The sequence below is a fragment of the Dermacentor silvarum genome, chromosome 6 (genome assembly GCF_013339745.2).
Source record: "Dermacentor silvarum isolate Dsil-2018 chromosome 6, BIME_Dsil_1.4, whole genome shotgun sequence".
Taxonomy (NCBI): domain Eukaryota; kingdom Metazoa; phylum Arthropoda; class Arachnida; order Ixodida; family Ixodidae; genus Dermacentor; species Dermacentor silvarum.
Window position 1 is genome coordinate 93153877 of NC_051159.1, and position 72089 is coordinate 93225965.

The window sequence follows — 72089 nt, forward strand, 5'->3', positions numbered from 1 at the left end:
AAAGTCCAAGGACAATAAAATTGCCGCCGCGCGCCGTATGCTGTATGCGCGAGTGAAAGCGCTCGAGGGACCCGCGCTTTCACGGAGAACGAGCCCACGGCGGAGAGCAAACGCGACGTCCTGTCGCGCGAAAAGCCGTGGGGGGATGGGAAGGAAGGAGGGAGGATCCGCAGCAGAGCGTCCTTAATTATCGTCGTTGTCATCGAAGTCCGCCGTTATTGTCGTAAAACCTACATCGTCGCGAGCATTCGTTGTGTCGTCGTTATGATCCCTATTGTCCCATAATCATCTCAGCTCAAAACTTCAGCTACAACTACAGTAGTCTTGGGAAGCGCTTGTTGAATACCTTCGATCGGTCTTCCAAATTTTTCTCTGGTTCTGTGCCACAACTTAACCATTGTTCATTTACATTTTGGGAAGCACTTCCCAGCTCTTGACCCATTCTGTATGGTTTTGGCCAAAGTTTGCGCGTTGGTTCGGGCGAACTAGCGATTCCATATCACCCCGGCGCTTTGCTCCCGGGTGCGCCAATTTCGTTAAAATGCTCGATATCTCCTTGGCCGCGTAAGCGAGACGCGTCTATACCAAAGTTTTATATGGCACTTTACGTGAAACATCAAACCCATTGGCCGAGGGCTGCTCGACAAGGGTTTTGGAACCACTAGTGAAAGCAAGGACGAAAAGAGATAAAAAGCAGCATAGGGAAGGATTCCCACGTTTTAATAATTAGATGAGCACGGCAGCCTTCCCTGATTACTCAGCGCAACGTGATCCGAATAAGCTGAGCAAGGTGCGTCCGGCCGAGCTAGAAGCGCATGGTTTCAGCATGTCTCTGGGCTGCTGCTTAATAGGACCTTAACACTGGGTTCTCCCTCTACAACAATCATCCTGCCCTTTCACTCAACGCCCATGTTGTCTCTCGGGGCTTTGGAAGCAATGCATCCCGTTTGCCACTTTTCCCGCGACCTTCGACATGCTCTATCCTTCTCTTCCTGTGAGCAGAAAACATCGTGTGATGCTTGGAGTGGTCGCGACAAACTCTCTAACATTAGGTGGCGATGTCGCGCACCGTTACATCTTCGTGAGTTGCTTAGCAAAGGCCGTTCCGCATAACTGGTTCTCTCCCTGACGGTGCCGCTGTACCTTGGCCCTCGATTTCGCCGGTGCTTCTTTCTGCTGTCGCTGATGTACTCATTTTTAGGTTACCTCTTCATGCAGCGAAGCCGTCCTTGGAAGCATAGCACTTTCGTACGATACTGCAAGTTGTTTTGTATGCCGTTCACGTGCGTTGGTGCGAGGTTTAATGCCTTCGACTTCGACACAGTTTTACGTAAAATCGGCCAAGCTCTGCGTCAGATACGGCTTGTTGATGAAACTTGTCGGTGTTTCGCCCGAAGGGCGAAGAATCAATTGCGATATTAGTAGACAGTCGTTTTAATGGCCGTATAAGTTCGCAAACATTCGCTTACTAAATCAACTAGAGCAGAGTCACCCTACGCAAAGGTAAACATGATCAAATCTCGCTCGATGACCGCGAAAGCTCGCTGTCAAAACGCTGGAACGGGGAAGCATGGCAGCAGCAGTAAGCGAATTGACCTTCTTGCTGTCTCTCGCTTCATTGCAGTTCCTTTAGTTCACTTAACGCGAATTAAACGTCGAAAGCACACCGCGTATGAAGCTGCCGTCATTTGGCGCACTTTGTCCACATCGCAGATCGCTTTGAAAATGAGGCATGCGCAGGCGTGCACTTTGTTCCCATCGCAGATCGCTTTCAAGATATGGCGCCCGCTTGGCCATGCCGTAAGCGGCAGCCGCTGGAGTAGAAGCCCCTCCCTCTCTCCCTCGCCTCCCCCCCTCCCCACGGGGCCTCGCGCGCGAGGCCAGACGGCGCGCTTCTACTCCGCCTTCCTCCCTCGCGCGCGCGTGATTGAGCCGCGATCGTCAGCTGACCCTCGCAAGCGTTCACTCGCACATACAGCGTACCGCGCGCGGTGACTGTGCTATCCTGTTTTGACTTTATACGGAACGTGGCGGCGACGGTGGCTACAACGACGACGCTGACGACAGAAATGCGCTTGGAGTGTCCAAATAATCGCTGTCGCAATAAAAAGAAAAAAAAAGAGAGGGAGAGACAGGACAACTCTTCGCAGGGTTTTGTACTGCAATATACTGTCTCAGCATTTATGCTATGAAGCACCTGGGCGAGAGGAACTCATGTTGGTTGGAGCACAAAACTTAGGTCAGTCTCGTTTTCTGAAAATGCTAGCCAAACGTAGCATAGTGGCGCTCCAGCTATTTTGTAATTTTTTTAGGTGTCGCGATTGACGCTATGGCAGAAAACCAGAGAAGTAAGCAGCCGCGCACTGAAATAAAGAAAAGAACTGCATTACCACGTTGGGGGCACACAAGAACACACCTGAAATTAGAGCCGTATGCTTCCCATACTTCATCTCGTGCGCAAGGGAGCATGCTGCTTTGGCCGATCCACCATTACCAGCCCGTTTTTTTATTATGTTTCCATGTGCTTCTGCCATGTTTCCAGACGTGATAAGTCGATTTCTGTTTGGCGAGATAGCTGTGTTTGTTTTCTTTCTTCACTGTTATTTTTGTCGTGGACTTGCTTTTCTAAGTTGATGTAAAGGTGTCAGCATGAAGCTTTGTATGCGAAATTCACCTGCATGTATAATTTCTGCGTTTCTGTCATACACGTTTGAAGCCCGTGTTAGCCGCGAGTAAATTATCAATGTTGTATTAAACCAAGTAACTATCACTACCCGTAAAAAACAGTAACTAGAGCAACCATTTTGTTTTGGCTATCACGACATGTTTCCGGGAATATATAAAAAAACAATCGTTGAAAGGGCACTTTAAACTATATGTTACCTGCTAAAACACTTCTTTTTGCCTATTTTTGGGACCCACTTCCGCCAACGTAACAAAAAAAAATATTACTGCCACAAAAAATGTACTGAGCGAACGATTAGGGAAGAGAGAGAGTGAATTGTAGGGAGATGGAGGGTGCTAAGTTCAGACCCTGCCGAATTTGTGACGTGACTTATCTTAAAGTTGTTATAGGTTGATGTCGGTGGTATTACCACCGCAGCAGTAATACTAGTTCGAGTCGAAGAGCCAGCTTTATAAATGTTAATCATGCTTATCATGCAGTAAAGGTCGAGCTGCTTGTTTCAGAGCAAAAGTCGGCAAAGTGGCCTTCCACCCCACACCTGGAATTGAGAGACTTCTGGCGTGGGGTCTACCCTGTGTCTTCTCTGGACCAAAATAAAGTTATTTCACTCACTCACTCACCCACTTGTGGTTGCTGGAGACCCCAGAAACACACAATCGTGTGTTTGTGGCTGCCGGAGACAACAGAAACATACATTTGTGTGCTTTTCTACGTTTGTACAGAATTCTACCACTCCTACCTTACACAAAATATCACTCCCTAATGACGGCTGAGGCTTACGGCAGAGCAAAAAGGGACACATTAATAATAAAGGTTTTGTTTTACTCAAGAACAGATCTGAGACATTCTACATTTGTTACTTCTAGAAGCCAGCCTTTTTAACGTAATGCCAAATTCCTGTGACATTTCATTTGAAAATACGCAAATATGTATCAAAAGTGACATCTCAATGAAATATTGCATGTAAAATCTAGCAACAATAAGTAATATCACTCCGACGAAGCGCCAACGTGTCTCACTTCTTACTTCATCACTCTAATTTTTGTTGTGAGCATGCTTTCATCAGCACAAACCAGGCCATGGGCTTTGAATTCTATCCCGTATTTAAAACATTTGCTCTTTACTCGCTATATTTACGCAGATATGTCATACAATGATGTAGGGATAGACGAGAGATAATGTCAAATAGAACGAACACAAGTGTCGAAGCAATTAGGGGATAGAATCGCCCCAGGCGAGTTAGTGGGACATGTCCCTGGACAGGGAGATTGTAGAGGCTTTGGTTTTGTCTATGGCACAAAAACAATTCCCGTAACTGTCCGTGGCACAAAATATATTCAGCTTGTTCTATTGTTGTTGAGCTGCAATACCTAAGAAAACGTTATAATTGTGAGAGGTGAAGAGAATATGGGAAGATACAAGCCCATCTCTCAAAATCCACGCTTTTTCATTGTTGCAACAGCCGGGGTTCTCATTTTTACTTCCTTCAGCCAATGCGAAAGCACATTAACTCGCGTGCTTCTCACCATCATGGTGACAATTTATTCTCATGCCATAGACTGCCTCTCCTCTTTAAGAGTGGACCACGAAACACTATGCCACCAAGAGAGAGAGAGAAAACATTTTATCACCAGGAAAATTTGGTGGAATATTGTGGCGCGTAGCCCAGAGCCTCGCTTGCTGCGGTCAGGGGTAGGCACTACAATAGTGCAAGCAGGCGTCCATGTAGTTATCCTTGCGGGGCTGTGTACGCATTGCAGAGTGCCAAAGGATGAGGGCACTAACATTTGGCAATGACACTCGCCTGAAATAGCCTACGAGCCAAGTCCATGCCTTCTGTTTCGATATTCTTCAAGCGAAGCTTCTATTACCGCACAAGTGTCGGCGGTGCAGGTGTCACGCTGAAACCCTATCGAAAACCTGTCGAAAACTCGCGACTCTTTCACGTGATATATACCAAAATTGGCATAGAAGGGTATGAATGTTTGAGTAACGTTACTGGTGGGTCATGTCATCAATAACATCAAATGCTTGTCAATTACGTCACGATTAACGATAATGAAATCACGAGGGGCGCATACCCGCATTGGATATGCGTGTCTGAGCCAGGGATATGCGGGTATGAGCCAGGGACAAGAAAGAAAGAGGGAAGGAAAGCAAACGACCAATCAGGGTCATTTGGTGTGTCGCGGAGAGGGAAAGGGGGTGGGCGCGCGCTCCGCCGGGCTTTCCTCGCCTCATATCAGTTTAGGCGCTCGGATGGGAAGGCTGCGCGTGGTGCGTTCCACCGAAGAGCAGGCTGCGTTTGAGCAACGGCGCCATGTGCTCGCTCGGGAAAGGGCTCGTCGTCGACGTGTGCGTTTAGCTTGAGGGCTTCCGAAGCCAACGTTAGTAACAAGCCGTGGACCTCGAGTGGCGGGAGCGCGATGTTGAGGCCAAGAGTCACCGAAGAACCTCCGACAATGAGTTTAGGGCAAACGAAGCGGAACGCGTATGACAGCGTCGTCTTGCCACAAGCTTCGCTTACCCCATTTTCCCAACAGGGGAAGGGCTGGTGATTTCTTATTCCGTCATTCTTATCGCCGTTCCTCGACATCGCAGGAGTGCTGTCAATGCATCCTGATTATATACAGATCCAAACCAAACCAGTCGCTTTTTTGTTTTGTTTTTTGCCACAAGGTCAAGTCCGTAAAGGGAAGTCAAGGACATAAATAAAGTGAACAAGCAGCCGTGAATGAAAACATAATAAAAAAACGAAAGGCATACAATAAAATGTTAGCAATCTACGAGGGTCTGTATATCGGTCTCCATCTTTATGTAGCTAATTTTTACTTTTCACAAGGCTCGGCTCAGTGGCTGGCACGCTACGCGATGACGTCCGTGAGCGTTGAAAATTCCACGTTGCTACCTAGCATACGTTCCCAAATCGCCGTCCCCCTTTGGATTGTGCGTCTCCCAAACCACTTTTCCGTTCATAGCGACCCAGAAGTGGCACCGTCCATTTTCTTCCTAAGAAATTTCGCAATACCTAAGGGTCCGGCACGGCATACCGCCTTATTCGTATGATTCTCCTCTTGCTTGCATTTGGCGAAAGGAGCTGAACGAACTATTCCAACGCAGCCCGAACCAGTGTTCAGGTCACCACCACGGGGATTTCTCAGAGTGGTGTTCGATCTCAAGCCTTCGATCCTAAGGATTGTTTTTCTTTTTCTTCTCGTCACTGCTTGGGCTCTGTTTGCTTTTCCTTCCACATTTTTATTTCTCTGATATATTATAAGCCGAATAATTTCTTTTGTCTGCGAGTCTATATATTCGCTTTTCTTGGCAGGGAAGGCACCCACCCACCGTAGACGAAATCGCATCCAGTGTAGGCATTTTTGCTTCTTTTCTGTTTGTGATGTTAGAAAAAGAAACACAGCACGCAGTGGAGACGAGAGATAATAAATCGAGATAAGCGAAAGACGAGAGGCAGAGTGAACTCGTTTTATTTTACGGGTTTGCTAGGGGCTGAATGGAGTGTGAACAGCATCGAAAACATTCGGACCAAATTGCACTCCACTTTCTCTATTACGTCCTGTCAGACGAAGGAAAAAGGTTGCTGCTTTTGGGTGCGTTGTGGCCAAGCTAACACAAGCTAGGCCAACGCGATCTCCGTAATGAACTTCGGCGCTTTCACTCGCCGCGTTGGCTGGCCAGTCTGTCGGGCCCGTTCCTTTCCAGTTAACAAACATCAGACTACGTTCACTGATTACAATCCGCATATCTAGTTTATTTTTCTTTGGCCAACCACTTGTTGGTTACATTTTCTCAGCACACCCAAATATTCTGTCTCGGTGTGTTTTAGTGGACAGTCACTGTTTGTGATTACAAAATGGCTGCCCTCTCCTTAGCTGACATCCTCACCTTACGTTAAACTAAACTGCAGGGAAGAGCGCTTTACTCACCAAAATACTGCTTATAATTCAAAATAGATACAAATAAAAAGAAAACCAGCACGATTCTTTTTCCCGTATCTGTTTCTGTGGGCTGTACTGCCATACAGAAAAATAAAAACATGCTTTCAGCCATTTTTCGCGCGTATTCTAAACCGAGTTGTCAAAGTTCTCGAGATAGAGAGTTGAAGTGTTTTTGTGCGTCGCTGTGTTTCCATTGGGGACGCCAATGAAAACACAGTGTTGTTTTTGAAGTTTCACCTTGTTATTGTAAACTTCCTAAAGAAATGATGTACTATGTTGGTTTACATATTCTGATATACAGTGCATAAGTTCATCACAGTTAACGCGGCGGTTTCTTGCAATAAAGAGCATGTAAAATGTAATTCATTGATGAATACTCCGCTAGCCCTTGGCTGCATATTTTAAAGTACAGTTTGTCAAAAACTGTTAAGCAGAGTGGCAAATCTCTCATGTGGAGTATACACTATTCTAAGACGAGTTTCGAAGTAGGGTCGAGCGTATTCGAGTGGGTTGAACGCTTTTACTTCTCTGGTGTACACCTAGGTGTTAAGCGTTTGCCTTCGGGATTGGCCCAAAACAGCGCCAGAAAGAACGCACCCGGCGTTGCGTGTTGTGTAACACAAATGTGATTCAAGGACTGTGGTATATATATAACACTACTACACAACTAAAAGGGAGATACACGCCTGCAACAATGTTTACGCCGAGCTTTGCGCCTCGCGCACAAAACAATGACGCTTCTAAGCTTGTCATCATCAAGTATCAAAACAAACCGAGTTCGCACAGGGACGGGATATTCGGCATGTGTAGTAGTGAGTAGTACTTAGTGGTATATATATATATATATATATATATATATATATATATATATATATATATATATATACCACAGTCTTTGTATCACATTTGTTTTACACATCACGCAACGCCGGGTGCGTTCTTTCTGCCGCTGATTTGGTTGGGCCAATCCTGAAGGCAAACGCTTAGCACCTAGGTGTATAACAGAGAAGTAAAAGCGTTCAACCCACTCGTATACGCTCGACCCAACTTAGAAACTCGTCTTAGAATAATACTTCTGTAAAGCACCCATGACACAAGAACAAGGTATCATGTCGTCAGTAAACAATGCTTCGCATAACAAAGATTCCAATGTAGCGTGTGATCAGCTTGAAATTTATCATTGTTGGCATTTTTCGCAAAGGTTGGGTCCAAGCTGAACACATCAGTAAGATGTCATCACACATCAGTCGGATCAGTCACATTTTATACCGATTTTCATCTTCCTTGCGAATCTGCCATCTCTTGTTCACTGTTCAGCAGCCCTGTACAATCCAAATAACAGTGTATAAAGTAGCTGTTGCATCTGCTCATAGGCTATAAATTCCTTCCTGCAGCCACTATCATTTGCTATAAATATCACCTCATGTACGGCTGGCTCATGTTTCCCACCTTTGAGCTGGCAAGTTTCTAGGCTAATAGTTGTTCACGTGTATTTGTACCAAAGCTCGATACTAACATACAAAATCTTTCTAATATCTTCCTTCTCAAGGCAGACGGTGATAATTTCGAAAACAAATGCATGGAACCAGAATGTGCAGTGCGTTGCACAACTCAAAGCACGTTTTCGAAGTTCGAGCGGTCCTTCCATCGCTGAGACCTAGCGCACCGCAGCGTCAATATTCAACATCTTGCAAAAGATGTGCTTTTTTCTTCTTCTGTTAATAGCATCACATTCCAGAAGCATCCCTTCGAATCTCGGATATGTAAACACAGCCAGCCAGCTGTATAAACAAATCTGCAAGCTGTTGATGTTTACGTAAATTTCGCTCACATTTCTGTCGCAGCTTCTAGTATTTCTATTTTCGCAACTTTACATTTCTTTTTACTTTCCGATATTTTAGCGGAAACGAAAGTGGGGCAAGTTGGTTTTGTTTTGACGATGCGCAAGAGGTGCGTCATTAAAAAATAAATAAAAACTTGCCCAGCTGAAGACAAAATTACGATTGCTGGATAGTTGTACGGGAGGAAAAAGGATATGAGAGAACCACGAAGACACAGATTTGTTAGGAGTGCCATTTATCATGCTGGTACAGCGCGTTACGTAAGCACTTCGTTCGCTCTGCCTCAACTGCATCAGGCAGCCAGACACATATAGTAGAAGGAATGAAAGCGCAAGCGCAATTGGGAGGTGTTGCTTCTGACACCGCACCCGTTTTTACGAGCAGCAGGATTCGCAACGAACGCACAGGAGCATCATTTGCATAAAATATTTGCGGTAGCATGCTCGCAGTCTTTCTTAAAAGGCATTTAAATTTCTCATTTTACAAATTCCTACTTTTCACTCTTCCTGCTAACTTCGCGTAACTTTCTCTAGATTAGGATGGCTTATACGTACTATGTGCATCTTCAAGTCGAGCGTCTGCTTCGTAATAAAATGCCGCCCTGGGCACTTCAGCGATGCATTGTGGGCAAGGTTTTCAGGAGTGCAATTTTTCGGCAGTCTGAGACAAAGAGAGAGAGAAAGTAAAGCAAGTGAAACCACAAGGTTTCAAACGGGCTCACCTGGCTACTTCCCTTAAATATTTTATTAGCACCTAATGTGGTTCATGTGCTCTTTAAAAATTGACTGTCATTCTAGCATACGCCAAAGAGGGCGAAGGCGAAAGCCTGCGCGCTCAAGAGACATTCATGAAATCACTTGACAGTCTCATCCGAATTTGTTGTCACTTCTTATTACTTGTTTTTGGTGACCAAAGGTTACCAAAAACTCGAGTGCCCTAATTGACGCTACCGTAGTTAAGTGTAGCTTAATTAACCTCACCCGTAATTAACACCAAAGGTCGTGGGTTCTACTTACCCGTAAGCTAGAGGGTGCGATCCCCACAGAAGGTCGTGGGTTCCATCGCCTGAATTTACTCCTTCCTAATTAACGCGATGACGACGGGGACCCGCGCACCATCAAAACTGTTGCGTGAGCGTTGCTTCCTTGGCTCGCGCACCATCAGAATTGTTGGCGAGCGTTGCTTGCTTACTCATAGAAGATGATGATGATGGGGAACCGCACACCATCAGAAATGTTGTGCGAGCGTTTGCATAAAGGTAAGACACGATGCCAGGGCGGTGTAGTAAGTGAAATACTACACCGAGCCGTCATCGTGCACCATTTCACTTCGCTGAACGAAAGTACAATATAATAGCCTAAACATTGTATAACGGCTCGAAACTAATCAAATTTTATGTTACAAATGCCTAGTGTATAATTGTGTGTAATAGTGTGTAAACAGATACCAGTATATCAAGAAAAATGAATGGTGTTACACCTGTGAATTGTAAAAAATGTAGAGATATGACAATAAACTTCTCCTTGTGTACCATTTCACTTCGACGACATGTTTTCGCTCAAGGAAGTTGAAGGTCGAGCGAACGATAAGACATATAAGGGGTTTCACCTTAATAACACAGTCTATGATTCCTCTCGCATTCTTTCGGGAACATGCGGCAACAGCTTCACTGCTGAATATTTTGCGAGAACTGTACCTGACGGAAGAGGTAGTCATGACGACGTGCGAGGAGCGTGCGCACAGAGGTAGACAGACAAGCCATGTCCATTCGCAGTGCCAGAGGTGCTGTGGAAAGAGCCATAGATGATGGGACAATGGCTCTACAGCTGTGGCAACGTGCGTCATCTTCTAAAGAATGCGGCCGCAGTACGGCCAGGCTCTGTGGCTCACCCTACAACCCTGCTGTTCAAATTGGTGCCGTAGATTTCCTGCCGAATTACTCGAGGAATCCTGTTATGAGAAACATCTCCCACAACTGCCCAACTTACGCTAAATACTGCTTGGAATTTCGGTTGGCTTTGCAGTTGAAGCTGGTTGTCACTGTCGTTTGGTCGTCGGTCAAGCTGTGGCAATATCAGAGTGCTGATCAAGACGAAGTGCTTTGTTTGTGCGTGTTTGTTTGTTGTTTAGTTGGTTGGTTGCTTGTTTTGTATGTTCGAGGGCATGCGTAATTTTGCGGCTTGCAATGGACCTGCGATCAGTGGCTCGACCCTCTTCCACTATTGCTCTAGTGCTCTCTCATTTCAAGCCTATTCATATAGCCAAAAAGAAGCGAGTTCCTTAAAGAAAGCGAAAAAATCTAAGGAAAAAAATAATGGGAATAGGGGACGCGGGTCCTTACATGAGTCCTGCTTGCCATCTCTGGCAAATTTGGCACCGCGCTGACAAAGAAAGGGGCTGTTTGTATCGGCCAGAGCTGCAGGCATGGAAGCAGAGTGGAGTGGACTTGAGACCTTATCGTCCCTCTCGATCACTCAGAGTGGCCGGAGAGAAGCAGCGGAAACACTCGCGGTGGATGGCATGGTCGTAAAGTCCCGCCGCACTAAACGCCAAGTCTCTCCCTTGTTGCTGTCCTTGTAGCCGACGCTTCGTCGTTCGTTCATTTGATGCTTTCTCTTTCTTTCTGCTACAGCACAGCCACTTATCGCAGCACCTCATTAACTCGACGCAAAGCTGTGGATTTTTGATCAGGCCAAGACGACTCCGTCACCGATTCTGCGGCCTTTCTAAATAATAAAGGCAGCTATTCAGCAAACGACTGGACTGCGTGTTTATGGGCTGTGTTCCCGTAAACTTCTATCCCTGTTCTTCCCGTTCACTGAAGTCGGACGGTGAAGAGTATTAATTTTTCTTGTTCCTAGTTAGCGGGCAAGAATTCTTAGTGTCCTGCTAAAAATTGGTACTAAAGTTATCTGTTCCTTGAATAAATGAAGCGGTGCTTTCAGATCAAAAGAAATAGCCCACTTGGACTTACATACCCCAATCTTAATAATCCCATTTGAATGTACCACGAGCAGAGCCGCTGAGTTTGTCATCCAGTAAACATAGCGCTGTATACGTTGTCGTCTCTCAATAACATGCGATATATAACGCTACGTCGTCGTTCTTTCTTTTCGCTGCAGACGACCTGCAGCGCCGAGACTATTTACAGACTCGGCCGCGCCACAATTTCAGCTGCTATCCAAAACGCATGGACCTCGTGCTGTCGACAATTCCACTTTCGTGTTCGCACTGCGTAGTGCGACGTTTCAAACAGCGGCTCCTCATTAGGGAACACCAATGCACACAAGCGCACCGCTCTTTACAGCAATCATGAATCGCGTCGAGAACAAACAGACTCGCGAGCTCTGCCCTCTACGCTTAACCACGACTGAAGTGCGCACTAATGAATTTTCCTGCCTAAACACTTGCTAATGACCAGGACGGGGGCGCAATGGCGAGAGCTGTTCAAGCCCAATAACGAGTCATGAAATACTAGGCGGCTCGCCTTTCAGCGTCTCTGTTCTCGCTGCTTATGCGGAACACCCTCACTCCGCGATGAGGAGGTTTCTGAGTAGTGTAGCTGTATTTAACAAAGATCGCGCGCATGCGCGTTCGCTTGCAACGGAGGTTGCATACAAGAAGTAAAAGGGCTTAAGTGTGGCATCTATCCGGTAAATGTATCCGGTGAACGAGCGCGCGTTTTGAAGTAGTATATGAAAGATAACTGTGAAATAGTACTCACTAAACCGAGAACGCTATCCGTACATAAACCCTCATTTATTTAAATATGCAGAGGCTGAGTGTTCCAAGGCCGTGTGCGGAACGAGCACATTCTTTCATTATTATACATTCTTTGGTTTATGCAGTGGTTTGGTTATAGAAAGTTATAAAGTGCTGTTATGAAGCGTTTTACCGCAATAATTTTTCAAATTCATTCCTTATTCTACAAAATAGAAAGATTAAAATGTCATGTCGCCGTTCTGCCAAAAGGCTAGCTTGACCACCAACGTAGACATTCCCTTTGCTTGCCTCAACTAGCGTGGGCAAGCGACATTCTCTTACTACCTTATACCTTTACTTCATTGTTCCCTCAAATAAGAAAATAAAACGGAAAATCTAAACTAAAAGCACAGAAATGGTCATGCCACCGATTGGTATTGCGGGCTTAAAGCCAATAATACCATAAATAAAGAGAAGTTACCCCAGTGGGAATTGGCTGAAAGTAAATTTAAAAAATGCTTTAAAAAAGGTTTTGGAGGAATTTGTGGCAGAAATCTATAGTGCAATCCTCTTTTGTAACAGTGAAAGCATACTCCGATCGGAGCTATGTAACGCCCTTTGTAGTTAGATAGGTCATGCTATAAAACAAATGAAAGCAAAATAGGCAATAAATAAATACGTAGCGCAAAACTCAAAGCAGTGATCCGCAAGAATTTGCAAACTATGACTCGCTTTATCGATACAGATATTTTAGGCCGAATACCGTTGGAGGCCTCAGGCGAGAAAGACGATCTACCCGTTTGCAGTTCAATCGTTTCCAGATAAAGCAACTGCATGGAAATGAATTATTATACCAGATCCGCAAGACCACGGAACGTTTACATCGCGAGCCCTCCTCTTTCTTTTCTTTTTGTTTTGCTCTCCCTCTGTTTTATGCTTGGCTAATTAATGATTTACCAGATAACGTGCCATTATCGGGGATGTGGCAGGCAGTGCGTCTGATATAGAGGCGTTTATGCGGGTGACCTTGATTGTCTTGCAGAAAGCACCACTCCCTCAAGAGGAAGAACACATGCACTTTCGTGTGAAATGTCAGCTGTTTTCGCGCCATGGCAGTGGTTTGATACCTTGGAGACACAACACAACCATCAGGGCGCGACCTACGTGCCACGCTTGTCCGTTGGCAATGCGGAAATGTGGCGAGGAATTCTTCAGGCAATAAACATGTTCGGGCATGCATGCAGTACACAACATTCAATGATGATGTATCGCGTGAACGCAATGTATGGAGGGCGCCTCGATCTGTGGGGGGGGGGGGTGCGGGCGTGATTGACTCCTTCGTGCGCAGGTTTGCGCTGTTTACTTGAAAGAACCGGAAGTAGAGCTATATCAGCTGGCTTACATGCACACAGAGCCTTGGACAGGTCGTTAAGTATGGCTAGTATACCATGTTGGATATAGTGAATCGTCAAAAAAGCGTAAGAGCCAATTCTTATGCTTAGACTATTATTACAAAAGCTTGCGCCTAAGGACAAGTAGCACTCACGAAAAAAATAATAAGCTCTGTGCATTCAGACATGTAATATCAAAAAGCGCAAAAGTAGCGGTGGCCCTACCTTCAAAAGTGATGTTTTGGGTGCAACAATTGAAGGCTCAGATAAGATTACAAAAGAAAATTGTAACTCGTTATCCTCATACCTTCAGATGCCGCAGTAACATTAAAAACTAATATACGCGTAAACGACACAGATAGAATTGCTTAAAGCACAAAACAATTACATCGGAGCCGCAACCTGCACAAAACTGAATGTAGAAATAATGTGCTTTCTTTTCCATCTTTGATCTGTTAGAACAAGAAAGAGCAAACAAGAGGACAATCTGTTTTTATCGCATGAATGCCTAAAGAAAAGAAAGTTGCAACCTTGTAGCCATCATCTCATGGTTCACTTCACTTTGCAATCTTCACAGCGATGTAAGTATAAAGGCTTACAATACTCCCATAGAATGAAATGATCAAGGAATGAAAGAGTAAGGACAAGTGTTTATTTCGCTTTGATGGCTTCTGGAGCCGAAATTGGGGACAAGGAGGCTGAGGAGGCGGCCTTCCACACCGATTTTATTTCCTTTTCGAGCAGCTCTTACTTCTCCTGCCTTGATGGCGCTAACCGGAATCTTTTCTCGTCTTGCACGTTCATGATTGGTGGCGCATAATAACAGAGGACCTGGGTACATTTGACTCTGAATGAAGCTTTCGTATGTTCTAGTTAGTCAAGCATGAATCACGAATAAGAGACGGGGATCTTGCCGAGAGAAAGACAATTATTATATTTTGTGCTATGATTTTTGTTTTGCTCCTTTTCCGTTGTCTTCCAATGTATTTTACACACCTGATAACGTTACCTTTCAATAGGTAGATAGGTAGGTACAACTTTATTCGACAAAAGGTGAGAGGAGTTATTCGCGAACTGTGCTCACAAAAGAGTCCACCTGCACGACAAGAAAAGAGAAAGTGAGAAGGTCTGGCGTGTGTAGAAAACTCTTGGCGCTTTATTATTTTCCTTTTTTATTTGAGCCTTGCTTCACAGACTGACGTCAAAAGGTGAGATAGGATGGGCGAATCAGTGTGCCCTGCCGCGGCGGTTCAGCAGCTCTTGAGGTACTCTCTCGAGGTCCTGGGTTCGGTTTTCTTGATGTGGTGGCGGCCGCATTTGGGTGGAAGTGAACAGCAAAAAAAAAAAAAAAGCACTCGTGTTCATGTGCACCGCTAGGAACTCCAGATGTCAGCGTAATCTGAAGCTTTCGGGCAAGCCTGAGCCCATGCAGTGCTCTAATCTGAAGTCCCCCCTATGGCACCTCCAACAGCCCATGTTTTGTTTGGGGATTTTGAACAACGTAAATAAACTTTTCTTTAGTTGGTGTCCATTCACATGCTTTCGCTTGGCCATTGCTCAGTGAACCTTCGTTTTGATAGCGTTGTCTCTGCCAGTTGCCACTGTACTTATGCGTATTATTTTCACTTTAAAAATTTCATTTAGTACAGCGCACACACGTCTTCTCCATATAACCCTCATCTAAGACTTTTTTCTGTCGCACCGCTGAAATCAGCTACGAAGCGACTTTTTGTTTACTAGTTGACTTGAAGGCGCTGCTAGTGATCGATATTGTCATTGGCAGCATGTGATTACAAGTATGCATCCATCATAACGCAGAAAAAATATGAAGCAAGCATGAAAAATATGAAGTAATAATGAGAAAAGAACTGACGCATTTTGTTGTAAGGAGTGTCCGAATAATTTTCGAGAATGAAAAACCTTAAGTACAGGACTATAAAATAAAGTATCGGCGAAGGTAACACGGAAAATATTGTCGTCACATTCGCCAACATACCATTGAATTATGAAGTAGCTTTCCCAGATCCAAACGTGGATGCTGACTTTTCCAGACTAAGTCGATGGTGGTTCTTAATTCCTGCGAGAAATATGTGGTTCTTAATTGCAAAATGATGCAACCTGCATTGCGCCATTCGGCCAAAGTTCTTCGTGCGTCTTAAATAGGGGATCAAGTTTCGCCTCCCAACAAATGAATGGGAGAGTCAGTCTTTGTACTTGCCTTTTGGCGCACACAGTTCCGTCTCACGAAGTTTAAGGACTTTTTCCAGTGAGGAATCTGTCAATGAAAACGCAGTACCCTGGTGCATCCCCCTCAGATAATTTGACAGAAAACATTTAACTTTTAAAGGAACATTTGGCATCAACATTCTTCTTTATAAGCAGACGCAGACGCAACAACTTAAACGGCAATAGCGGAACCAGCGCAAGGCTTACGCTGTCAAAAAATCGTCTTTTTTCCGCGTGAGCAGCGCACTCTGCTTCTCCGAGTAGCGCTGGTCTTCATTACATTCACTTCCCCTCCGAAAAATAGCCATCCTGGCGACTTAGCGACAGGACACGACTGCAGGGATATAGTAAGGCTTTAGCCGGTTTATGTGCACAATCTCACGTCATCGACGTCTTTGATCAGAAGAGGGCTCAAGCGGCTCGACGACGTAGTCCACGGGCGAAGTTTGCTTGACTACACGGTATGGGCTGTGGTATTTCGAAAGAAATTTCGTCGACTGACCGGGTCTAGCTGAAGGAATCCAGAGCCATACACGTGAGTCGTGGGTATACGACGCTGAAGAGACGTCTCGAGGGTGTTTTTGGCGCTGCTGGTCAGCAGTGGTGAGAAAGCGGTCAATCTAGCCACACTCTTCAGCGCGTTTAGCAGCTTGGGATACTGTGGTTCCTACTTATATCTCGTTGGTAAATAAATAGGGTGTCTATCGTGCTAGAGGGCTCGTGTCCATAAAGCAGGAACTTAGGAGAGAATACACTCGTGGTCTGCGTAGCAGTGTTATGAGAGTCCGTCACAAAGGGAAGAACACGATCCCAGTTTAAGTGATCGGAAGTGGTGTACATTGCAAGCATATCACCCAATGATCGGTTAAATTGTTCAGTCATACCATTCATTTGAGGATGGTAGATTTGAGGAGGTGAACGAGGTTGCATGCATACCTTTAGAATTGGTTCGGCGGACGTTCGACAGAAATACACGTTCTTGGTCGCTAAGCAGCGCAAGTGGTGTGCTGTGCCGTAAAATGACGTGGTGCAACATGAAAGAGTCAACGTCAGTAGTGGATGCAGATGGTAATGGCGAAGTCTCTGCGTAGCGCATGAGGTTATCGATGGCAATCAATTTATTATCCAGCGGTTGCCAGCAGGAGTGATGCAAAGGGGTCCATGCAAGTAAATGCCGACGTGGTCGAAGGGGAGGAGCAAAGCTACGGCTGTAACTGAGCGGGTGAACGGCAAGGAGGATTCCTGCGGCGCTGGCAAGCGAGGCAGGAACGAGCGTAGCGCGGGAGAAGCGGTAAACATTCCGCGCCAATATAGTAGTGGAGTCGGAGGCTTCTGTAAGTCTTCAACACTCCCGCAAGTGCGCAATGGGGGTTTGCGTGGAAGGACGAGCATTTGTCTGGACGTAGATGGCGGGGTATGACCAAGGAGGTTTCAAAAAAAATGTTTAACCTCCTTGGGTATGACCAAGAGTCATTTGTGTCCTTCGGAGAAATAGTTACGACAGTATAGCAGACCATCGCGAAGAATCAAGTGATGCGCTTGACGGTGCATTTCTTGAGTGACGGCAGGCGACGTTGGTTCACGCAAAAAGTCGATAATAGAAGCGATCCAGTGGTCCTACCGTTGCTCCAGTGTCGTGTCGGTGATGGCGAGTGAGGTCGCGTTGCAGAAGGGCACACACAGGGACACAATACCAGATGGGAGAGGTGAGCGGGACCGAGCGTCTGCATGAGAATGTTTGCGTCGTGAGAGGTAAATGATGTGAATGTCCTACTCTTGAAGGGGGAGTTCCTAGCGAGCGAGCCGACCGGATGGATCCTTCAAAGAAGACAGCCATCCTAACGCATGGTGGTCTCTAAACATGTCGAACGGTTGTCCGTGAAGGAAAGGGCGGAACTGCCCTATGGCCCACTTGATGGCTAGGCACTCCTTTTCTGTAACGGAATATTTGGCTTCGGCTTTGGTAAGCGCACGGCTCCCAGTAATCAACGACGTACTCGCCAAATCCACGTTTACAGCTGGGCAAATAGAGCGCCAAGGCCGACACCGCAAGCGTCCGTGTCAATTTCAGTGGGGGCGACCGGGTTGAAATGTCGTAGGTTGGAGGCGACGAAAAAATACATCGGATCTTGGTGAATGTATCGTAGAATGCTTGAGACCACGATGAATTGTCGTGGCGGCTGCGGAGAAGGACAGTCAAAGGCGCCATAAGTGAGGTGAAGTTGCGGATTAACACGAAACTTTTGCGAAACTGCCATAAGGTGGCTGAATTTCGAAGACATTAATTTGCCTGCAACGAAGCCTCCAATACTGGGTTTCAATAAACTGAGCAGAGTGTAATGCTGCGCCGTATTACTTGTAGCTGGATCTCAATAGCTTCGCAGACAGAACCAGTCTGACAGTGACCGGCCGCTGCCCTCGAGGGCTACACAACGCCAGAATTAGGGCGCACTCTTCTGTGAAAGCGGCCACATCTAGAAAGCATCGCAAGAAGTAATTAACGGAGAGCATCTCTGAACCTGTGGACCCATTAGGTGATTGCCCCCGTGTCAAAAGTGCGTAAACAACCACTCTTGGATTAGGCTTCTTGACCCACCTTCGCATAATGAGATTTCCGTCTAACCGGCTGCGTGTGGTTGCGTGTGCCTGTGGTTGGTGAATCATCAGGAACACATCTGATAAAACGCAAAACGTAACACGGACATAAGAAGGGACAAATAAAAAGACAACGCTTTGTGTTCTCTTTTTACTGACCCCTGCTTAATAAACCACCGCGCAGCTGAGGCGATATAGTGAAATATGTTTTTTATTGGACACTCCAAAGTGGATTTCTGCCATCGGCGTCGCCGTCGCCGTGAGGTTCCGTATGACGTCAACGGCGATGAAATCGTCGCCGCGCGCCGGACACTGTATGTGCGAGTAAAAGGGCGCGAGGGACGCGCGCTTTCATGGGGAGCGAACGCACGGCGAAGAACAAACGCGCGTTCTGCGCCGTTCTCCCTGTAGGACTGCAGAATTAAGCATCTTTTTTCTCCTTTACAATCACCACATATATATATATATATATATATATATATATATATATATATATAGAGAGAGAGGAGAGAGAGAGAGAGCAAACGCAACTTCTTCCGTCGCGCGAAAGGCCGTGGGTGAGAGGGGGGAGGGGGAGGGAAGGGAGGCGACGTTTAGCTGCGGCACTGTGATGCAGCGTGACTGCAGACGGTTCTTCAATTGGGGAACAACCCCATTAAGGGCAAAAGCCCAATCGGGGACAAAGAACCAATTGGGGACAAAAACCCAATCGTGGACAAAGCAGTTTGTTGTGAAAAATACACACAAACTTTTAATGAAACCAGAAACGAAAATTAACCCATAAAAACAAACCAACAAAGATAACATGAAAACATGTAGCTAGAACGCTCATGATATGAGGCAAGTTCGGGCAGGCTGCGGGTGTGCGTATGCACTACAGTCTTGACGCGGCGAAGCGGAGACGAGACGACGAGAGAAGCGTTGTTGGTCTCACCAAAAGGTCGCTGTATCGGACCGGCTACCAGAGCGTGGTAGCTCTGGCTCTGAGGGAGAAGACAGGCGGCTCGGCAGCACGAGCCGACGGTGGTGGCGTTCTGGTCGGGCAGCTGATCGTGGCTCTCGGGCACGTAGCCCGACGGCTCAGGTTCTGCCCACGGACGCAGACGCTCACCGGCCTCGGGCAGCAGCAGTTGATTATCGGGCAGGGTGGCGATGTCCGGGAAGGCAGGCGGCTTGGCAGCAGGGGTTGACGGCGGCGGCGTCCTGGCCGGGCAGCTGGTCGTGGAGATCGGGCCCGTAGCCCGACAGCTCTCGTCCTGCCCACGGGCGCAGTCGCTTGCCGGCCTCGGGCAGCAGTTCTCGAACGGATGGAGTGGCGGCGCCCAGGAATGGGTTCGCAGGAGGCCCCGGCCGGGTGAAGTCCTGGTGGCTCGGGTCCGGAACCCGACGGCCGTCTTCAACTCCCGATCCGGTGGCCAAACCTTCTCCTGGTGCCGCTTCTGGAACTCCTCCCCCTACTGCCAGCGCGGCTCCTTTTTCTGCTGTTCTGGTCGATTCGTCGACTTCTCATTGGGTGCTCGAGGCTCCGTGTTCTTTTGTGATTGGATTGGGTTTTTCTTTTGATTTGTTTTTCTTGCGCCGCGTGTTCACGCGCCGGACGGTCTTCGGCGTCGTCGTTTTCGGCGCGGCGCGGTAGAGCGGCGCGCGCTCTCCTTGTCGTCTGCTTCTTCTTTGAAATGCACCGCACCTTGTCGCACACCACAAATATCACCATCGCGCATCACCGCACCGTGTCGCGCACCACAAAAGTCACCGTATTGTGTCGCGCACTACTCATCACAGGCACCAAGTGCCTATTTATATCAGAGGCTCCGGCAACAGTCACCAACGCCGCACGCATTTTGAGCGAACGCGGGCAAAACGCCGACGGCGTCGACAACAGTTCAGCGTGTTGCCGGTGCTGCTGCATGTCCAAGTTTATACAGCTGATAAAGCTGCTATCATTACTCCGTATAGCTCTCTTCAAATTTGCTATCGCAATTGATGCTTCGCCTTTCAGGTGAAACTGCGACAACTTTTTTCATAAAAGTAGACGTGGCTACCTACTACGACGACGACGACGACTACTACTACATACTACAGAGGAGGGACAGACCGACACCCTAAGGAGCTTCGCCCCTAAAAGACAACGCTTTGTGTTCTCTTTTTACTGACCCCTGCTTAATAAACCACCGCACAGCTGAGGCGATAGTGAAATATGTTTTTTATTGCGATAGCAATTATATGGACACTCCAAAGCGGATTTCTGCCATTGGCGTCGCCGTCGCCGTGAGGTTCCGTATGACGTCAACGGCGATGAAATCGTAGCCTATGATAAGTGGTTCTTGAGGGAAAGGGAAAGGTTGGCGCTATCTTCTGCAGCCCTTGAGGGAGCACGGCTCAGCGCCTCGTAGCCGCGCGCCGGACACTGTATGTACGAGTAAAAGGGCGCGAAGGACGCGCGCTTTCATGGGGAGCGAACGCACGGCGAAGAACAAACGCACGTTCTGCGCCGTTCTCCCTGTAGGACTGCAGAATTAAGCATCTCTTTTCTCCTTTACAATCACCATATATATATATATATATATACATATATATATATATATATAGAGAGAGAGAGAGAGAGCAAACACGACTTCTTCCGTCGCGCGAAAGGCTGTGGGGTGACGGGAGGGAGGGAGGGTAGGCGACGTTTAGCTGCGGCACAAAATGCGTATTTATATAAAAACGTTGCGAGGCGAGAAGGTGGTAAGGACTTCCGACGCTGCTCGACGAGTTTCCCTTTCTGATCACGGCGAAAACCTCCGAGCCGCCCCCAGAGGCCCTGGCAACAGTCACCAACGCCGCGCCGCGCGCATTCGGTGAGAACGCGGGCAAAACGACGATGGCGTCGACAACAGTTCTGCGCGTTGCTGGTGCTGCTGCATGTCCAAGTTTATACACCTCATAAAATTACTATCCTTATTCCGTATAGCTCTCTACTAAGTTGCTATCGCAATTGATGCTTCGCATTTCGGGTAAGTCTGCGACATTTTTTATTTGAAAACATTGGCTCCACGTATTGAGAAATACAGGTACAAGCTGCATTCTGACAAACAACCCATTGCCGGCCTGTTTAGCTCTGAGATCCCTTTTCGTGCGAACAGCACACATAAATAATCGACCGATTGCGCTGAACACTAAGCGGCCAGTATGAGGGTCACAGAACGGAACTATAGTATTTGTAGCGTTCAATGACCGGTAGTCTAATTCTGGTAGATTAACTAGTCTGAACAACATGTATGCTTGGGGTTTTTATCTTTCTTTGCAGACTATGTGGACACATGCAGTCGCAAGCGCGCACACACACGCCCACACACTTTAACACATTACAAAAGAAGAAGGCATCCCCGTAGTTGTAATCACCCTCTACTCCGTCGCTTTCTGTCACACGTACCTCGTAGCTGAGGAAAATAGTGTGAGACACGCGGCCCTTTTCTTACGACGGCCTCATTTCCTAGTCCATTTTAGATGGGAACCCCCGCACTTCTTTTCTGCTACGTGCCGCGGCGTTCCAATAAGCGCCAGCTGTCTTGGGTCCCGTAAGACGTTGGTCAGGCTACTATAAGCACGCTACTTCCTCTCGCAAGCGCCCCCCCCCCTCCTTCTTATTTAGTGGGCCACGTATTCGATTGCTGAAGTGCGCTCATTGTTTCTTTCCTGCTCATAGTGTTTTAGATGCGAAGCAGCTTATGGTCGGGGCTATGTCACTCCCTCCCTCCATCGATCCATTCATCCGCCGTGCGGCGTCCACACCCCTACTGCGCATGCGCATCCTCCTCCCCCTCATCTCCTTGTCTCATCTCCTCTCCTCTCGGCATTCCTCCTCTCCTCTCCGACGCTCCTCTCCTCTCCGGATTGCGCAACGAATGGCAACACCTGTGGCTCCGCGCGCCATAATGCGAAGCAGCTTAGGTTAGAGGCGCGACGGTAGGCGCTGCATACTCCTCTGGGGGGTGCCACTGTAGCTCGCGGTATAATGACGTGCGCTCCACTCCTCTCATTCTCCTCCCGCAACTCACGGTAAATATAACGGTAGTTACGTACCTCAACCTAACGGAAACGACGAAATGAAAACTAATGGGAACTTGAGTCGACCCCATGGCTGATTCGCATACTACTCAGGGTTCCCCTACGGGAACATGGTGTAATTTTTTCCCTAGAATCCGTACCGAAAACCCGACATTCATGTAGCGTGTGCGCTGGTTACTGTTTCTTTCTCAATGCAGTATGCAAGCGACATAGATTTGTTATAGCTTTTGTCTTTACCTTTATTTTGCCGCTCAGAAGTTGCTATGTAACGCTATCCAATTAAGGCGTTTCTTTTCCTTTAGCGTTTTGTTCAATCTGCAGGAAGCTGCAAGAATCCAACATGCATTTCAACATCAACGATAAAACTCCCTTGTATGGCACATGTAAGGTGAGAGCTATATACTTCATAGCACTGACATGGAGGTTATATTCCTTGCCATCACCCAAATGTTTCCCGCTCAAGCTGCACTTCAAGCAGTTGGGTAGTTCTGGATAAAAGGGCACAGGGTCACGACGCTTTACTCCAATGCCTTTAATCACAATATACTGTGTTCTTCATGTTAGAGCGTGAATGGCATAACCCACTTCACATTAAATCCTTAATGCTTATGTAGCGACATGTTAATATAAAATATATTATAACGCCCACCTTTTATTGCGATAGCAATTATATGGACACTCAAAAGCAGATTTCTGCCGTCGGCGTCGGCGTCGCCGTCGCCGTGAGGTTCCGTATGACGTCAATGGAGATGAAATCGTGACCGCGCGCCGCCGAACGCTGTATGTGCGAGTGAAAGGGCGCGAGGGACGCGCTCTTTCACGGGGAGTGAACGCACGGCGGACAACAAACGCGCGTTCCGCGCCGTGCTTGCTTAAGGGCTGCAGAAGTAGGCGTCTCTTTCCTCATTTACAATCACCATATATGTGGAGCAAACGCGCCTTCTTCCGATGCGCGAGAGGCCGTGGGGGAGGGAAGGAAGGGGGAGGGAAGGGAGGCGACGTTTAGCTGCGGCACCAAGTGCCTATTTATATCAGAGGCTCCGGCAACAGTCACCAACGCCGCACGCATTTTGAGCGAACGCGGGCAAAACGCCGACGGCGTCGACAACAGTTCTGCGCGTTGCCGGTGCTGCTGCATGTCCAAGTTTATACAGCTGATAAAGCTAATATCATTACTCCGTATAGCTCTCTACAAATTTGCTATCGCAATTGATGCTTCACCTTTCAGGTGAAACTGCGACAACTTTTTTGGTAACCACCACTCAGTAGTTCTGAATAACTTCACATTGTCAGAATGAATTGTTGGTACCTTATGTAACAGTTACAAAATATGTATGCACTGATGGTCAAAATGTCTGTTGCCAGCCACACCCCGCTGGAAAAAAAATGAGGAGAAAATCTCTCGTGCGTACTTCAATACGTTCAAACATTCTTGTAAAGGTAGGAACGTGCGTATGAGATGCCAATTCAAAGAAATCATTACAGCAAGCGTCAACATTTTGCGGACCCGGCTATCTCAGTAAACGTTTCGTTTTCGAAGGAATTCAGTGTTTCAGGACACCGTTAGTGAAGTGGTTAATAAGTATTCCTGCGAAGCCACTGTGAACATACGTATACTATCAGCATAAATTTAAGCGCGATTGACTCCGAAACTGCTACATTGCACAATTCTGTTTCTAGGTTCACCTGCTTTTGGAACAGTGGCCTAATTAATACTCCAAAACGTATCCTCAGAAATACTACATGCTTAGAAAGCCGGTTATAAAGGGATTAGACACCGTACCTCTGTGTAATCAAACGTAACATGTGTTTTGATCCGTTATTTTGTGTTCGAGTGTCAATGTATACTGACCCGCTGCGGGTTCGGGCCCGACCCATGCATTTCAATGCGTGCGGAATTCAAGAACGCTCGTGCATTGGGTGCAAAAACCTAGGTGGTCAAAAAAGAATTCGAAGCCTTCCACCAAGGCGTACCTCATAACTAGATAGTAGTTTAGCACTTGAGACAGCATAGTTTATTAATTTTGCTTCAGAAACGTATGCTACTCTTACTAATTAAATCCCGAAAGCGTAGAGTTCAACATTTTGAGATTAGATTGGGTTAATTGCTCAGTAGGTTGACCAATAGGCTAAGAAAAATCGGATGAAACACTTTTCTGCCTTCGGTTGGGAAAAAAAGAGAGGACGCTTTTCTTTCCCCATTTAGCATTGTCACTGATATGCATCTTTGATTTTTTGATGTCGGTTTCGCTTGTGTTAAAGCAAACTATGGAGTCTATATCTACCAAGATTACCATTTTGGACTTACTTAAAAAAAGCGCTGTTTAGACTGTAGCATCATATAAATTTAGTGTTTTTATTGCGCCAATTAAACGAACTAGTCTATACGAACAAAGAGAAACGTTCTATCACTACGCTGGTATTTGGTTAGGTGACTGCTTCGTGCAGAAAGTAACAACCAAATCCTGTATACGTTGCTTGTCCACTCACAAACACTGCGCCTGCCGTGAATATTTGGCAGGTATCCCCTGCTGGAACGGGCGATAAGCTCAATGCTTGCAATATGTTTCTGGTCCCCATTTGTTATAGGTAGTAGCACTGAATGTCTGCCACTGTTATACGTGCCATGATTTCTCTTAATTGCAAAGTAGCTGCCATCATAATCATCTCTTTCGACAGCTTCACATCCTTACTCTGACTAGTAATTTAACTAGTAACTTCACATCTTTACTAGTAATCATTTAAATATGGCTACTGACACAGCTGAACGCAATTAAGTCTGTTACGCCACTGCCTTTTGCGTTTATCAATTATGCTCGCCATCTGCCACATACACTATACTCTATCTCTACTAAGCAAGTTTGCTGCGATTGTGAGTGTTTATCGCGTTTTCTGAAAATACCCCTCATCAGGCTTCGTCAGAAAATTTGGTCATTACAAATTGGCATAACCCGCTTGGCATAATTGGTATGCCAAGTTGTGCTAAATTCTGATTATACTAAATGCTCTCGAAGCACCGTCTGCGGAGTGCCATGTTTAGAAATGGCGAACATAAATGCACATGAATCATTCTAAAGTGACAGTGTGAGGAGATGAGCTCCACCTTCGAAAGAGCAGAGATTCACTCTGCTTTTTAATTGACCGCGGTGCCCCGATGTAGCATTACTAAAGCTTCTCCTCCTCCTCCATACCAAAGCGAGGGGTCCACGGGGTGATTACGCCATGGCACCGTTTATTTCTCGCCCATACTTTCTTGTTGCGCGGTGCATTTCCGAAAAAGAGTTTGCGAGCTCTGCGTGGGAATTACCGTACTGTTCGCCTTCCTGCTGGTTACTTTTTTTTTCGCAGTACGTAGGTCCGTTTTGCTTGACTTCGCGGTAACGTGCATGTGACTCTTTCTGTACAGCACCACGTTTCTTTTTTTTTTTAACACGAAAGTGTTTATGCCGGGGTCCACCAAGACTTCACTGACGTATTTCCGTCACGGAAATACGTCAGCTTACAATGTACACGAACATAATACAAAGAAAGAAACCAGAAGAAAAAGTTCCACAAACATGCAAAATTTGGAAATCGAACCCACGACCTCTCGGTCCGCGACGATAGATCGCCGAGCGTTTAACCCATTGCGCCACAAACGCATTTGCAGAGAGCTACACAGACGCGCCTTATATATCTAACACTCCTCCGTGTACCCGCGCTCTTGCTCGGGGCGGTGCCGCCGCCTACGAGCAGAAAAGTTGTCGCAGTTTCACCTGAAAGGTGAAGCATCAATTGCGATAGCAAATTTGTAGAGAGCTATACGGAGTAATGATATTAGCTTTATCAGCTGTATAAACTTGGACATGCAGCAGCACCGGCAACGCGCAGAACTGTTGTCGACGCCGTCGGCGTTTTGCCCGCGTTCGCTCAAAATGCGTGCGGCGTTGGTGACTGTTGCCGGAGCCTCTGATATAAATAGGCACTTGGTGCCGCAGCTAAACGTCGCCTCCCTTCCCTCCCCCTTCCTTCCCTCCCCCACGGCCTCTCGCGCATCGGAAGAAGGCGCGTTTGCTCCACATATATGGTGATTGTAAAGGAGGAAAGAGACGCCTACTTCTGCAGCCCTTAAGCAAGCACGGCGCGGAACGCGCGTTTGTTCTCCGCCGTGCGTTCACTCCCCGTGAAAGAGCGCGTCCCTCGTGCCCTTTCACTCGCACATACAGCGTTCGGCGGCGCGCGGTCACGATTTCATCTCCATTGACGTCATACGGAACCTCACGGCGACGGCGACGGCGACGCCGACGGCAGAAATCTGCTTTTGAGTGTCCATATAATTGCTATCGCAATAAAAGATAAGTACTGCATTATGACACTAACGCGCACCGACAGTGAACGCTTCGGTGGTATCAGCACTACGACGCCTCGATGCCAGCATTCGAAGGGACGCTGGCATCAAGAAGCACTACCAACGCCACCTAGGTGGCGTTCACCGTACTCAGCACAGCGGAGCGTGGCCTCCGCAATTAGCTCTGAAAATGTTTCTGAAGTTGATCGCGGAGGCTGCAATTACGACGCGCTGTACGCGCTGATTTGACTCGGTGACGATTCAGTTACGTGCTTTGTCTTTCGCGTTGTATTAGTGTGTCAGTTACGTGCTTCGTCTTTCGCGTTGTGCTAGCGTGTGCAGCGTAGTGCAGCTTCCATATGCACGACGGTTGCTCATGGTCATCGACGTTGGTAGTCGCGATGGAGGAGACGTGCCACCAGGCGTCAGCGTGGGTGCATCAACGCCTAAGGGCGCTTTAGCCACAAAACACCAATAGACATTATATATCAATGTGCAATAAACATTACACTACTTCTGTGAAGACACGTTTCACTTTCGTGTTCTATACCGATTCCTATATAAGAGGGATCAACCACATTTTTTGTAGCATGGCGAATGCGTGACTGAGTGGCAATTCGCGTCTTCTTGGCTCTTAGTATACACGTAGGTACCATCGTGCCGATGCAGATGCCACGCAATCTCACGAGGCGGGTTATTGTAGCACCGCTATGGGTACTCAACGCATAGTTAGGACTCTCGAGGAGCAGAGTGAATCCGAGGAGCGACAAAGGGAAAAATAAGAGGCAATATGACTAACAGCGTCGTGCTGCCAAAATTACCATCACTCCCATTACTACCATCTCTGTAAGTTACCATTACTACCATTACTCTAAAGCAATTAAGCATTGCATACTCCCCTCAGCAGTTGTAGTGGGGGTTTTCAACAGCTTCGCTGGACATCCACTTTCGCAGGGCGCGATGGCGAGTCAGTTTTTAAAGGCGCAGTCTTTCCTTCTCTCTCCGACCCCCACTCATGTGCAGTCACTCGATCGCGGAGAGCCCCCACCAGACAGCCCACGTGACCCACGTGAGTGCTCATTACATGTTTCCAGTCTAGCCCATTTTTGATTACTCCGTTCCCAGGTACAGCCAATCTACTATTTCACTGTTTGCGAGATCGGTCCAGTATTTATTACACCATGTTCTTTATATGGTCAGACTTACCCACGCTCAGTCAGACCCAGACAAAGAAAGCTTCGCTTTAATAGTCCCATTCTGTGTTCATTACAAAATCGGAAAGGGTCACGTAAGGAATATCACATCATATCAGAATTTTCAAACAAGTTGAAGACCTGATAGTTTGAGGGAGCACATTTGCCTTTCTGATGGTTCGCTTCTTTCCCAGACACACTTCAAGAAATAATAATAGCCACTTACATAGTTAATTTTCTTGTCTTTGACTCAAGCTTACAAAACAAACATAAGATGTAATTATGTACTTCAATTTTCTACCTAATCAAGCATGATGTGTACGTTGACTTTCAATTTACATGTCGTGAAATAGGTCACCTTCGTTTTCTCTTTCGTATTAGGCCCCTACAATAAACCTTCTGAATGCCTTTTTTTCGGTTTTGCCCGTTCGACTAATGAAGCTCTCCAGACGGCGGCTCCTAATCATGCGATGCATGCAAGCATAAAATAAAGCACAAGCTTATTGGAAAGCTCGCAAAAAAGATGAGGAGGTCATGTCTCCTAACGAGCTCTTTACCGTCATGCAGGTATATGGTTAACGGCAAGATGTCATTCGCAGTCCCCCTTCATATTACGCCAACATTTCTTTTTTCTCGCATATATATCTCGTATGTAGCTGCGAAAAGATGTTGAAGAAAAAACGATCAGCCACGGGAATTGATTAACCATCTGCATCAAAGATGCTTGTGTGTTTTTTCATGTTATCTTAACTACATGTCGTTCGCTGCAAACTCCACATCCAGAGGAACGATAACTGATCATCGAAACCCAAAAGCGCCCGTGCATTTGGGCGCACGTTAATGAACCCCAGGTGTTCTAAATTATTCCGAAGTCCCTCTATATGGCGTTCCTCATAATGAGATCCGGGTTTTGGCACGTAAAAACAAACAAGAAGTTTGATTTGTGAATAAGTGCTCATTATTTCTTATTTATGCCACACTATAGGCTTCCTGTTTCCCGAAGCCATGAGTTTTATATTTAAGAGACGTCATTGCAGTTTCCTTCTGTCTTTCAGTAACGCATGAAATAAATCAGAAACGAAAGTGTGGGGTCTGCGGCGACTTGGTGGCGAAGGTGGGAGCCAGAATGCAGGCGAAGTCCATCCGCTGCAGTCTTGCTGCTTGGAACACACCGCTGCCTGGCGCGCTAATCGAACACACCTAGCAAACGTCCTGTCGGCTTTGCATTTATTTGTGGAGCTCAGCGGCATTTATGACTACGTGCCACTACTCACTTCCACATATCGGAGTGATTAACAGCGTTATAAGGAAGCCTTTCGAAGCATGAAGTCGTGAAGGCATACGGTCGGTCCGGCTACTGAAGCTGATTTGACGAAATTCTAGCTTCGTGGAGTCTACAGCCACGCTGATTCTATGCTTGCCGACATCTGGCTTCACGAGTTCAGCATAGTAATAGTATATGCCCACTCGCACCTTCCCGGAAGGCATGGATAAACGTGTCCACGTTCCTGGAGTGCTCTATACTACCGGCATTTCCCAGCATCCGCCAATACCCACCGTGGGTATAAGATAATTTACCCTTGAATAAAGTACAAAGAACAGAGCTCTTTCGTATATGTATTCAGAAGCAGCTGTGTTTCAACGCCCGCCTCATCTGGAGCTTCCGTTGTATCGACATATCATATCATTAGGCGAAACAAAACAACGTCTAATCGCAAAAGAACACTTATCAACAACAGACCACAAAACAGCATCAACATAAACTGAACTTGTTGCAATACAAGGGGCAGGTATTTTCTGGCAGCCTCCTGAAGTGTAGGCGCAGCTTCAGTTACACATTATCACTGCAAATACCTGTGTCGGCGAGGAAAAAAATATCCCCTCGCGATTGTTAGCTTTACGTACAACCAAGTTCAATTTTTTTGCTAAAGTTGAAGAAAAACGTTGTCGCAGTTTCACCTGAAAGGCGAAGCATCAATTGCGATAGCAAATTTGAAGAGAGCTATACGGAGTAATGATAGCAGCTTTATCAGCTGTATAAACTTGGACATGCAGCAGCACCGGCAACACGCAGAACTGTTGTCGACGCCGTCTGCGTTTTGCCCGCGTTCGCTCAAAATGCGTGCGGCATTGGTGACTGTAGCCGGAGCCTCTGATATAAATAGCACTTGGTGCCGCAGCTAAACATCGCCTCCCTTCCCTCCCCCTCCCCCCACAGCCTTTCGTGCGTCGGAAGAAGGCACGTTTGCTCTACATATATGGTGATTGTAGAGGAGGAAAGAGACGCCTACTTCTGCAGCCCTTAAGGGAGCACAGAGCAGAACGCGCGTTTATTCTCCGCCGTGCGTTCACTCCCCGTGAAAGCGCGCGTCCCTCGCCCCCTTTCACTCGCACATAAAGCATTCGGCATTGGCGCTGAGTTGGCGCTGAGCCGTGCTCCCTCAAGGGCTGCAGAAGATAGCGCCAACCTTTCCCTTTCCCTCAAGAACCACTTACCATTGGCGCTGAGCCGTGCTCCCTCAAGGGCTGCAGAAGATAGCGCCAACCTTTCCCTTTCCCTCAAGAACCACTTATCATCATCGGCGACGATTTGGCGCTGAGCCGTGCTCCCTCAAGGGCTGCAGAAGATAGCGCCAACCTTTCCCTTTCCCTCAAGAACCACTTATCATCATCATCATCATAATCGATTTCATCTCCATTGACGTCATACGGAACCTCACGGCGACGGCGACGGCGACGCCGACGGCAGAAATCTGCTTTTGAGTGTCCATATAATTGCTATCGCAATAAAAAGATTATTATAATATTACGTTGCGTGTGGGGCGTAAGAAGAAGATCGGTTGGTGAATGACGAAAATCATTCTGCAGCCTTGTCCTATCCTGTGCTCGCCATCTTACCCTTTGTAAACGAACCCCTATCGTGACATTACAATACTGCAGGCTCTAATGGATTCCTGGACGTTGTCATCGTCCGGATTATAAACTTCCTTGTGCTGAAGCAAGGAGTGCTCTAGGTTACTCATAGCTAGTGCTTATGTCTTTCTTTTCAAGGCCAGACGCTAGCCGGCTTCCCTCATTTGTTAGGCAAAAAATCAACTTCAAAAAAATAAAACCAACTCTTGGACCACCCTCATTGTCACATTTCGGCTCCATAGGCTGGAGTATAAGCTGTCATTTCAGCTACCACACCGCATCCAGCACAATATATGGTCCTTTGGGCGAGTGTCAATGTAATATTTACGTATCGCAGGCATTGCTTTATTTGTAAAGTGTACGGGTTTGGACACTAGGCCAACTAGGCTGGCACCTGCTCGTCACGAGCATAGCCTCTTCCCGCTATCCCAATTGTCACCCATCATGCTCCACTTTCTATTCATCTGTCCCTTCTTCAAGCGCAGATAACCTTACTATGTCGCTAGTTTCTGCGACTGACCAAGAATACATGCGACATTGCTGTGAGATGAGACCGGAACTTATATAACCAAAATTGCGGCCTGTTTTCTGTGCACTTGGGCAACCATGCTCATAGGTTATAAAGACAATAAAAATAAATATAAAGAAAATGTCGCAGTTTCACCCGAAAGGCGAAGCATCAATTGCGATAGCAACTTAGTAGAGAGCTATACGGACTAAGCATAGTAGTTTTATCAGCTGTATAAACTTGGACATGCAGCAGCACCAGCAACGCGCAAGACTGTTGTCGACGCCGTAGCCGTCTTGCCCGCGTTCGCACCGAACGCGCGCGGCGTTGGTGACTGTTGCCAGGGCCTCTGGGGGCGGCTCGGAGGTTTTCGACGAGATCAGAACGGGAAACTCGTCAAGCAGCGTCGGAAGTTTTATTGCGATAGCAATTATATGGACACTCAAAAGCAGATTTCTGCCGTCGGCGTCGCCGTCGCCGTCGGCGTCGCCGTCGCCGTCGCCGTCGCCGTCGCCGTGAGGTTCCGTATGACGTCAATGGAGATGAAATCGTGGCCGCGCGCCGCCGAACGCTGTATGTGCGAGTGAAAGGGCGCGAGGGACGCGCTCTTTCACGGGGAGTGAACGCACGGCGGAGAACAAACGCGCGTTCTGCGCCGTGCTTCCTTAAGGGCTGCAGAAGTAGGCGTCTCTTTCCTCCTTTACAATCACCATATATGTAGAGCAAACGCGCCTTCTTCCGATGTGCGAGAGGCCGTGGGGGAGGGGGGGAAGGGGGAGGGAAGGGAGGCGACGTTTAGCTGCGGCACCAAGTGCCTATTTATATCAGAGGCTCCGGCAACAGTCACCAACGCCGCACGCATTTTGAGCGAACGCGGGCAAAATGCCGACGGCGTCGACAACAGTTCGGCGCGTTGCCGGTGCTGCTGCATGTCCAAGTTTATACAGCTGATAAAGCTAATATCATTACTCCGTATATCTCTCTACAAATTTGCTATCGCAATTGATGCTTCACCTTTCAGGTGAAACTGCGACAACTTTTTTTTAACACCTTCTCGCGTCGCACGGTTTTTATATAAATGATAAGTGGTTCTTGAGGGAAAGGGAAAGGTTGGCGCTATCTTCTGCAGCCCTTGAGGGAGCACGGCTCAGCGCCGTTAAAATTCGCATTGATGATAAGTGGTTCTTGAGGGAAAGGGAAAGGTTGGCGCTATCTTCTGCAGCCCTTGAGGGAGCATGGCTCAGCGCCAAAATTCGCATTTGGTGCCACAGCTAAACGTCTCCTCCCCTCTCTCCCTCCCACCCACCCGTCCCGTCACGCGGCCTTTCGCGCAACGGAAGAAGTCGCGTTTGCTCTCTCTCTCTCTCTATATTTATGTCCACTGCAGGACGAAGGCCTCTCCCTGCGATCTCCAATTACCCCTGTCTTGCGCTAGCGTATTACAACTTGCGCCTGCGAATTTCCTAAACTCATCATCCCACCTTACTTTCTGCCGTCCTCGACTGCGCTTCCCTTCTCTTGGTATCCATTCTGTAACCCTAATGGTCCACCGGTTATCCATCCTACGCATTACATGGCCTGCCCAGCTCCATTTCTTCCGCTTAATGTCAACTAGAATATCGTCTACCCCCGTTTGTTCTCTGATCCACACCGCTCTCTTCCTGTCTCTTAACGTTACTCCTAAGATTTTTCGTATATATATATATATATATATATATATATATATATATATATATATGGTTATTGTAAAGGAGGAAAGAGACGCTGCAGCCCTTCAGGGAGCATGGCGCAGAACGCGCGTTTGTTCTCCGGCATGCGTTCGCTCCCCGTGAAAGCGCGCGTCCCTCGCGTCCTTTTACTCGCACATACAGCGTCGAGCACGCGGCGACAATTTCATCACCGTTGACGTCATACCGAACCTCACGGCGACGGCGACGGTGACGGCGACGATGAAGCCGACGGCAGAAATCCTCTTTGAGTGTCCATATAATTGCTATCGCAATAAAACTCGTGCCTGTAGTAATCTCATGACAGAAAGACATGTACAAATGCATAAGGCACAAGAAGTCCACCCTGTCGGCTCCAGCCATCCGGGACAAGCTGGCGAAAACCGCAAAATAGGGTCTCAACACATCGCTTTCTAAACTGGAAACGACATGCAACCTTCATCACCGCCGGAACTAAGGTAATATCTGCGGCATCCCCTCCAGTAGCTGCTATAGTACACGAACCAAGCGACGCAATAACGGCAGAAAAAATTCAATCTACGCGTGTTTCGGTCGAGCAAGCCCATTGCAGAGACAGGCGACTTCTTGCCGTCCCAGACAAGCTCCACATTCCTGAGGTTGCGAAGTGCGCAGAGATCACTCCTTCGATGTGAGGTAGATTGCTTTCCCCAGTGGTGTCTATAAAGAAGTTTGAGGAACCCACACGGAGTGAACAAAGAAAAGGTTACCACTCACATTCCTAGCTGTGCCCTTCACTGCCACTAGCTTTCTCTTCTCCCTGCCTAAATGTTGCAAATGGCTCAAAATATTTCAGTACGTGGCAGCATTTCACGTTTCAGATCAGATGATTCATTCAGGCAGGTCTCTGCATTTCTCTCTACAGCCTAATCTACTAATGGAGCCGCTACAACATTTGCCTACTCGCAGCCTCTAAATTACTTGCATATTTTCCTAAATTGTCTTTTATGTGGTAGTGCCAACATTATTATTTTAAACCCGCGCGCTTCGTGATATGTTCACAAGTACTCGAGAATGGAAAGAAATGTTGCATGGCTTAAACCAACGCCAGCTGAGATGGATAACATTTAACGGCGGTAGCGTTAACGGTCCCGTGTCGCATTCAATCCGGTGTCTGCGTCAGCAGCCGGCGTTGGCGTCGCGTGAGTGAGAAATATTCTATATGGCACTAAAGTTCTATCACTAAAGTTGCTCATACTTTGTCTTTCATACTTTGCAAAGTTATTCTTTGTAATTTGGAGAATGACATCCCACAAACAAATGTCATTAAACGAAACACCAACAACGCATGTCTTTTGTGTTAAACCTTCTCAGACTGAAATATAAAAAGTGCTTAACTCTACCATAAAATTGGCCCACGCGAGACGCCGCGTTTCTGCCACAAAACTCGCCTTCGTGCATAGCGTTTGCCGCTAGCGTTTCCCGGTGAACGGTACGGTCACATATGTTGCAGTTGTCGGGAAGCGTGTGAAACTGTCAGGGATCTCTGAATGCTATCGCATTCCACTCTTAAAGGCAAAGCTTAAGTGTCCTCCAACTTTTACATATCTTCTTCTGTAGGATATAATCAGACGAATCAAACGACACGAGCAACGAATGCAGGAAATTAAGAATAGCAAAAGACAAACAGTCGAAAATCGTCTCTGTGTATTTTATGCCTAACCTTACCACCCTGGCTTTGGCCAGATTCCATCGACAACAAATTCTCGGTCGCAACAATCAGCCCCTTCTTCCTGCAAAGGAATAAAAACATTTAGCGATATGTAGGAAAGTCCGTTCATGTTCCTTACAACAGTCGAGGTGTTGATTACACTTCTACGGTGTCGAATTCGGCGCCTAATCTTTTGCATAGGTGAGTTTTCATTCACATCGTTGATATTTATTTAGCATGTGGGGATGTAGTGCCATTGGATTGTTTTCGCCGCTTTCGCCGAAGGTCTGCTCTTGAATAAAGTACTTAGACCTATCCCTTTTCATTTATTGATCGGCCTTAGCATATCTGCTCTCGTGTAACATTATTTTGTTGCGAATAGCCTGATTCGTGCCCAAAACACAGTCTCCGAGTTTGTGGAGAAATATATTGATGCTGCAGCGAGGCTCGTGTGTCAAATCCTCTAATTACATGACATAAAATTCGGAAACGTTGTTTGTCATTTTTTCTTGTGACTGCATATAAAATTGTCATGTTCACGTTTCAATTATTTGCGTGGGTTGCAGCACTTTCTTTCATAATAATATTACATACCATCTTAGCAAAAAAAATAAAGCCATTTTGCACAGTTTCTACGGGAAACCTAGCTAGGCTAAACGTCGTGGTCGATGTAAGGATATCAACCATAGTTAAACGACCAAAGGAACGTGGCAGTCATCCTTGCATAGCGGGTTCCAACTGTCGCCTGGAAGAAGAGTACCACGGACGTCGAAAGAGCCGGACTTCAGTTCATGCAGCAGAACTTCGAGACACACAACAGCAACACAAAAGGTTTCGATGTCGCTGTTGCCGTACTCCGGCTCAGAATATTCTGCACCGACGTCGCAGTATCACTTCTCCGAGACAGTTGAGAAGTGGTCGACTTGCGTGAATCACTCGAGGGGCCTAATAAAAACGGCCAGCTGGTACATGAATACCACGAGTACGAGAAATGTAATCACGGAGAATGTCGACAGTGGGTCCTTACTGTCCACGTATATCATCCAGCATCGCAAAAAGCCTTGTAGTCCTCGCAACAGCCGATCATTCATTCTGTTTCTTTGCTTCATATTTGCTATTTGAGATAAAGCATTCATTCTATGTCTGTCTGCATCGGAATGAAAACAAGACGAAGGGACATTCACGGGTACCGGCGCAAACCCGGTCATACCGCAGAAGCTCACTGTCTCGCGCGTGCGCCGAATGTGACAGTTAAGCGACTGGAAAAAATGCCCATTGAGGGATTGCTGGTTCACCTTCTACCAGTGGCGCACCGACGCCCCCCCCCCCCCCCCCCCCCCCCTGAGGACGAGCTAACCGCGCTATTCCTGACTGACATTCCTGAGTTCTACCACTCCATAAGTCATGTGACCTCCTCAGACACTGCCACCACTCACTGCTGCCACGACAGTGTAGGTAAGCGCTTCAACCTAAGAACACGTGCACTGATCTAGAGCCCGGCTTCTTGGCCGTATCAAGCTCTTTCGAGACTTTGAGTAAAATGCTGAAGAAACAAACGCCGTCATCATTCTTGGTGTCAATATTATTATAATTATTAGGCATGTATTTGCTGTTGGATGCCTCTGGCGAAAGCAAGGAAATTGCATATTATGCAAAGTGCTTGCTCCCCCCCCCCCCACAAAATTTCACCCCCCCCTGGCAGAGATCCTGGGTGTGCTACTGCCTTCTACTGCGGCATTCCTGTGCCTTGCGTCCTTGTCAAGTGCTTCGAAGATATTGCTGAAGAACAGCGGCAAACAACACAGTACTGATATCAGCAGATAATACAGCCGATTTTGTGTTTGGGCGGGCTAATCCGTTCTTACCCTTCTGCATAACCCTTTGCGCTGCCGCTATAGCCGTAGCAACACGTGCGTCTCGGTCGGTCTTCGTCCCGTGGGAGATCTGTGGTACCGTTGCGCATGTGCTTTTTTTTTTTGCTATTCTACAGAGTATGGGAAGCAAGGGGGGGGATGGGTATATAAGCATTGTTCGAGTGTCAAAGCATATACGGGCGGGGTGGCAGCACGCGAGCTGTTCTATCGTCAAACACACAAAGAATTGCCGCTCACCCTCAGTGCACCTCAGCCTTTCTTATTTTCTGTCTCGATGGCTTAAATACATCTATGTAGTTTCAAGTAGCTAAACTCACAAAATTTCTTAAGCTCTGCGCATGAACTCTCTTTTCTCTTGGTACCTTCTTCTTTTCGCCACAATGCCTAGTCTTTTGTTCTTAAATCTCTCTTCTTAAATCTCGTCACTTTACTGAACGTTATTCCCCAGGGAGCGTTCCTGGGACCTTATTGCTTCTTGAAGTTCCTTGCCAGTGACATGACGTCGACGTCTCTGAGCAATTTACACAGTCTAAGCACTTTTTTTAGGTTCTTTCTCATTTGCTTTCTTGTCTGTTACGAATCTATGGGATCACGCCCTGCTACACGAGCGTCCACACGCATCGTAAACCACGTGTTGCAGTATACATTCTTCCTAAGAAACTGAGTTTTCTTTATTTTACGATGTCTCCGTTTATACAGCTCGAACACCAGCTTTACGAGGTATATCTCGTTCTAATCACATCAACTTTTACTGTTTATTTGTTTGCTATAGAATTTATAATTTTTGCTATTGGTTTTGTACTTCGTATTTTCACAACACACAGGAAGCCTACACGTTGGCGCTAAACTCGGTTCTATTTGATCGGCTTGTAAGCGAAGACTTAGAGGAACTCTCTAGAAGATCCATCGAAAAATAGACAACACAATGGCCAAAGTAAAGGATAGCGGAGTGGCATAGAAAACATGCATTGTTCAGGGCTCCAGTATAGCGCGACATACAAACATTTTATATTGTTGCATGTATATACTCGAGCAATTTCGTTCAGAAAAAATGGTATGCAAACATAATCAAGAAAAAAAGGCATTCTTGTACGTGAAGCAGTAAAGAGGTTATAAGACTGCAGCGCTTCTCCAGGCGCAACCCCCCCCCCCTCCCCCCCAAAAAAAATAAAAAATAAAAAATGGGCGTTTTCTTTACAAATGACGGACCTTTTGAATGTAATGCAGCAAGCAGATTGCCGGCTATTCCTTCTTTCTCGCTATATATTTCTATGTACAATTATGTGATGCTTTATACTCTTGAACAATAAATGCTGGAATTTTAGATTTCAAAGGTAAAAAACACGTTCAAAGAATACCGCAAGGGAGGACTGTGTGAGCTCGACGATGACAGTGTGGCGTTCGCTTCACGAACTGCTGCGCTATTCTGTTTGCTAGCGTGCTCATCACCGAGCACGCTGCCACAATTAAATTATGTCTATATTTGGGAACGTTCCCTATTTCAATCTCTCAGATGGACTTAGCCGTGATGCAATAAATTATTCTCCTGACACGCTTCTCACCTACAACGTTCAGTGCCCTTCAAGCGTGCATCAGATTTCTTAAGTGTTCCTTTTCCTGCAGTGGTGCGCACTGTTGTCAGCACTGGAATGCAGGCTCGCTGAACATCATCGTAAGGCACCCATAAGCCTCAACCGGGCACTTACACTAACGCTTCTCGGGTAGAGTGTTGGAGCACGCGCAATGAGTGCAGCTTCGTGCGCGATTGATTTGGTGCAAATGTTCTTAGTATTCGGGGCATCACCTTTGCTCTTCGAGCCCAAGTTGTGCTAATAGCGTGCACCGTGCAGTGCCTTGAAATTCAGCCTATGGTAGTTCCCCTTCTTTTGTGTGTGGAGACCGCTCTTGGCTCATCTAGAACCCTGCGCGGATCATGCCACGTAAGAGCGCTCTGGCTAGTCAATGGCGGCACCGTTTTACATGTGTCAAGTGCTTCCCTTACATCAAATAAGATGCACCTCGGCATACTGCAAAACAACATCGTGGCTGCCACTGAATTAAGAACATCTCATTTTTCCATGAATGCACTAATTTTCCACTGCATAAAACGTGAAGGAATACGCCTACCTGGGTGTTGGTCATGAAGTGAAAGCATCAAATGCTGTAATAATTCTCGTAGTTTGTCATGGTATTTTCATGAACAGTATTTTCAGAGCAGTGGAATGTAAGCTATAAGGTTGGAGTATTGAATAAACTGATAAACATTTTGAGAGCAAGTTGCTACTCCTTTTTTTTTGCATTACTAAGTTTTGACAAAAAATGGTGAGCTCGGGGCAGCCGTATGATTACCGCTGTGCAGGTGCAATAAAGGCACTTGTATTAATCTTCTGTATGCTCATGGCTTCTGAAGCCCCATGTCGAGTCCGTGCAAGTGAAGAGATGGTTATATTTCAATTCTTGAGCTACTCTACTCATAGAATTAGTGCACTTATATATTTTAGTAGGGCGACTAACAGTTGCTGCTTTGAAGCTTAGGTCGGAAGGAATAATACCTGAAAACAAAATTCCGAAAAGCTTGCAAATTGGATCGTAGGCGATGGTGCTTTGGATAAGGAGACATTTGTTTCCGCAACAGAACCTAACCTTTAGGGCAGGCTTTGTAGGATTGGAATCGCTAACGTGTGTAACAATCTCGTGAAACTTACAACTGAGAATGCGTTTTGTAAGGATTCTTTTCGTACAGCTATTTTCATTTTTTTAACACGAAAGTGTTTTATCCCGGGTTTCCCGACTGATTTCTGCCAACGAATGTGGTAGTCGCCATCTAGGAGCGGCGAAGCGAAGGACTGCATTGCGACACTTACAAGCGCCAACAGGGACCGCTTCGGTAGTTACAGCACAGCGGACGGTCCAACGCGGTGTGGCCATAGAATAAGCACCCAAGTATAGCTTCATGCATAGTTTAATGCAATAATTGTACAATAAATAATCATACAATAAAAATCTATAATAACATTGTCCGACAACAGGATTCGAACAGAGGAACTCTTGAAGACACGCACGATGTTGAAACTACCACGCCATGGACGAACGCCTCGACACGCGATATATAACGCCCTTATGAATTAATCATGGGCAAGCCAGTGCACTGAGACGCTTGGCACGTTTCGATTTCGTCATCTCGCCAGGCTGAACTGTTGTAATTAGTAGCCATTGTGCATGTCCGCCGCGTCTTCTGCACTTGGAAAAGTATACATTGCTCGGAAATTTACGACAATGAAGGCATATGCAAATGCAAAAACTGTGGCTCCAATCCACGCTGTGAAGGTGGTTGGACAGCGAAGCTGTAAACGAAACCCACAACGATTACCCATTGTGACGTCACTTGAATTAATATGCGTGGCTCTAAAAAGAGTGAAACCAGAGACAAGTGAAATGAACATAACCACACCTTTTATTACTTCAGAACGACATTTTATTCACGCTGTTCTTTTGGCGTGTTTCTTTTCCGTGGTCTACCCATGGTAGCCTGGAATGAACTGAATGCGTTGCTAGACCGTGGTGACGTCACTACGTGATTTCTGTGCTGTTGGGTACTTTTCCACTCGGAGTAGCTTACGCAACCGTAATCTTTACCGGGAAACACACGCGAGAGAAGCAACGTGCTTCGCATTATTCGCAGACGTCATTAGCATACATTATATGGTCTGCATTTCACACGAGGGTTTTGAATGACGTCAACCCCTTTCGAAGCAGCTGCAAACCTAATCTTTACGGGAATGCGTCGGAGGGTGCATGTTCTCATTGTTCACCCGCGCCTTATCATCCATCATGGGGTTTTGATTATTGTTTTGTGGTTTTTCTTTTGAAAACGAGTGCTATGCTGTATGCTGTGAAGCCGTCATTTTGTTTTAACTCCCTCACCAATTTGGCCACTATGGACGCCTTTATTAATGTTTTAGTTTTTATTAGTTATTACAGTTAACACGAGTTAAGGCTCGGTTTGAGCAGTGAAATAAATTTTATGCGTGAGTGTCAAATGACCCATTGAGCGAAATGCAGATCCACTAACGTGAGACCTCGGGAGGTGCGAAGCATGCAGTGATGCACCACTAATGGGCCCATACTGCCTTAAGCAATGAACCCCGTAAACGCGGCCTCCCCATTACGACGACAGAAGAGACGTGAAATTCTACGCTGGAATGATGAGCAGCAACGCAGCTAGCTGTGGAAGACGACGACGAACGACGAACGCGGGAGCACTCGGCAGGCGCTCGTGCCGAGCGCGTGCCGAGCACGAACACGAGCTGCTTGCTTACCTTGACACGAAAATTTCCTTGGTTGGTAGAGGACGCAGCTGGCGTCATTATCTGGTTCTGGCTTTGCTCACACATCTACGCATTTACAACATTTCCTCAACATTTTATTGCGCAAACAACAATGGTTCACTGAAAGCATTTTAGATGACATTTAGTGCAGACGTTTCGAAGCTGGAATTCTCCGCCACGTCTAGTCGGAATAAACGTTTAGCTTTAAAATCCCGTAAGCCAGAATAGGCACACGAATGATATTGTTGACATGACACTAATGAATAGCACACTAATGACGACATAATGCGAATGTATCACGGAAGAGGCGTTTTAGGTGCTGATACTGGTGTGTACACAAAGTCACTACAGTTATAGCACCTTTGCACTCTTGCATCTACTGTAGCTTGTGCAACATCACTGCGAACTCTGTAAATACCCATGCTTTCTGCATTTAGAGAAACATGGGACCGAAAATGTTCGTAATTGTTCAGCTTAAGGGCACTTTTGTCTTTAATAATATGTGCTAAAGGCAGCAGTTTGTACATTATTACTCGCAGCAAACCACTATTCCGTAGTGAGTGCTTATGTGAACAAAACGAAATTTGGTGCGTACGTCTTCAAGGCGTACACTTTGAAGAAACAAGTGCTTGTGTGACTAACAACAATAGACGTATAAAAATCTGGCCTTAGCGAATAGCTCCGAAAAGCAACTATGATTACCAGTTTTGGTGGCACGTACGAACATACTCCTACTAATGAATTTCTTCCTGAAAGACACATAGCCTAATACAAAATGTTTGCGATCTACTTCGTATGAAACGGCATTTTAAAAAGATTTAATTGGTAGTGAAACTAGTCCACTGTCTGAAGAAAACGGTACAAGTCAAGAAAATTACAGTCGTAGATCACCACCTAATAAAGCCTCTGGCTTCTCAGGTTGTTCGTGAATTGCATGACGAAATGGGAAAACGGGGTCAATATTATCTCTTACCGCATTGTTACGCGCATTGAGCACTGGAGGCAGCAAAACCGTTTACGTAACTTACCATTTTGTCAATGTAGTGAGGTTACTCAATACACTAATCTCTCCTAATTTTCGCTGGTGTGCCTGTAGTTCCAACGCCGAGAAGAATGGGCTAGGGCCGGCGACTCATAAATAATGTGTACAGAAGAAAACAAGGCGGGAAAGGGACGCTTTAATAGTTAGCCGTAAAAAGTGTCAGCAAAAAAACAAAAAAAGAAAGATGTCGATAACCAACTGCTTAACTGTGAGAGAAGTGTAACGGTTTAATAATAGGGACAGAGAAAGCTGACGAAGATAATTACATTTATGTGGTGGAGCTAAAAGTTAGCAAACGAACTCACTCTATGCTCTCGAGCCGTTCGTAGTGTAATCACGAGGATATTTTTTGTTCTTTATGTTTCTTTCGCTATAATAAAAATATTGAGAAACACTGGAAGGCTCATCAGGTTATGCTTACTCGTAAGAAAATAAGACGACGAGATACAACCCGGGAACAGGCAAAATCCAATTACAAGATGTCAAAGAAGCATTGGTTGCATACAGGGACTTCTCTTGAGGTGTTACTCTACACTGTAGAAATATTGCGCCTTTGGCCTATAATGTTCACCTTGAAATAACATCGCAGGGTCGCTGCATCCGGAGTGTCTTTTTGGAAATTATTCATTTTAATCTTTCAAAGCATTCAATGCCATGAACAAATGGATTCCATTCATTAGCTGCGTATCCTAATTAGCAATCGAAAGCCGTTATACAACTTGGAACAACTGGCAGAGTTGATATTGAGCCAAGCCTCACTGGAGTTTCTTATAAAGAGGTATGCCCTTTTCATAGCTATTGTAATTTTTTTAAGGCGAAAGCCTTTAATGGCTCATACTCGCAGCATTCGACCGTCCGTCCGTCTGTGCCCTGGAACGGTGCCAGCTGTGGCCTCTCCCCCTCACACTCTCTCAGCAATCACGTGATGGCACAGCAGCGCATAGCAACAGTTGCACCACCAGAACTGTGGCCTCTCCCCCTTACACTCTCTCAGCAATCACCTGATGGCACAGGGGTAGCGTCCGACTGCTCGTCCGTCTGTGCCCTGGAACGGTGCCAGCTGTGGCCTCTCCCCCCCCCCCCCCCCACACACTCACTCAGCAATCATGTGATGGCACAACAGCGCATAGCAACAGTTGCGCCGCCAGAACTGTGGCCTCTCCCCCTTACACTCTCTCAGCAATCACGTGATGGCACAGGGGTAGCGTCCGACTGCTCGTCCGTCTGTGCCCTGGAACGGTGCCAGCTGTGGCCTCTCCCCCCCCCCCCCCACACACACACACACACTCACTCAGCAATCCCAAAAAGACATGGCATAGTCAGTCGAATGGCCACAGGCTTTCGCCGAACACACTTTGGAATTTACAAAGTGCCCTTAAAATGTTTCAACAGCCTTCTACCACCGTTGACCATGTTAGTTTTATATTGAAATCATTCAAACATTATTAGCTGTGCTGCTAGCATAGGAGGAAAAATTCAAAGCTCAGATTGAAATGGGAGAAGCCTACAGACGGCACAATATATGTCCAGAATTTTAGGCGATACATGGGCCATGTGTGGGCTCCAAAACTTAATTTACCCAGTCTTTTACTCAACGGTAGTAGTTTTTTAAATGCGAAGCATTTATTGGCGAACATTTGCCACTTTGAGAGTATCTATCTATCTATCTAGCCGCCTACGTCTTGGCCCTCTCATGGTCGTTTCGTTACCTTGGTAGGTACCGAAATTGGCATAGCATGACAAGAGTGTATGACGAACATAAATGACAAGTCATGATATGAATGCCATGACATGCATCTCATGTAGGTCATGATACAGCCGCCTACGTCTCGGTGCATGCACTCATGGTCGTTTCGTTAACTTGGTAGATAACATAATTGGCATAGTATGACAAGAGTGTATGACGAACATAAATGATAGGTCATATGACATGTATATCATGACATGTGTGTCACGTAGGTCATGAAACAGCCGCCTACATCTTGGCGCTGTCATTGCTGTTTTGTTAACTTGGTACGTACTAAAATTGGCATAGTATGGTAAGAGTGTATGACAAACCTACATAAATGATAGGTCATAACATGCGTGTCATGTAGGTCATGAAACAGCCGCCTACGTCTTGGTGCTTTCATGGTCGTTTCATTTACTTGGCAGGCCTCCCAACACTCTGCTTCGCAAAACATGGATTCGCACAGGGTGTGGGGTCTGGCGGCTTTTTTTTAAAGCATGAAGTGCTTTTAGCTCCAGTTGTCAGCAACTTCCAAGTGACCTAGAGCAGGAACCTAGAGCCGTTATCCGGGCACTCAAACGAGATCATCCGGGCGACCAGTCAACAGTTAAGAGAATGCGGTCTCTGGCCACCAACCCGTTGTCCTGGACCACATTACATACGCTAGATAATTCCCAAACAAGTTACAAAAAATATTGCTTTCCATTTCTTCCTGATGTTTGCTCACAATATCACTCAAGCTGTAACTTCTAATACACAGAAGTTTTATTTGTCATTTCTTATAGCGACGTTCAAAAGGCAGATAGAGAGGTTGCCTGTGCTGTTTTGAACGCCAGCGTTCCGTGAGTTGTGAGCGGTACGCGACAAGAATAAAAAAAATTACACCATCTTCCCGTAGGGGAACCCTGAGTAGTTTGCGAAGCAGCCATGGGGTCGACTCAAGCTCCCATTAGTTTTGAGATTGGCCTGTCGCCGCTGCCGTTTCGTGGCAGCGGCTCGAGCCCTCTTCGCCGCGGCGCTGTCCACGGCGCTGACACTGGCGTTGACGCTGGCGCTGTCCGTGGCACTCATCGCGGCGTTGCGGGAGAAGAATGAGAGGACGAAGTGAATGATGATGAGTGGGCGAAGCACCGGGGGATCATTCGGGCAGAAGGCCGGAAGCGTTCTATGGAAGCCGGAAGCTGGCTTCCGGAACCGGAAGTGGAATCGGAACCGGAAGTGGAAACGGAAGCGGGACCGGAAACAGAAGCCGGCTTCCGGAAGCCGGAGTTTGGCGTACATATACTATACATATACATACAAGGAGAGGAGGGGGAGGAGTATGCCCATGCGCAGTGCGGGTGTGGACGCCACACGGCGGATGGAGAGAGGAACATAGCCCTGACCATAAGCTGCTTCGCATCTAAAATGTATCCGGTTCCACGAACTGAAATCTGTTGAAACAGCGGAGCTGTGGTCGTTCTTTTTCTGCGATTGTCGCGTAGATTTCTTTTAGCAGCGATGGACGCCGAGAGGCGCCCATCGTGCGAGGAGCGCGCCTCTCCTCCTCCCCAGCGCGTGCTCCGATTCGTCGGCTCCTCTCCTCTCGGCGAGCGGGTCACGTGACGTCTTCAGCGCTGCTTCTGCGTGACGGCGCCGTCATCGACGGCGCACGCTAGACTAAGAATAGTCCACTGTTCAAAATAGCGGCACTGTTGAAAGAAGAAAAGCAAAAGACGCTGTATGGTAGTCATTTCGTGCTTACATCTACTTTCGATTACGAGAGAGCCAGCATTTTTTTAAGTACCTGTTTCGTCTGGTAATTACCTGTAAGAAACCACCCTCTACCCCGCACTGGCTTCAAACGGCCTTGCACCTTTGAAAATCTTTTGCAAATTGGTCATCTCCAACAACTTATGGTTGTATAAATGCCGCAATCGTATTTAATATAAATGAGCACGAAGTCTTATTGCCTTCAGCGTCTAGGAAAAGGCCAATAAATCAATAAGAATTGAATAAAGGCAAATAAAGCATAGTAAAAATTGTTGGCCCTTCCACTCCATGAAGATGGGTGATAACATATGCCAAGAAATGGAGGGTTTACGTACCCATTCACGGTGCTGAACGCAGGCAGTTTTCCCATGAATTAATATTCCTTACACGTTACGCAAACGCTAAATTCACCAAGATCTTCTCCTTTATTAGCGTAATGTTCATTCGACACTTCCAAAGCATTGTGTCACTGTTAACGAGGGGAAAGTTGTTATCGAACCACAAACACTTGCGTTCCATGTCTCGTGTTTGCTCAGGGGCGTGGTTAACAGCACCCGTCCGCCATTGCTGCTTGTGATTCTTCAAAATAAAATTGCTTCAAAACTAAATCCGTGTGTCACGTAAGACAATGAATGTCTCATACCCCCTTAAGCAATGGCTCATAACCCCGTAAACGTGGCCACTCCATTATGACGACTGAAGAGAAGTGAAATTCTACGCTGGAATGATGAGCGGCAACGGAGTCAGCTGTGCAGGAAGATGACGACGACAAACGCGGGGGCAGTGGCACGAGCGCGTTCACGCGGTTGTGCCGAGGGGCGCCATCGTGCCAGCTGTGAAAGAGGACCATTTCTGTTGATGACTGTTTCTGCGAACAGACACGGACGTTCAGGCTAAACATAAACAAGCTTCGCTTGTAAATAATCACCAGCCCTTCCCATGTCGAGAAAATTGGGGTAAGTGAGGCTCGTGGCAAGACCACGCTGTCGCAGGCGTTCCACTTTGTTTGCCCAAAGCAGGGTCGGCGGCTCTTCGCTGACGTTTGGCCTCACCATCGTGCTCCCGCAACTCGGGGTTCGCGGCTCTGCGCTGACGCTTCGCCTGGGCTTGAAAAGCCCTCACGCTAGAATCGGACGACAAACTTCGCTTGCACCCATTTTCCCGAGAGGGGAAGGGTTGGTGATTTTGTCTCTTTGGGTCCCGCGTGCGACAAGCGTAGTTCAAGAACGCGTTACAGGTCCCCGAGCACACATGGGATATGTGCCATTGAGCTTGGACCATTTCTGCACAATCACCAGGATCGGACCACATGACAAAGGTCTGGGCCATTGAGCGTGGACCCTTTGTGCACTAACACCAGGATCGGCTCACTTTTTAGCGTGAAACCACCACCACGAACACCACCACCGACGCTTGTGAGCCGGTCAAGCTTCGCTTAAAAGGCGACTAGCACATATGAAGCAACAAGCGCGAATATCAGACAAATCAACGTACCAAACGTCATACCCATGGTAGCTGAACGTTTGCAATCGTCACGGTTCCAACTAGCACATTTATTAGAAAGCTACGGCTTGATGCTTACTGCCTGTTCCACCCACAGTTGTTTACACACGCAAGGGCCTACCAGGAACGCTAGTTTGCTCATAGTGGAGCTCGCATCACACAACGTCCATGTCATCAGCGGAAGGCAGAACGCTGCCCTGCTCCACCACCGAGGCGATGGAGCATAGCGTTTACGGTGCGTCCACTTCGTTTCGCCATTATTGTAGTCAAATGCACTCCGCTTCTCGGGACCCTATAAAACTCCGCGAGCGACTAGCGCATGCGCCGTCGATAGCGGTGAAACACACGGCAATGGCGGTGGTGGAAGCGGTATTGCAACCCTAATGAAATGAGCTGTACTGCTCACCGTTGCATCAATACAGGGGACGTATTCTGCGACGATCACTTTAGACGACAGTATCACCTCGGCCGTCATGCGCATGCTGATTGGCTGGTAGAGCAAAATCGGATGAGCTGATTGGCTGGTTGAGTCACGCGAAAGTGATAGTATCGCCGAAGTGATTGTCGCAGAACACGTCCCCAGCTGTCCATGCAATGGGGCGAAACGCTCAATACATAAAAAAAGCTCCCGAAAAGTCTTATTTTCAAGGCAAAGTTTAGCCCACACAATCAAGCAACATGTACCAAGGTGTGGAGTGTGTCGTAATCTCCAGACGGTACTGATTCAAATAAATCTACGTTTATCAAATGCACATACAGCTGTCTGCAGCAGGAGTTAAAAGGAATGTAGCCACAACATCAAATCGCTGTTTCTCTAAAGACAGCAATCAGAGCAATGATGAGCCTTGCGGCATTAACTGCAATGTAATGACTTGTGCGTATGGAAACTAAATGAAATGCTCTGAGCTCCGAGTTATAAGCTAAGAAGCCGGGGGGTGCTTTCTGTCCTAATCAAGCTTTGGCGTGCAAATTAAACTATCGGTGTTCATTCAATTCGACTCATATTCTTATTACTACGCCATGGTTATCAGGAATTTTAGTTCCGTAATGGAATTACAATGGTACTAATGTACGTAACTTCCTAGACTTGCTTACGGTAAACGTTTATTTGAACACCAGAAGCACTCCATAAAAGAAAAATGGGCTCACATACCAGAGCCGGGCTGCAGATGAAAAGGAAGAGATAACTAAAGTGCAAATGAGGTAGTAGAATGCCACGAAACCAGGAAACGTTCAAGCAACTATGATGGCATGCAAACTTTATACCGGCTGGTGACTTTTGCTTTTTTGTGCAGTTATAAACCTCTTCGCCATTTTGGGGTGTATAAATTAAGGTAGTCGTAGCTGTAATGAGAGAAAGGCCTTTCAGTACATTTTGCGTATGTACTTCATATAAAATTTTGCTGTGATCAGACATTGTTTTGCCATACTTGCAGTAGTGCGCGCCGAGATTCGTAACAAAACCGAAGTTATAATGTTTTTATCGCCATTTTCGTGTCTCGGAGCGTTTACACGTCTTTTTTTTGCCAAAATTTCTTGCTTAACCTTTCAATGACTGCAGATATAAATACCTGAAAAAATGTTTGTTTGCTATCTCAATGTGCAATACAGGTAAGTGGAAGCTGGCTTCACACCAAGCCACCTATAGCTCCATCTGGAATTTGTACAGATAGCACTCGTCAAAGGTGAACTATAGATGCACACTTAATTTGTTCTGCATCACGTGGGTGATACCACTGCAGCCGGAGATCTTGCATCAGTCGGTCTCTATCACGGCGCTTTCAAAACAAAGCGAGTCACAAGCCGAACTTCTATCTTGTCCTGTGTTTCTGCTCTAAACCAACAAATGACGCTTGCTGCTCGTCATTCAGTGTTAGGAGAAGACATTTAGGCAGATACTTTATACTCAATACCAAAACTCAGAATCTTTTTTCTGGTATGTGGCCTCAGACAAAATTAGTCAATAAAGTCAATTCGTGATATAGTCAATTAGTCAATCGGTGCTCGCCGGGCCTGGTCGAGCGTCTCCAGTTGGCTTCCCAGGTCCAGTTCGGATAGTCTTGCCGCCGAAGACCACGTAGTGAGTGTGTGTGCTGTGACTCGTGGCGAGATTGACTCCCCCGGTCTGTCGAAGTGGGGCCACCGTCAAGGCTCTGCTCAATCGGATCGGTGGAGCCTGGCCAGCGTTGTGCCTTTCGCTGCCACGGTCACGCTGAACGCTATGGCACAGTGTTATGTGCGCGGACAACTTCCAGTGGCAATAAAGGAATTGCTATTCGAAGGCAGAGCGTGCATTAGGGCGCTCTTGAAAAAGATCCCACGCTCTTATCCGCGGCAACTTAAGCTGGGAAAGTGAAAACATAAACACCGTATTTCAAACAGCAAAATTAGAAAAAGAAGAGCACAACACGTGTCAAATTTGACTTATTTTTCTACTGTTCTTTTTTACGCTTGGACAGCCTGTATCGTCGTAGCTTCCACTTGCGTAAACGTCACAAGTGGAAGCTACGCTGATATAAAACAAATCGGAGGGCACTTAAGCTTCGCCTTTAAGAGTGGAACGCGATAGCGTTATGCAACACAGAACGTGGAAAGCCAGCTTACAAAAACCAAGCTTACACCGATCCCCTTAAAGTCGGCTTTACTTTTAAACAGAAATGCATAGCTGGGTAGACATTTTTCCAAGGGAAGTATAAGTCGCCTTATACTAAAATATGAAGGCCCTAGGACCTTTTTCTATTCCTTTATTAATTATTTGTCATTCCCCGACGCGCGCGCGTCTCCAAAACGCATTAGGCAGGCCAAGTCGTAATTTGACTTGCCGTGGATGCGAGCGCCTTCTAGATAAGATTTTCGCAAGTAGCCTACGTGAGCGCGCATGGTAGAAATGCTGGCGAAAGGGATGTGTGTTGGAGTTTCCTCGCAACAGAATTATGGTTTCTCGTACATTGAAATCGTACACCGTTCACACCTTTATTGTCACACCGAGTGCAAACGCTAGTAATAATTTAGGTGCCGTTCTATTCTCAAAGCTGCACAATTTAATGATGTCTGTGGACGTATTTTGCAATGTTCTTGTTTTACTTGCGCTGAGTACGATTATTTGTACTAGCTCATTGACGCTACTGCTCCGCCAAGCTATCACAGGACATTGGCCGGAGGTCAGTAACCCCCCTTTGTCCTATCCAGTGGGAAATGTCAAATATTGGCAACAAAAGAGGTAAAAAGTACTTAAAGTAGCCATTCTCAGAAAGACCTGTCCCGCCGGCGCACGTACGCACGCACGCACACATACACACACACACACGTTCGATGTGTATGTTGTCGCAAAGTAGAGACATATATAGAAAACACTCTGCGATCACTCACCAGTTTGTGCGACATGTCCTTTTATTGCACCTTGCGAAGCAGCCTTTGTCTTCATTGACAAGCTGTCCGCGGCCTCACATTGTGCGTTGCCATCACTAAGTGATCACTTTAGATTTTCGCAACTACTGGCATGAAAGAGTCGAGCTCAACAGCCTAGTTTTATTTCTGCGTTCTGTGGAAGTTGCGAACATTGCGAGGACGGTAACAGACCGTATCTAACAGATAGCAAAGGAGAAAATCAGCTGAAAAGTTCCGTCAGGGCTTACTTCCTACACAGCGCTGACAAGTTTTGTAACTATCCGACGGGAAATAGCTAAGCTAATGGGTGTATTTTACGGCAGTCCCGTAGCTAAAGTTGTCGATGTGGCCAGTTTAATAAAGCAGTAGCGCCGGATACAAAAAATAAAAATTTGCAAGGAAACAACAAAGTTGCTTAAGGCGCCGCACCTCCCTAAATCACATATGGTACGCTCTGGTTTCTATGTTTCAGTAAATCTCAAAATTGAGACATTCATGGTTACCCGCTGATATACGAGCGTATGTAGTCTATTGAAGGCAAACTTCTTTGTTAGATCTAGATTTTCTTGCATTGAGCGCCACTTTAACCAGTGAAACACGCGCAAGAGGTGACACTATTGAGTGTGGCAGCGCGATAAGGTATTAAGACAATAATAATTAGCGCCGCAGGAACATTGAACCGAAGCCAAGGCCACCTCAATATTGAGATCATATCGGCACTGAATGACACGTGACTTCCACATCTTATCATGAAAGAAAAACACTGATGTTCTAGAAAAGGTCAGGACGACAAAATAAAACGTGAACAACAAAATCTGCACATTGGAGTGTTCCGTATTTTTCTTTTTACGTTTCTATCTCCAAGAAACAGCGTCTAGGGCAGATAGTCCTGCAGTGCCTGTTGACTTTTTCATTTTCACTTTCTGCTCTTGCTACTGTACATACCTGCTGCTGATTGATGACATTGCTGCCGCTATCGCGAGAGTGGTGTTGAGACAAATTAGTGAAGGTGTGCCCACGTTGGGCATATTTCACTGCTCGGTATTCGCCGCGCTCTTCGCGGCTTATGCAGTGTGATTTGTGCGGTTACTATTTGGGCGACGGCCCCTCACGATATTGTTCCTTTTTCTCGTATTTCGCATCATATGCCTTTGTTTCCTCATATCGTCTGCCTCTCTTCTAGAACTGTATTTTTTTTTCCGCGTGAGCCTTACGGCTTCCCCTTATCCGAATCCCGTTTCCTTCCAGACTCGCAACGCAAGAGCTCCCCCACCCTCCCCGCTTCCCCCTCATTATCATAACTGATGACACCCTAAGGCGTCATTTGTTTCGCCCTGCTTGCATGCATTTGTAGCGCATGCTACCACACCGGTTTCTGCTACATTCAGTTCCACACCTTTTACTTTCTTCTTCTGGCTTTGAATAGTTTGCTGTCTTGCGTCAGGAGCCTTCTCTTTGTACTTACCCATCTGTCCATCCCCTTCTTAATTTTCTTGTTGCCTCAGGGGTATCATGCATCCTGCCCGTGGCGGTTTCACATCCACTAGGAGTTGTTACTCAGTTGCGTGATCATCTACAACATGGTGATCTTGGATCAGCTTTGCTTGCTCCTTGTCACGTTTCAAACCGGAAAGGAACTCCGGGCACTAGCAAGAGACATCAAACAAAACGAAGAGAAGGGAGACGTTGTTATTCTTCTCTTCTCCGCCTTCCTGTTGCAGAACTGCCATCTTCGGCTACCTACTAAGCGACGAGAACATTGCGTTGATGGGGGGGGGGGGGGGGGGGGCACATGTTTGCTTACCTGAATAAGAAACACTCGACCGGATGATCCACAACGTGATAAATCCCAAATGCGATCCCGAATCTGTATATGCTTCACTTTTGATGCATAGGGCACACGGCACTCGGCTATGCTAATAGTTGAACCTTGTGTGCAATATTATTGTTTAAGTTTCCGCAACGGCAATGCTTCCCTATTTTGTTCTTTCTTAGCACCCAAGTTGCGTATTCCTGACTGATGACCTGCACGGCTTCATGTCCTTCTGGCTATACTAATTTAACAAAAATTAGGGGAAGCTTTACACTAGTGGTGGGAAGACTGGGCAAAAAGCGAAGCTGGCGACTCCACCTAGCTTTACCTCGGTGCGGCCGAGTTTTTGAGAGGTTTTGCTTTGAGAATCGGCCCCGGTTTAACGCAAGATCACCCCGGAATCATCGACAGCCCAAGGAACAACGAACACTCGGTCATTCAACTATCTGGATACTCAAACACTTTTGCTCGGTTTCGCGGTCTCGTAACTGCGAATCTTCAGCGAATTCGCGGCGTTTCGCCTCCGATTCGGTGGTGCGATACTCGGGATCATACCAAAGTCGTCTCACTCGCTCTCGAGTAGCGGCTTGGCGGCTTTCGCGCCATGCTTCCTCTCCTTCGGGAGTGACGCATTTCATCGGCCGCCCCATCTTCGCGGCGATGTGCTCGGCGCGCAGACGGTGGGGCTTTTGTCTTGCAGCGGCGGCGACGTGGAGCTATATATCCCGCGGGTCGGCGCAGTGACGTCACGGTTTAGCTCCGCCTCCGCGCAACCGCCGCAACCACTCCGCATGGCACAGTAACGTCATGGCACGGCAAAGCTAAGGCGAAGCGATGCGGCGCACGCCATGACGTCACGGCTCCCGCCGCTGTGGCGAGGGTCCGTGCGGTCAGCGCAGCTGGGGCGAAGCGTTGCTAGGCGACGCATGGTGACGTCATCGCCAGGCGGAGGTTTTGCGGCGTACACTCGACGGACCATCCTCGAGCTTAAACAGCTTCGCTAATTCACAGGGGTATACGTGCCATTGCGCTTGGACCGTTTCTGCACTACCATCAGGACCGGCCCACATTTCGGCGTTACACCTGACGACAAACGCCCAGGTTAAACAACTTCTTCGCTGTTAAAATGTTTGGCGATCTTGTACTTCTCAGCCCCGTTAATCATCCTTAGTCCAGAGTTTCAAGCGGCCTTCAAGAAGCGGCGACTTTTTAAAGTGCTAACAGGCATGGGGATAAAGAATGTTGCCGAAACCACAAACTGAATGAAAACCTTGAAGTGATGCCCTTATGCTCGTAGAAAATACTTGCGAACTACAAACGAAACAGCACTGCAAACACAACTTCAGCAGTAAGAAAAATTAAAACTCTGCAGTTATTTTTTCATCTAGCATCTAGCAATGTCTTCATTACAGTGACCTCTGCGCCGGGCTAATTAGAAGTGAAACTTTCTCTTTTTTACTGGGCGCGTCGTACATGAGAGCACATAGTAACGTACACCGAAGTGCCGCATCTGTACACTTTCCACTTCGACCGTATGCAAATAAGTAAGTTAATAAAAAATGAAGTGAATATTAAACGACGGGTTTCAGCCTGGAAGAAAGCGACATCCTCGGGAAAATATTTTGTGACAGTAATTTTCTTTGGCGCAAGCCAAATATAACGAGCTATTGTAAAAATTGGGAGTAGTTGATTCGGCGTGAATAAAAAGGTGTTGTCTATCATCATAAAGGCACCCCTGATGCACTCGATTTTATCCCCGTGCGGAAATTATTGCCGTCTAATAGAAAAACAGTCCTCTGCAAATTGGAAGCAAGGCGAAAGAAAAGACAAAAGCGTGTGCCATTAAAACAAAGTGATGCAGTCGCGCGGCCTTAGCCTGTAAGTGGGACCGTTAAGAAGACTGGAAAACTGTTGGAAAGAGGAAGCACCTCGTAGACGCACCGGCTAGTGCTTTGCAGGAAGCACACCCTCCGGTCATTTGTCTGTAAATGGAAAGTAAAGCTGAGATGTATTACAGGCAAAACAAGCGAGCGCAAGCAGAAACTGTAATCGCTCCAGCGGCCCCAGAAAGTCAAAGTGAACCATATTTTCACAATTATAGAATAGTTTTTCGCACGCTGCCAGGAAGTCTTTATCTTACGTCCGCGCAACACGGGCATATGGGAATGTCGGGGCTTCGAACTACATGCCTGGGGCAGTGAAAAAATAAAGCCGAGGACACCTAAGCACCTAAGTAACGCGAAAGAATTAACGTCAAAATGAACGCAGCTGAACGGTCCTTCGTGTTTTGAGCTCCGAGTAATGTACAATAGCGGTACGTGCTGCCCAAGCCAGCAAGCAGCAGTAGCCTACGGTGTCAACGCCGCATTCCACCGACGTCCCGCGCGGCAAGAGACCAAGGAAGCAGCAGCGGCCTCCAATGCCGGCCGGCACGCGGAGCAGCCAAGCCCAGTGGGCTGAGAGAGAGAGATACAGAACTCACGCCGGCTTCCGAAAGCGAGACAGCGGCACTCGAACGCGCACGTCAGGTGACTGCCTCGCCGACGACAACCCGTCTCACCCCGCGTCGTCGTATCTGCCCCGTTGAGGCGCGCTGGTGATGTGGCGTCGCGGAGATGCCCGCTCCCCTCACGCAACACCTGGTGCGTTAACGGAGTAGCACGTGTTTCGTTTCACCCACGCTGCTCCGTTGAGCCTCGTTCGTCACGTGGCGTCGCAGACCAATGGGAAGATATACGCCATTTTGCTGCTAAAGGCGCGGGCTTTTTTGCTGAATGGGCCATTTGATGCTTTCGCTCTCCTTTCTTTCTCTTCCCTTTCTTCCTTCCCCCAGCGTAGGGTAGCCAACCAGACTCTTGACAGGTTAACATCCCTGCCTTCCTTGTATCCCGCCCCTCTCTCTCTCTTGCACCCCCCCCCCCCCAAAAAAAAGAAAGAAGGAACGAATGGAATCCGCAGTGAGAAATGGTAAAGATTAGGCCATGAAGCAATGGAAGAGGGCCCCTGTCAATGAACCACGTGCAGACACTAAAGATTGGCGGATCTTAAACACAGCCCCTAGTGACGCTGTAAAGGTGCCCTGCTTCTGCGAGCATTTCGCGAGGCCACGCTCTTTATGATGTCAAACTCTGACTTCACGTACACACCTTAATACCCAACCTCGCAAGGAGGACGAACATTAAAGAAATCTGAAAGTAAGAATAATAAGGGATACATTTTACTCGGTGGAAAAAGACGAGATAAAAAGCTGCACCCCATGTGCATACAGGAAAGGAAGGCTCTTCAATCGTACAGATTCCGCTAGTTGAGACTTACAAAACTGAAATTTCATTTCATTTAATAGCTATAATTTTAATAGAACATGCTCCGTAAGTATAAAAGCTTACAATAAATATGTGTGAAATGCATTTATACCTGTTCTTGCTTTTATTTGCGAGAAACATGCATAAATAGACAACTGAAGCAGATAACATACAGCGGTCAATTCACGCACCACTCAAATTTCAATGTTCCCATTTCGGAGTGAACCTGGGCTTAGTCTCTTAGTCTTAGTGATAATAATAGCTCACCTACTCAACATAACTGCCATTAAAATACTATGGCAATAATATAGCTTGCTTCTTTTACGCAGCAAGAAATATGCCAAAGGGATATTTTTAAACGAAGGACGCTATACATATCAAGTTAATTATGCATACTCAACGCTCGATGTTTTTCTCTGGTGATCGGCATGATGAAAATTGCCTTATAAAGAAGTCTCAATCCAGAGCCTTTCTACAAATTCCTACTTTTTGTTTTTGTTGCTTGAAAGTTATACGTCTTAACAATGCGCTCGCTGCTTGTAAGGCTTGTTTTACTTGTTAGGCACAATTGAACTGGGACGAATTTACCAATGACAATAGCTGAAGTAATTTGCACATTACAGGAAAAATTGTCACTAAGACTCAAGAAATAACCCCGATATCATTTCCAGCATTAGAGGTAACAATGTGTTTTTTTTTTGGTGTTTGCGGCTAAAATATGTGCTTCTGTCGTCGTGGCACTTGGAATTCTTTTGCTAGCCACAAGCTTGTCGTAAAATGAACCGACTATTGCTATGCTTCATAGATTTCCGTCGAGTGTAAACCTGAAAAACACAGGTGGCCTCGTGCGCGCCGAATCCACGAACGTTGTATACAGCGTTCGAGCAATCCCTTCTGCAGTGAATAGCCAAGGATAACCAAGGATCACAACTGCTGCAGAGCTTAACTTGCGATGGTCGTGAGGCTTAGACTAGACTTTGGCTGGACGAAACCTTCTTCAGAGTTGTCTTCTCTAAAGCAGTCTTTTTTTTTTATTATTCTTTTCATATCCGATGCATTGTAGCCCTACCCGACAAGCACAAGCAAGTCAAGGTAGTTGCCTTTTCCTGTGGTTGGTTGCCTTTCTGGCACCTACTTCGGAGAGTAATATTGAGATGAAGCGAAGTTTATTAAAAGTGTAAAAATACAGGTGCACAATTTAGATACCAGGTATTTGTTGATGTAACCTGGCCTTCTCGATAAGGCGCATGCACTTGAGTATTGTAAAAACGAAGCCTGTGGACCTGAACAAGAGAGCCTCATAGCCTGTGTGAGGAAGAGCCTTTCGACAAACTCCATTAGGAAACCGCATACTCCTCAAACACCGCGACACGCGGCTTCTCGTCAACGGGTTTTCACCTAGACGACCGCCACAATTCATACCTAGGTTGACAAGACTTGCCACAATTGCCGCCCTTGTGAAAGGGGCAATGACGGGTAGGAGGCGGATTCAATATATTTCGCGTGGGCTCCACAGGTTGAGCAGCCTGTACACACTGCCGCCGTCTGTAGGCATCTGAGACTGGCGTGCGCTTTGACCATATTGTCAACTCCTTGCTCGACAGCAGAGCTCGCGTGCTCGTAAAGTGAGAGTAGTGAACCATAGCTCAAGAAATATTCCCATCGGGTCGCTCTTTCGTAGTAAATTAAACAGGGCTACCTAGTTGATGGGGATTGCTGGCCTTCTCCAAGCACTGGAACTCCGACGTCGGATGCTGCCCTCGATCACGCCTTACGATGGCCGCTAAACACCACCGTCCTCGCCCAGACTACTTTGTTCCAACTTGCTGCGCCAACGAGATCCAGCAATTTTCAGCGGCTGGACGAAAACGACGTCGAAGATTCGCTCTCCACCTACGGTCGCGTGGGTGCCCTGCACAAGTGGGGCCATGTTCTCAAAGACAAAAACGCGATAATCTACCTCACTGGTGCGGCCAGCGTGGAGTTCCGTCACCACAAAACTGAACTTCACACATGGTCCGAATTCAAGACAAGCTTCGCGCAAGCCCTCCATCGACCCCTCAGTGTGGAAGCTTCGTGCTGAAGTAGGCTTGTGTAATCGCTCTCACCATCCCGGCGAGAACTTCACGAACTACATCGAGAACGTTGTTGACCTTTGCAAACACGTCAACGCTTTGTTGACGCAATCGGACACGATCCGACATGTTATGAACGTTATAAATAACGAAGCATTTCAGATGCACATCCCGAAAAAACCCGAGAACCATCATCGAAGTCACTCACCTTTGTCAAAGTTACGATGAACTGTACCGCCAACGTCTGCTAACCTGGCGTTCTTTCACCCGCCAGCTCTCCTTAATGAGCGCTGTTCCAAACCCTCCACCACTTCTGGCTCCAAATCTGCGGCAGTTCACCCAGGAGCAAGTGTCTCAGGCTATTCCGTCCACCTGTGCGCCGCCGCCGGTGCCTGCACATCTCACTTACGCCGAGGTTGCAGCAGGGACCCCGCCACCCACCTCCTCGTCACCACCATTCATTAAATTATCTCGTCCAGCTCTACCTCCGTTTGCCGACAGGTTGTAGGTCAACACTTGACCGTGGCGCACGCCCGTCTGCTTCTGGCCCGTCTGTTTTTTTTTTTTTTTTTGTGGCATCTCTGGTGACGTGGCCCGCTTCTGTTGGTATTTCTTAAGGTTTACCCGAGTTCACCAACCTTTGCCCTCGTACGTCACTCGAGCCACGTTCCACTCGTTGCCTGCTGAATCACATTATTCTTCTTGTACACCACCAATCCCTCTCGTCGTGATCGCTACTCGCCCTCCCTACGTCGATGCTACTTTTCCCGATGTATCGTCGTCCTTCTATTTCTGAACAGGGAAACTAGGCGCCACAGTTCCAGAGGCAAGTTCTGCGTCGTTGTCGAACAGCACGTGGCATCGTTCTTCTCCGACGAACGTTATAGAAGGGCTTGTGGGTAGAATCACAGTCGTTGCCCTAGTGGATGCAGGAGCTGCCATGCCAGTAATTACCGCAATCATATTGCCGTAAGAATATAGCCTCAACTACAGATGCATGATGTGCGACCATGCTATCAGTTGACCGTACTTTCATTTCTTGTCGTTTATTCCGAGCGTTGCTTCGTCCTCCCTCTCATACGACGCCATAAGTTAAATGCGCAGCCTACTCGGTTGCATCTTTATCTCAGCGTAAGAACTTTTTGGCTAAGAAATTGCGTACGAACAGTGCAGCTAAGTGAATTCCACCCCTGGTCTTAATCCTATAACGCAATTATAGCTTACACTTGTTAATGTGATCCCGGGTAATTCGTTTTTTTAACACGAAAGTGTTTTATGCCGGGGTCCACCAAGACTTCACTGACGTATTTCCGTCACGGAAATACGTCATAGAACATAATACAAAGAAAGAAACCAGAAGAAAAAGTTCCACAAACATGCAAAATTTGGAAATCGAACCCACGACCTCTCGGTCCGCGACGATAGATCGCCGAGCGTTTAACCCATTGCGCCACAAACGCATTTGCAGAGAGCTACACAGACGCGCCTTATATATCTAACACTCCTCCGTGTACCCGCGCTCTTGCTCGGGGCGGTGCCGCCGCCTACGAGCAGAAAAGAGAAGTACTGCATTATGACACTAACGCGCACCGACAGTGAACGCTTCGGTGGTCTCAGCACTACGACGCCTCGATGCCAGCATTCGAAGGGACGCTGGCATCAAGAAGCACTACCAACGCCACTTAGGTGGCGTTCACCGTACTCAGCACAGCGGAGCGTGGCCTCCGCAATTAGCTCTGAAAATGTTTCTGAAGTTGATCGCGGAGGCTGCAATTACGACGCGCTGTACGCGCTGATTTGACTCGGTGACGATTCAGTTACGTGCTTTGTCTTGCGCGTTGTATTAGTGTGTCAGTTACGTGCTTCGTCTTTCGCGTTGTGCTAGCGTGTGCAGCGTAGTGCAGCTTCCATATGCACGACGGTTGCTCATGGTCATCGACGTTGGTAGTCGTGATGGAGGAGACGTGCCACCAGGCGTCAGCGTGGGTGCATCAACGCCTAAGGGCGCTTTAGCCACAAAACACCAATAGACATTATATATCAATGTGCAATAAACATTACACTACTTCTGTGAAGACACGTTTCACTTTCGTGTTCTATACCGATTCCTATATAAGAGGGATCAACCACATTTTTTTGCCTAATTCGAACACACTGGTAAGTCCCGATGAGACATCATACATTTGCTATGGAAGAAAGACTCGTTTAGCTCGAATGCGAAAGCGTGCCGCTTTGGTCAACTCGACCCCGGCAGGGCATCCTGTCACGCGCCCGCTGCGATTAGTAAGGCTGGAAAGCAGAACAAACTTCAACAGACGATGCTAACGTTTCCCTAGACTCGAAGCCCCTTTTCTTTACTTTTATTTTACTTTTCCTTTCAGTCCAACACTGAGGCAGTGTTTAAAGTTGCCGCCACTCGTCGACGCATCCCGGCTATTCGCGCTTGAATACCTGCAATGAAAAGGACGTTTCAAACTTCTTAGAGCAACAAAATATATTTCAAATGTGTAATTTTGTCCCCATTGGCAACTTGATTTTCGATAATGCGACCAAATCTTGCAGTCCCGCAAGGCTCGAATTAGCGGGAGTCGACAGTGTTGAAATTTTGTCGTGACTCTTTTTCACCTTTAGACGGCGGAATGAAAATGAAATTCAAGATTATTCAACAAGCCAGTCATATTATTCCATGTCTAATATATTTAATGAGTTCTATTGTCTTGGTGTGTTTTCTTTTTTCATGAAGTGGATTTGTGATTGCCAATCTGCATAAAATTAGTGTGTTACATTAAAACACTCTCCGTCTATCAGATGCACGCTTATACTCGAGATTATGGGCACAGCGCAACTGCGGACAAAGCACAGAATGGAAAGACGAAGACGATTAGCCTCCGTCTATAAGAGTTTGCTTCGTTATATTCCTATAAGGAATGCTCGGTGAATCTGCTTTTAGGCAGTCGATGTTTTGTAGACTATATATAGAAATTGATACCAATGTACAGAATCCTCAAAACAAAGAAAGTTCAAAGCACCCTAGTGCACGATTCAAAGAGCGACGGAAGGGGAGTTTAAAGTGCAGTGACTGTGACGCGACTTAGCTGCCAACCAGAATGGCATCAAAGATAAATTTTGTGTTCAACTAATACAAATTCAACAATTGAAAGTGCTTGCCGCAATTCTGAACTGTATAACTTGAAGTTACCTTGTTAGTATTAACGTGTTAGTCTCTAAGTCTATAAATTTCTCTTTTTCTTTTTGGCTATCACTGCCCACAATTTATTGCCATAACAGTGCGAGCAAACTCACAGGTTGCAAACTCACAATAGAGTCTGTTTGTAAGCAAACTCACTTACAACAACAGACTCTATTGTAGCATAGCCTTAGCAGGCACATAGGAGGTTTTATGTGCTAATATCAAAATGCTATTTTGAGAGAGAGAAAACGCGGGAGTAAAAACAGGGAGGTTAGCCAGTGTAGGTACCGGCTGGCTACGCTGTCGCCAGCGCGTACTACATTTGTCGGTTTTCTGCAAGCGATATATATGGCTTTTCCTGAAAATTCACAAGTATCAATGCGTAGCTTCACCCTGAAGTTAATCGTCTACGATCCGTTTTTGGAACCTGTGGCCTAGTGAATTTACTAAATTGTTCTTCAAATAATTTGCAATACCATTTCACACCATTATGATTGCGAATAACAAATCTGTAGAACCACATTCTGGTAATAACACATTGAACTTCTGGCCATTATTGAGCAAAAACCTTCGACTCATTGCCAAAACCGCCAGTACGAATCTTGGTAATAGTTCAGCTGTAGATCCAGAGGGATCCTGTGCACCATTCGCTCATGCTTTCTTTTCTTATAGTTCACTGGTGCTACCAGACCAAGAGGTGTACTCGCTCTCTAACTCGTCACTTTATTGTAGACTAAGAGACGTTCTCGTTACTTTCTCTTCCTATCCCACCAATGCGTGCACAATTTTATTAGACCCACAATTTTTTTAAACGCTCTACATGCTTTAAACACAGAGCAAATTGTCATGGCGGACAGTGGCTGACCTGGTTCAACGCGCACATTTGGGCTGACTAGCTTGCCCCTGTTGCCAAGCGCAATTCGACACTTGCCTGTGTGCGATCTGCTAGCGCTGACGTGCAAACCAATGAGCTGAGCTACGACTCATTCGATTTGACTCCTCGCGTCAGAAACGCTGCGAAGACATACGTTGCCGCAGAGCGCCTACAGAGCGCCAGCTGCTTCCCTCCCAAAGACCGCATTGCCTTTCTGTTTTCAGGAAGCTTTTCTCGACGTTACCTTGTAGCCACCTTTTTCCCTTCGTATTAGTTTGCTCGTTTTAGTGGACCTCTAGCTCTCCACAAAGCATTACATCCTGACTCCCCTCTAACTGTATTTGTCTTTCAGTCCCACGGTTAATGAAGAGGAATGACGCCATTATTGTTCCCCCTACGGAAGGTCGTTATACGTATGCTCAATGCGAAGCCAGTTGGTGCGCCTGAAAGAAAAAAATTGTCGCAGTTTCACCCGAAAGGCGAAGCATCAATTGCGATAGCAAATTAGTAGAGAGCTATGCAGAGTAAAGATAACAGTTTTATCAGCTGTATAAACTTGGACATGCAGCAGCACCAGCAACACGCAGAACGGTTGTCGACGCCGTCGGCGTTTTGCCCGCGTTCGGACCGAACGCGCGTGGCTTTGGTGACTGTTGCCGGAGCCTCTGGGGGCGGCTCGGAGGTTTTCGACGAAATCAGAATGTAGAAGTGGTGGTTTATTAACGAAAATGACGCCTATTTCTGTTGCCCAATAGGGAGCATGGCGCAGCCTCAGGGGAAGGGGAAGTGGGAGATAAAGATGTGAGGAAGGGAATAGAAGGAGAACGGGACACTCGTCCAACAGCGTCGGAAGTCTTTACCACCTTCTCGCCTAACAACGTTTTTGTATAAATAGGCATTTGGTGCCGCAGCTAAAGGTTGCCTCCCCTCCCACCCTCCCGTCCCCCCACGGCCTTTCGCGCGACGGAAGAAGTCGCGTTTGCTCTCCGCCGTGCGTTCGCTCGCCGTGAAAGAGCGCGTCCCTCGCGCGCTTTCACTCGCCACGGCGACAGCAGCAATCCGCTTCCTGGAGTGTCCGTATAATTGCTATTGCCGTAAAACATGTACTCTGGATTGAACAGCTGGGAGAAAGTAGGCAGACTACCACCCTGAGAAGCGCAACGCTGTTTGCTGGTGGTTGGCATACAGTGTGTGCACGTATTCTGAGAATCACGGGACTTTCCGCAATACTTCAACACAAAAGCGTTTGTCGTCTGACATCACAGTGAGCGAGACGATAACAAAGCCAACTTCAACAGGCCACGTATTGTGTGGAACAGATAACGATTGGCCTTTCAGTGCAGCGGAATGGGTTCCAAGGAATGGGAGACGGAAAGGTAGATAAAAGAAGATATTCATGGATGACAGTGCAAAATTCGCAGGCATGGAAAGGGTTTGGATGATGCAGTAGATGGTCAAAGTTCGATATCACCTGGCACAGGCCCTCACCCTGCACAGGAGTAAAACGCTGATTACCGCAGTGGTGCCGGGGAAGCACTGTGAATGGAAGACCGCATTTAGGAAGCGTTATTATGACATTTGTTTCAGAGTGAATTTTAGTCATATTAAGGCATCGGTACATCGTTTCAACAAATGCCCCATGCTCTTCACCAAAATTGTTCTGACGGCCGCAAACTAAAGGAGGCTTGTAAGATCTCGATGTCGTTACGTCCTTCCGGCCCTATTCCTCAGGTCTCTATCCCAGTTACATGGTCGGTCCTTCTTATAGTATGGTGGATTTTATTAGTATTACGGTGTAATTACCTGTGGCCATGTCATCAAAATGTAGAGCAAGCTGGTGCAAGCAAGTGCAATGTTCAAACAGTGCACATTTAAAATTGGCGTAATTAACGGCAACGTTACCCTTAGATTCGGTGGCTCGTTGACGACTATATATATATATTCGCCTGGAGTGTCCATCTGGAGTCTATATATGCGCCTGGAGTGTCCATCTAATTGATATCGCAATAAAATGGGCCTCCGTACTCATGCCACGAAATTGAAATAATAGTTTGTGGGTCAGGCATTTGATCAGGCATTATGATGATCAGGCATTTCCATGGGTGAAGCAATGAGGCCGAGAAAGCAACAAATAGAGGGGAGGCTTGCGGGAGAGAAAATATTGACCTCGTTGACGACTATATATATTCAATTGTGCGTGCAAACTGAATGTGCGAAGTTGGACTAGACGACACTCTTGTCTTCGTAGTTTATGTGTTAAACTTACCTGAGTAACACTCGAGACATTCACAAAACGCGTAAAGCAGACCTTTGTGAGCCCTAACAAAAATTTTATAGAACTCATTGTGTCCTTCCGCTCAAATAAATTTACGCCTTATTTTCGGGCATTGACCATACATACAAGAGAAAATGATTTAGTGCTGCTTTGGCCAGAAATGGTGCGTGAAATGCACTTGAGGCCACCTACCAGCAGACGCATTATTCTAGCTGCGACAAAAGTTGTCGATATGCAGATACGTATTCTCGATAGGTCTTCGCAAAAACCCCTTGAACAACGAGAGGCCCATTGAAAGGAATAAAAGATTTCACTGGACTTCATTCTGGATCGTCGGCTTCACCCGATATATGCTATACTCGAGTGAGGCCAAGGCGATAAATGGGAGAGCCCGCGGTGCAGCAGTGATGTTTCCATAATGTACACAGGATACTTGGCTGCCAATTCGAGAGCATACCACCACTGTTTCGCCTCTGCGAACATAAAGCAACAATGACTAACATGAATAAATTGCACGCTGAGGAGTGCATGTGTATCGTGCTCGAAATGCGTGGCTTGAGGTATTTCTATAGCTAAAAAAAGATGTCATATCTCGTTTATATTAGCTTATATCATGGGTGCATTAAACATACCACAGAATATCCTAGGATACATAAGTGCGCCCGAAAAGTCACTCACTGAGAATTTTACGTACTCGGGTTATTGCAAAGAGACTTCAGCATTAGGCGAGCTCCGTGTTTGACTATTAAACGCCGAGATAAATTTTTCAATACTGTAGTGAAAAATTTGATCTCGGTAGATGACAATTGAGAACAAATATATCACTACGTTTGCAGATGGAAATGGCTTACTTGTGGGCTTATTCGAAACCTTCAAAAGAGACCTCGAAATTTAGTGAATTTAGGAACAAAAAGACCTTGTCCATCCAGCAATAAAACGCTGTTCACCTATGGAGATATACCCACACTGTTGTGAATGTAGACCATGGAACATCAGACTTTCGCAATATTTAGGTTACAGCCAACTTCTCGAATATTTAACACTTAATTTTTGAACTTCCTACTTTGTAGAGCCTCTTGCGAAATGTTTCCGGAAAGACGTTGCTTCAGCGTACAAACGCTACAGTATCGATCGCAGCTTTTGCTTCCTGAACAGTAAAGTGCGGTATTCTTTCTTTTCAAACAGTTGCCCTGCATGAATTCCGAGTTAATTTTACAATGACAGGCAAAGAATAGAACACCCCACAGCAGAACCAGACGGAGTCATGAAATTTTAAAGATTACCCTGCGCGCTAATTAAAAATAACGTTCTGGCACTGCCGCATTTCAATATATCACGCAAGAGCACGCTCCTTAATGAAGTCACTTATTGAACATTTTGTTGTGAAGAAAAAATATCGGTCAAATTATTCCCAGCCATATTTGTCAAAGTAACAGTCTGCCAAAAATGTGTGGCGTATTTCCTCCAATGACGTTGATCATAACACGGGTTCCATTAATCACTTGAATAGCGCAAGCTACAGCCAAGAAAATATAAAAATAATAAAATGAAGATTTTCTTGAGTTTTAGGTGACTGAGCTTGCCTGGCTGCATTCAAAGGATCAAGTTGGCTAATAACTTCAGGCAAGCGAATGGACGAGCATATAATTAGTACGATATTGCTGCCTTGCAGCTTACCTTGCAGGATATACTTCATATAAACGGTGTAAGTCAGCTTGGAATGAGTTTACATTTGTCATATTAAATTGGCATCGTGTGAGCAGCTTCAACTTATCAGGCGGCTTTGAACAACCGGAAGATAACGCAAAGTATTAAATAAATAAAACAAGGTTGAAAAGGCAATACCACCATCGCAAAGAATAACGGCTGAGGAAAATGTAAGAACTCTTCATATTGTTTCTCCAGGAACCTGTATTCCAAGACATCAACAATAGCCAATGTTATTTTCTACACCACGGTGTTTATGTTGTACATCTCTAGCTCAAAAATACATACGCAAGCTTGTATGATACATATAGTAAGGCATATAAAAATTATTGAAGCAGTGCTTCTTAGACAGGAGGAATGGAAAAAATGATCCAATTTGCCTGGTTTCTGCCGTCCTTCACATTTTCTTCGCAGTGGAAGTTGCAGTATTGAAGCAGAAAAGTACGAGTAAAAGAAACAAGGCATCCAAGAATGCTCCCGTTGGCTGAAATCGAAAAAAATTGAAAGAAACCTGAGACTAAGAGAGTTCGGCAATGTTTACCGAAATGATAACTGCTTGACCTAGCTGAGGACAGTAGGTTCACATAAAGTGGAACCAAGTTGAAGACGACGCTGCGGTTTACAAGAAAAAGGGAAGATAGATATACGCACGCTTTAATACTGCTATAGATTGAAGCCAAAAGATTAAAAAGCGAAAAGGGCCAGGTTCTGCGTATACAGGAAAAAAAGTCGCAGTTTCGGCTTAAAGGCGAAGCATCGATTGCGATAGCAAATTAGTAAGCTATACGAAGTAAGGACAGTAGCTTTATCGGCTGTATAAGCTTGTAAACATTCGCTTTCTAACTAAATTAACAAGCATGGTGCCACGCGCCTACAAGCAAAAATGAACCCATCTCAATCAATGACCGCGGAAACTCGCTGTCAAAACGCTGGAGTGAGGAAGCGCGGCGGCAGCGAGCGAATTGACCTTCATGCTGCCTCTTACTTGAGCGCGAACTAAGCGGCGAAAACAAAGCGCGCACGCAGCTATCAGTACTCGGTGGTCTCCATGCGTATCGCTGACCACTTTTAAGATTGGACCCTTGTGGCCGCGCCATACGCAGCAGCCACCAGAACAGAGCCCCCCCCCCCCTCGATGCCTTGCGCACGACGGAAGACGAAGACGGCGTGCGTCCTTCGAGCTTTCCTCTCTTGAGCGCGCGAGATTGAGCTGCCATCTTCGGCTCACCCTTTCACGCTTTCACTCTTACATAATGCATACGGCGACTATGTTCTCACCCTTGGACTTCACACGGAACATCACGGTGGCGGCCACGGCAGAAATGCGCCTGGAGTGTCCATCTAATTGCTATCGCAATAAAATGGGCCTCCGCACTCGTGCCACGAAATTGAAATAATATTTTGTGGGTGTCATCAATTATGATGATCAGGCATTTACATGGGTGAAGCAGTGAGGCCGAGAAAGCAACAAATTGAGGGGGGGCTTGCGGGAGGGAAAATATTGACGCGAAAGTGAAAGTGCCGAATATTTGCATGAAAACATAAATTGACAGTCACTTCAGCATACGCCAAAGAGAGTGAAGGCGAAAGCCTGCGCTCTCAAGAGACATTCATTAAATTAATTGAAATTCTAATTCGAATGCGTTGTTAGTTTTCATTGCTTGATTTTTCCAACCAAATGTCACGGGTTCGAGTTCCCTAATTGACGCTACCCTAATTAACTGTGCCTAAATAACTTCACCTTAATTAACGCCAATAGCGGTGGGTTCTAGTAGCCTAATTAACTATATAATAATTGTCTGTGCCTTAATTACCTTCGTCTTAACGCCAAAGGTGGTGGGATCGACTACAACATAAGCTCGAGGGTTCGACTCCCACTGAAGGTCGTGGGTTCGAGTGTCTCAATTAATGCTACCTTAATTAATTAACATGGTGACGACGATGGCCCGCACACCTTCACAATTGTTGCGTGACCGTTTGTATATAGGTAAGAGACGATGCGGGGTCGGTGTAGTAAGTAAATTACTACATCGAGTCGTCATCGTATACGATTTCCCTTCGACAACACGGCTTTTGCTCAAGGACGTTGAAGGTAGACTGAACGATGACACATATAAGGCTTCCAGCTTAAAAAAAAATTGACAGATTCAACTATACCTGACATCTGCGTAATCACGTGGATGGTAGATACCCAGTAGCACTTATCCAGTGGAACGTAGGCAATGAAACATGTCCAGTGTCACTTAAACAGTGGCACATACTGAGTGCCCATACCTAGTGCCCAGACTTAGTGCACATACCCAGCGGCACATGATTGTAGTCTGCAATATCCCCAAGACTGGCCCACAAAAACAACGAGATATCCCGCCAGCTCAACCACGCTCCCGCAAAAAAGTGGATGCCCTTCGAGAAAAATGCTGACATTACTATTTAAGTGCCGTGGACGAGTCTTAGTTATCTTTTGCAATAAGTGCCGAGGTGTGACTGTTTAGTCTCCGGGTTCGGGTTCCTTTTGTAACTGCTCGTAAGGGATTTCTCGTAAAGAGTTTTCTCTTTGGACCCTTTAGGGGGCCTTCAGACTCCATTCATCCACGTTCTTCCAGTAGAAAATTTTATAAACATGGCAGCTGCCAGTCGCATGTTACCGCACCTGTCGCGAAGGTGTGGCTTTTATTTGAGTGAGCGGCCAAGCTCCGATGATGATTGGCTTCTGCATGAAAGCATTCACAAGGATGGAAGGGCTTTCAGTGCTATAGACGCATGCCGCGACTCTGATGTCGCTCATTACCGACCATAGTTTGGATACGGTAAGGCAGACAATGACACAAGATATGTTCGATTGTTTCCTCGCTGTCGCAACTATCACAGGTAGCACTGTCAGTCATTCCGATGCGGCAAGCAAACGCATTCGTAAATGATACTCCAAGCCACAGTCGGCCGAGAGCAGTTGTCTCGATTCGGGAAAGTCCAGATGGAATATGTAGTCGGAGGGATGGATCCAAGCGGTACAGTCGAGTATACCGGAAACCTGGCGTGTTCCACAGGGATCGAGTGGCATCACGCGCGAGTATACGAAGCTTTGCAGCTGCATCGGTTCTTGAAAGTGGAATGGGTTCCTTCACAGTATTTTCGTGAGCCCTCCTATCAGCTTCATCGGCCTGTTCGTTGCCCATGATGCCGCAGTGGCCTGGGAGGCACTGAAAAGTAATATCATGTCCTTTTTCTACTAGTTGGTGATATATCTGCCTTATTTCAAGCACAAGTTGGTCTTGTGGTCCACGACCCAGAGCGCATAGTAGGCACTGCAGGTCTGCCTTCGAATCGGTAAATATACTTCATTTTCGTGGTAAATCTTCATGAAGCATGTGAAGGGCGCAGCGAAGTGCAGTAAGCTCCGCAACAGTCGATGTTGTCCGGCGACAAGTTTTAAACTGAAAGGTCACGGCTTTTTCGGGGAAGATCACAGCTCCTGTAGATCCGTCAAGAGTTGTCGAGACATCAGTGTAAATCTGAAGGTGGTCCTTGTATGTCTCGTGCAGCATGAGTAGAGATAGCTGCTTGAGAGCTGGTGACGAGAGTCCTGCTTTCGTTCGAATCCCTGGTACCGAAAGTCGAACGTGTGGGCGAGCCAAACACCAAGGAGCTGATAGCAACCTCTCGGCAGGCATATAATATCGGGGAAGGCAGTCACGGTACGTCAATATCATCTGGCAAAAGGAGGCATTGGGTCGGTCTTTCGGCAGCGTGGCGAGGTGATGGAAAGGGGCGCGGGCAATGTGCCTGATGTGTGCTCTGAGCACTTCCAATGTCATATGAGTTCTTACTGGGTAATATTGAGCTATTGCAATTGTTTCCGCTGTCGATGTGCATCGCGGCAATCCAAGACAAACCCTTAGTGCCTGCGCCTGAGCACTTTCGATTGTGCGGATGTTGCTTCTGCAGGTATTGCTCAGTACAGGTAAGCTGTACCTCAGATATCCAAGAGACAGCGCTCTTTAGAGTTGTAACATCGCCTGTACTGACGTTCCCCATGTTTTTCTTTCAAGAAATAAAAAAAATACTTGAAAGGACACGTACATTCTTAGGGGTGTTCATTGATCGAGACCTCAGCTGGAGTCCCCATGTGGCCTACCTGAAGAAACGCCTAACGGCCATTTCTACGGAAATATAGATGTGATCTAGTTTCGGGCTTCCTCTATAATCATTCCTTCTTTAGCTAGGCCAGTTCCTTCCATGGAAAGCACACTGTGCCACCGCCATGGGAGTTAACCTTTTTTAATTGCATCCGAGCCTCATTTCCTCTTGTATATGCGATGCCTTTTACAAATTAGTGTGACCTCATTGTGTGACAAAGTGTCATTTTAATGATAACGACGTATATTTTTGATATGGCCATTTTTTCACAGTGCCCTTTAAATTCGTACGCAGAAATCTGTTTCAATTGCCTAAAAATTATTCGAATCATTAGGAAGATAATTGAGAATGTCGACTATGGGTTATGTTTTGTTGACTTTTTCCGTAGCCCCTGAATACAATCATTCCTGTCATGCGAAGGTGCCTGTATACAGTCGCTTAGAGGGAATTTTGTCACTGTTTCGCAATCAGTACTAATTTTCTTTTTGTATGCCTGATGCAGTAGAGAAGCACGGGTATTGCAAGGACTTTCCCTTCACAGAAGCACGAAAACAAGCCCCTTATGACAGTTTTCTTTCAGAGGAGGCCGGCGTAGGGCCAAACAACGTAAAAATCAGAAAAGTAATTTAAAAAACTTCAGCTTTATTCAAGAACACTCACGGTCTTCTGTGCAAGACTGGACTTCGCGGGTAGACTGCAGAAAACTTCAGCGGAAAAACGTCCAGCGCATTTTGAAGGTTTCGCTACGTGACTACAGCAAAGGGGAGACGGCCAGACAACCAAGAACTAGGTTTTCTTCCTGGAAACACGGACAAGTGCTCGACATTTCCTTCCCATTCGCCACAGTATTATCTACCCTCTGCATCTACCCTCCGGCTATTCGTTTTATTGAGGGCAGCATTAGAAGTCTCTTTAAAGGGTTCTTTTCAGATTTTCCAGGAAGAATCTCATGATGTACCTTGCGCCACGAAAGGAGTGAACCAGTTAAATGCAAAAAAAAAAAACAAAAAAAAACTGTCAGCCCTTCCACTGGGGTGGAGATTGGAGATCAGCGAAGCTCTACTAAGGTGGGAATTATGTATTTCCAATGATGACTATGAAGATGTGGTGGTGTAATTCGTTATTTGAACTATTAAAGAATGAGAAATATATATGATCCGATGGTTTTCATTTTTTAGTGACCACATGGACTATGTCCTTATGGTGGCTACGGTACACCGCCATAGGGTGTACGGCAAAGGTTGACACACTCAGCATATACACGTAAGCAATGCCACGCGCGTTCGGTGCGAACACGGGCAAAACGCCGCCGCCGTCGACAACAGTTCTGCGCGTTGTTTGTGTGACCGCACACAACCGCTGTCAAAACGCTGGCGTGGGCAAGCGTGCCAGCAACAGGCAGCGAAGGTACATGTGGTCTATCGCTTCAACGGAAACTGAGTGGCGAAAGCACAGCGCATACAAAGGTAGGAGCCGTGTTGCAAATCGCTTTCAAGATATGGTGCGCGCACCGTCCGGCGCCGCGCAAAGTACAAGTTGCTAGCAGAGCAGAAGCCACAACCACTTCCTCCCGCGCTGCGTACCCGCTGTCCTCCTTTAGCGTGGGAGATTGAGTCGCCAGCTCCCCTTGCGCCCGGTCGCAAGATGCGCATTTGGTGCCGCAGATAAACGTCGCCTCCCCCCCACCCTCCCTCCCGTCCCCCCACGGCCTTTCGCGCGACGGAAGAAGTGGCGTTTGCTCTCCCCCGCGAGTGAAAGCGCGCGTCCCTCGCGCGCTTTCACTCGCACATACAGCACACGGCAAAAGAAAGTTTTTTTCTACATCCGGACGCAACATCGAAGACTGAGGCCTTAACAGCCTCGCTGTAAAAAAGAAAACTGGTTAATAAATATCACGCGCATTTCACGCACTGTGGTAATCGATGTAAGTGAAGCATCCTGAGCTATTTGCTTCAATTGACGATAATTGGCGGTGATGTGAGCGAATTACTAATTTATTCAATGTTTCGTGCAAGAGTTGCGAGTTGATGTAAGTGATAAGAGAGTTGTAAGTTTATGTGACACTGCTAGGCAGACACTGCTGTTTGTCTGCCTAGTGCAAAGAACACACAGCGAGACGAGTCTGCTTGAGACGTTACTGTGCGCCATTGTTCATAGCCTGAGAGTAGGTCAACATACTCATCGCCTCACACGGCACATCGCATCGTGGAAGAAGTGTTAAACATTAAATTGTGAGACTGTACGTGCCAAAACCACAATCGGAATATGAGGCACGCCGGAGTGGCGGACTCCGGCTTAATTTTTACCCCCTGGGATTCTT